Source organism: Musca vetustissima, unplaced genomic scaffold (genome assembly GCF_032173495.1).
Source record: "Musca vetustissima isolate MV318-11 ecotype Yass unplaced genomic scaffold, APGP_CSIRO_Mvet_v1 utg26809, whole genome shotgun sequence".
NCBI classification, from domain to species: domain Eukaryota; kingdom Metazoa; phylum Arthropoda; class Insecta; order Diptera; family Muscidae; genus Musca; species Musca vetustissima.
The window spans coordinates 312-72,400 of record NW_026878178.1 but is presented as its reverse complement, the minus strand read 5'-3'; the positions used below and the strand labels follow the sequence as shown (position 1 = coordinate 72,400).

The 72,089-nt window shown below is 32.9% G+C and overlaps 3 protein-coding genes across 3 annotated transcripts; all 3 read right to left on the bottom strand.

The window, feature by feature from the left end:
- Positions 1 to 11,256: 11,256 nt before the first annotated feature.
- LOC133322964 (transmembrane protein 181) lies at positions 11,257 to 19,043 on the bottom strand. The gene is made up of 8 exons (XM_061531916.1): positions 18,599 to 19,043; positions 14,444 to 14,700; positions 14,299 to 14,379; positions 14,137 to 14,236; positions 13,800 to 14,077; positions 11,760 to 11,862; positions 11,478 to 11,702; positions 11,257 to 11,413 (listed from the first exon to the last, which is right to left on the bottom strand). Exons 1-8 carry the CDS (start codon positions 19,041 to 19,043, stop codon positions 11,277 to 11,279), a joined length of 1,626 nt encoding a protein of 541 aa, XP_061387900.1. The 3' UTR covers positions 11,257 to 11,276.
- A 1,203-nt stretch (positions 19,044 to 20,246) lies between these two features.
- LOC133322965 (pre-mRNA-processing factor 17) lies at positions 20,247 to 23,158 on the bottom strand. The gene is made up of 3 exons (XM_061531917.1): positions 22,414 to 23,158; positions 21,861 to 22,339; positions 20,247 to 20,781 (listed from the first exon to the last, which is right to left on the bottom strand). The coding sequence occupies exons 1-3, from the start codon at positions 23,156 to 23,158 to the stop codon at positions 20,248 to 20,250; spliced, it is 1,758 nt and encodes a 585-aa protein (XP_061387901.1). The 3' UTR covers position 20,247.
- A 5,356-nt stretch (positions 23,159 to 28,514) lies between these two features.
- LOC133322963 (zinc finger protein 1) lies at positions 28,515 to 62,531 on the bottom strand. Its single transcript, XM_061531914.1, has 4 exons — positions 62,396 to 62,531; positions 47,169 to 47,356; positions 46,270 to 47,031; positions 28,515 to 31,316 (listed from the first exon to the last, which is right to left on the bottom strand). Exons 1-4 carry the CDS (start codon positions 62,493 to 62,495, stop codon positions 28,557 to 28,559), a joined length of 3,810 nt encoding a protein of 1,269 aa, XP_061387898.1. The 5' UTR covers positions 62,496 to 62,531; the 3' UTR covers positions 28,515 to 28,556.
- Between the last annotated feature and the right edge of the window lie 9,558 nt (positions 62,532 to 72,089).

Below are 72,089 nucleotides of genomic sequence, written 5' to 3'. Positions count from 1 at the left end.
TGTTTTTTGTAATTAAAGAAAAGTCCTTATTTTTGATGGCGGGCATGATAACTCCTCACTGGAACATCGGAATCCGAAAATTCCAACGGTGTTAGAAAGAGTACATGACTGGATCTCGTATGAACTAGGATTATTGACTTCGCTCTAAAATTAACAAAATGGTGGACCTTTGAAAAAATATTTTTGGAAAATCGCCGATTTTTTACCAAAAACCAAGTTAAACCAGTAAGGAAAGCAGTAAAGTCGGACGGGGCCGACTATATGATACCCTTCACCACTTTGGGTGCATTCAACAGATGAATCATAACAGACGTCGAATTTTTGAAGGACCATTAACATGAAAATGGATCCATAAACATGTCATTCTGTAACCTACACTAAAGTTTTCATTTGGTCAGATATAGGGTTGCTTCTTACAACGGGACAAAATTATATAAAGCAATGTAAAGGAAATGTATTATAGTAACTACAGTTCATTGTACCAATTGTGTGGAAATCAGACAAACTTTGGGTCTTTAGTGCACAATTTACACACACTCGGAAGAAAAAATATATAGGAGCTATATCTAAATCTGAACCGATTTTCACGAAACTTAACACAATAATTCTAGACCTTATTCATTACGATATGCCAAATTTCGTGCAAATCGCACGAAAATCGCGCACCATTTACATAAAATCGGACGAAACTATATATGGGAGCTATATCTAAATCTGGACCGATTTTCTCAAAACTTGGCAAACATCACTCTAGGCTCAACTCAGTACGTTATGCCGAATTTCGTGCAAATCGAAATATATATAGGGATTTTGGTGCACCATTTACATGAAATCGGACGAAACTATATATGGGAGCTATATCTAAATCTGGACCGATTTTCTCGAAACTTCGTAGACATCATTCTAGACTCAATTCAGTACGTTATGCCCAATTTCGTGCAAATCGAAAGATATATAGCGACTTTGGTGCACCATTTACATGAAATCGGACGAAACTATATATGGGAGCTATATCTAAATCTGGACCGATTTTCACGAAACTTGGCAGACATCATTCTAGACCTAAATGATTAGGCTGTACCAAATTTCGTGCAAATCGAAAGATATATAGCGACTTTGGTGCACCATTTACATGAAATCGGACGAAACTATATATGGGAGCTATATCTAAATCTGGCCCGATATTCTCGAAACTTGGCAGACACCACTCGAGGCTTAATTCAGTACGTTATGCCAAATTTCGTGCAAATCGAAAGATATATAGGGACTTTGGGGCACTATTTACATGAAATCGGACGAAACTATATATGGGAGCTATATCTAAATCTTGACCGATTTTCACGAAACTTGGCAGACATCATTCTAGACCTAATTCATTATGCTGTACCAAATTTCGTGCAAATCGAAAGATATATAGGGACCGTTTACATTAAATCGGTTAAATATATATATATATATATATATATATATGGGAGCTATATCTAAATCTGAACCGATTTTTCCCAATTTCAATAGGGTTCGTCCTTGGGCCAAACAAATGAGCTGTGCCAAATTTCATCCAATTCGGATCATAAATGCGACCTGTACTTTGCTCACAAAAATACATGGACAGACAGACGGACATGCATAAATCGACTTAGAAAGTGATTCTATGCATATTCTCAAAAGGAACCATGTGTCTATCTCGTTTCCTTTTGCCTGTTACAAACATATGCACAAAGACATAATACCCTGTACCACAGTGTGGTGAAGGGTATAAAAATAAGGAAGATCTTCACCGATTGGCTTTATCCTAGTTCATACGATATCTATACGCTCACAGAGAAACGTGTAAAAATTTGGAATCGATTGGGTTATTAGTTTTTGAGTTATCGTGCACGCCATTCGCAAAAGAGAAAAACGCGTTTAAAGTTTGAGAAGCCCTTTAGCCGTCACTTGCTGCTGACACAATAAATCGGCTATATCTTCAAGAGTTCTTGAGATTTTCACTTGAAATTTTGTAGAGACATTCTTGAATTAGTGTTATTAAATCAAAAAAATTTTGACCGCGAGGATGGGGGGTCCCCTTAAAATAATAACAAAAAGTTAGGATTATTCATAGAAAAACTGAAGGCAAAGCGTATCAATACACAACCTATGATTTTTTTAAAAAAAAATGAGTGCTGAAAAATTAAATTTTATAAACGTGCTGAATGCATTTTTATACGAGTTGACAACAGGATTATTAACCCTTTGAGCACCGATTTTTTTTCCGTAATCATAGAACAATTTTCTGTTCACAGATTTAATGCAACTATCCTAGATAGGATATGGACAAATTTTGACATCGCTACATCCTTGCATTCGGGAGATACAGTACATTCTTTCTGAAAAATAAAAGCCCAATATTAAGAAAACCAAATGCAAAATCGACGAAAAAATAATTTTAAATTATTCTCTATATTCTGTTTTACAAGAATCAAAAATAATTCTGACGGCAGAGTTCGTATATTTCAAATACGAAGCGATTTAAATAATTTGGACTGTATACACAAATTATTACTGTACACATGTATGCGTTCTTCTCCATATTAAAAAGCTCATAACTTTACCAAAAATTTGAATTTTTTAGATTTTTCTTGTGATATGTGTCGTCCAGGCCTGACGTATGCAATCTAAAGAATATATATCTACTAGCAGTATATTAAATATTAGCTCTAAAACATTTTGTTGCCTGTGGGCAACATTGGGCCACAAAGGGTTAATAGATGACTTGAATGTAGGGACTATTTATAGACGAGCTAGAACTGGTAGTCTTTATAAAAGAGCTGAAGACTGGGAGTCTTTATATATGATTATTTAGACTAGACATAGACTTGGTAGACGATCTGAAGGCCTGCGAATCTTTATAATCGATCTCAAGACAATAAATATTTTTAGTCATATAAATACAGGGACTATTTAAAGACAATCTCGGCGTTGACAGTTTTTTTTTTAACTGAAATCCCCAAATTAAGATATGTTATCTCCAAAAATAATTTATAATTTTGATCTATTCTCGTACCGCAATGAACTACTATATTATGTTACTTTTCGATATCATAAAGGAAATTGGTTGTAGTAGTAAAAAAGTAATACGAGAACAGAGCAATAAATTAAAAAAAAAAATTGAATACGGGACCAGAGCAATTATTTTGTAACAATTATTGGTCTGTTCCCGTACTCCAAGAATCTGTTATTTTTTACTATGTATTTTTATGATTATTAGCCAGCCAATTTAAAATCATCAAAATTTGAAATCTATAATTGGAAGGGGTCTTTTTAAATTAATTGCGCATTTTTCGCCAATTTTTTTAGAGTATTCTCGCTAAAGTACAAAATTTTTATGTTTACAACAATCCCACAAAATCATATAAAGATCGAATCATACGTGTGTATGTTGTTTTTATCAAATTTGTGTCCTTCTGTGGAGAGGTATTATAGATATATGTTTGAAAGTTTGTGGGGGAGGTACCAGAAGGAATGGAAAGATGAGTCCATATTCGAACATGATATGGGTTTAGTAAAACCATTACGACTTGCAAAGTTTGGAACAAATCGAACATTCCATTTGTTTGATATTGAATTTACAAATGTTCAAAATGTTGACACTTTGTGGGGGAGGTACCAAAGGGATTGGACTGATTGTTCTCATAAGGACATGATCTTGTTTTGGAGAAAGTATTTCGATTTGTAATGTTCGGATCAAATAGGCATTCCATTCGTTTGATATTTAATTAACATATTTTCAAAATTTTGACACCTTTTGGGCGAAATACTTATTGAAGTATACCAATGATTATCATCTTTAGACTTCATATAGACTTCGTAAAAATACGACGATGTGCAGAATTTGGGGTCAAATCAGTTATTCCATTCGTTTAATATTGAAATTATAAATATTGAAATGTTTACCCTTTGTGGGGGAACTACTAGAAGGAATGTACCGGTAAGTCCCACATTCCAACGATATACAGGCATAGTAAAAATATTATGCTGTGCAAAATTTGGAGCAAATCGGATAGTCCGTTCGCATGATACTACAAAATCCATCTTTGAACTTAATTTCAGTTTCAAAGAAATATTACAATGTACAAAATGTGGATGACATATGATATACCCTTCGAGTGTTATCGTGCGTCACAGCCAACAAGACAAATGAGAACTCCAATTGCCAAAAATAGCCTTTTTTATTGGACTCCCATTAAAACTAATGAGTGTACATACATCTTGAGAGATCTAATATGTGCCTTAGCGAAATATCGGTTCAAAGCCCAAGTATGTTTGAACCAACTTAAGTTTAAACAATTTGTAGTTGATTAAGAAATGTCCAACGATGTGTTGAAATCACAAGATCTCGCTGACAAATTGTGATTACCACTTGCGACGTCTTATCCGGACATATTCCATCAAACTCCGACCAAAGAAAATAGTATGCATATCTATTTAGCGTTATCCATTTATTTCAATGACGCCACAAGATCATAAGCCGCCCCAGGCAGTCTTAGTTCTTCGAGCAACAGATCCGAAAATTACTAGGACTCAATCATCAAAGACACGCCGTTGTTGAGGATCGATCGGATTTCAATGACGCCACAAGATCATAAGCCGCACCAGGAAGTCATAGTTTTTCGAGCACCAGATCCGAAAATTACTAGGACTCAATCATCAAAGACACGTCGTTATTGAGGATCGTTCGGCTTGCATTCTCGAACTTTCAAGTTTTACCGCTTGTATAGTGTAGACATTTATGGAGTATCCAATTCCAAAAAAACGAGGAATGGCTAAAACTGGGCTTTCTTCAACTATTTGATTCGAAGCAATAATATTTTTCACATCACTAAATTGTCTTTACAGCTTCCGAGTTTCCACCAATTTGTTAGGTTCGACAAGGTGCTTTATGACAACCAAATAATACTGTGTCACCAAGATATTTATCGTTCTTTTTTAAAGAATTCAAAGATTCAAAATAAACTTCCATTTGGAAAATACATTTCCCTCAAGCGTGCATTTATTTCAGAAAATATGTTTTTGTAATCAACCTCTTCATAATGCTTTATTTATTTTTAATAGGAACAGACTAAAATAATTTCATGAAAGACATCACATGAAATGTTAGTTCTTATATCGAATTCCAATATTGCTCAAATGTTAAAAATTCTGTAGAGAGGAACTTGATCTAAGAACGTATAATTTATCAAATTAAATAACTTTAATGCGGACCTGATCTAACGGAACTTTCGAAGATACATATCTCTGGATATATGTACTGTTTAATTCAGAAATGGGAAATTAGTCATGCCGAGAATTGGATAACAGGTTCCCAACGTCGGTACCATGTTTTACAAATGTAATATTTTAATAAAAAAAATTTTATATAACTTTTTCAATACAACACTTATGGAAACGTTCGATAATAATAATAATTTATTAACGCAAATAGCAGAAAAATCGATAAAATATATGACTTTTGTGTAACTAAAATGCGAAATAGATGAACCTAAACACAATATAGAGGAAAAAACCGCATTCGGGATTGTGAAACGTTTAAAATGCAAAAAAATCCTTAAAGTACCGACTATTTGTGCACTTACCCTACATATTTCATTTTTAAAATCAAACATCCTAAAATCTAACATAAATATTATATCGTTTATCGAGATTGCAATAGGCAAACATATGGACTTTGTTTTATAAATTTCTAATACAAAGAGAAGTGTGACATTTTGTTGAGTTCAACAAGTTTTAATTTATAACGATCGTGTAAAATTCGAAACATGCAAATTTGATATTAAATTTGGATTATAGATTGAGTTCCTATAACTGAGAAAATTCATCTGTTATGCGAAGTTCGGATAACTGAAATGATTTTCAGTTGAAAACATCGGATAAATAAAACAAACATCCATATATAATATAGAATTTTCTCCAACAAATTCTAATTGTTGTGATTTGGACAGACGGGACTTCTGAACAAATTAAAAAAATTCGGACAGCGGGTGTAATCTAGACTTTAACCAAAAAATTTTTGTATTTGTAATCAGAGCCCAAGGGTCTAGTTTTCAAAATAATAGTTCCTCATTTTTCTTAAATTAATTTATTCACTACTATAGTATAATAATCAGATAATACCTAACTTTATGTCCATAATAAAATATCAATAAAAACATTAACAAAATGGAAGTGTATTCTTCAATGCAATTGATAATAAAAATAGAGAAAAATATTAACGCATGCCTTTAAAAAAGACAATAAGGCAATGAAACTATGCCGGAGGAGAAGACGTGGATATCTTACCTGTTGCCAATGGCAGATTAAAGCTCAGCAGGAAATATTGAAACTGGCAAATGCAATGCTTGGACGTCGTAGAGCCTTTTGATGACGTTCACACGAAATAAAAAAATGTCAGAACAGTAATCACTTGCCAGCGATGGTCGCGTAGTTAACCACTATTTTTTGTCTGTTGGATGTTGGCTAAACACTAGCTAATTGATGATAATAATGATGACTTTTCAAGACACGAGATTTCTGGACACAGAACCAAAAGAACAACACAAACACACAAATTATTTTCACACCACAAAGTGTAATTCTTCTGATGGTATCTTAAATTGGGCATGCAACAATGAATCTGTAAATTACTTTTTCTTTTTCATATGCATTCAAGCCACAAATATTATTTGTATCTTTTATAAAAAAAATATTTTTTCTTTTATCACTAAATTATTACAAAAACTTCAAACGATTTCAACTGGGTGCCATCTACAACATCACAATACAATACAAATAATTTTTCTTGCGTATTCCCAAGATTACCGAAGATTGTGACATGCATACAAGTTTGGTGGCAACCAACTTCTTGCAAACTCTTGTTGTGAAGTTGGCCAATTCTTTGTAAGTAAAAAAAGTAGAAAAAATAAGATGCACTTTTTGAAACTGGCTTAGACGGCAACACACGAACGAACGAGACGACTACACAAATAAATATCGGTTGTCCGCACCAACAATGTTTAACCGATGGACTCACTAATGCAACTATTTTACCTGGCTTTTCTAATTTGATTTGAGCTGTGCTGAGTGAGGTGCTACCAGTATGGTTGGTTGGTATGGTTGCTTGTTTGGTTGTGTTGTTGTATTGTGCATGTATTGGAATTGTTGCTGTGTTAACTTGGCTTTGGTTCTGTTTTGTTTTGCTGATCTAGCAGTGCCACATTGAACTCTGATATAATGCCGCTAAATGGTACCAACAAGTGAGGAGGAAATCTACCAATTTCACATAGGCAATCGAAGTATAATATGCAACAATAAGACAACAACAGCTACCTATCTTCAATGTTGTTGCTAAATATTCCACAAATTATTGTTTATCACCTAAAAAACACACAACTGAATATTAACTGGGGATTTAACTAATATTTAATATTATAATGCTACTTACAGTTATATGTTATTGTAGATTATTAGTTCACTAATGTTTATTTACAATTTATTTTTTAATTTCGACAGAAAAACACAAAAATTTTCAACAATTTCAAATTATAACAGGCGTTTGACGTTTATAGACGAGATAACACCGACTGAAGCAAAATTGAAAAACGTTCCACCTGTTAACGAAGAGGAGAACAGAGTCCAACAAAAACATAAATAACGGCGTTGACTAATAAATGGAATGTCAATGACACCAATTACTCAAGACTCGTAACGTACGGGGAGACGTAATGCAGTTATGTATGCATATAAATGTAAAGAAAATTATGTATAATTAATATAAAGGAGTTAATAATCATTTAAACAACGCATTATTTGAATATTTTTGAAAATTTATTTATTGAATAAATAAAATTGTTTATATTGAGTATTTGTTGATACGTAACGTAAGTCGTTGGGGTTACTTTAACAATAGTTTTCACAGCAATGATCTTCTGCTTACATATATTTACGGTTAATGCAAGCACTATGATGAAATTGTAGTTATTACTATTCGTCTCTAGATGGCGTCATTACAGTGCTTATAAAATTCATTAGATGTTGGATTTGGGTATCATATTTAAAGAATTGATTATTTTCACCTGTTATAAATAGTATTATACATTTTATTTATAAATAAAAGATCTTGTTGTGCCTTATAGAACTCCTAATAACATTTTCTACGGTAATTTTGAGCCGTGATCGTATCCACTAGCCTCGATTGCAAAAAGGAGGTACAACTTTCTGTCCCTACAGAGTTAGGTCTCTACGTTCAAATGGGATATTATTGGAGTTGACTACTCCTACCTACGTGAAGACCTGGGGGGAAATGTTGACGACCGAATGTTTATCATGCAGATGTACAACTATTCTTTTTATACCCACCACCACCAAGAAAAATGTTCCTTTAGGACCACCTATCAGAAAAATTTGAAATATTTTCCAGGTAGCCTTTTGGTTCCTGATTACAACAACATAACTTTTTTCGGGAGGAATATATATTTCCCGAGATATGAGGTTCCAAATTTCCAAAAATTGACCCAATTTTGACTATTTTTTCATTAAAAAATTAGGCTTTTTGGCCGGGATTTAAGATTTTATGTTATGGGCCGATACCAACACCGGCTAGGCCAAGAATTTCCTTGTTTTTGTAGGGTTCTAAGGGCTATATCTTTTAATACACAACAGATGCAGCAAAATATCGCATAATTTTGGAAAGAGCGAGTTGTAGTCTCAGTCATTGGTGAGGGACTGTAATGGAAAGTTTTAAAAAAAGGGGTAGTTTAAAACTCAATGGAAAGGTATATTCATAAGATTTAAAATGCTTTACAGCCCCATACCCCCAAAAACATTTCACATTTTTCACCTTAAAGGAAATATAAGCCGCCATAAGTCTATTGGCAATGGACTTGTAAGACAAACGGACAGACAGTTGACTAGATGATGTGTGTTGTGAGGGCTTTGCTGTCAGGTGGGGAAATGCGCTCTCGATACAAATTGTGAACAGTGTTTTATCCGATCTTAGTTTTGCCAAATTCGAACGCGTTTACCTAGGAAGAAGCCTCTCACTGTCTTAAATTGCAGGAGATGGGCAACGCTCGTCATCTGGACACATAGGTTGATATTCGGAGTGTATTATTTTGAGTAGTTTGCAAGGATTTCCATTGTGTGTCACTAAGGAAAGAGATCCAGATCGTTTATTTGTCCTTGCCAACCAATGTTTTATTCCTAGTTTTCACTTTCTGGTTGATGTAGTTGGAATGCGAGGAGAAATAAAGGAGTTTATCGAAGAAAGTGGAAAAAGGAGGAATTTGGAGTAGGATTTTGTTGCATCTGTAGCCGTTTATGGCTTCGGACACCGCCTTTTAATGTACGGATTTAATCGCATTCGCTATCGACGATCTGTTGACGTTTGATGGAATAATGTCGACAGCGGCTGAAGTCCTGTTGGATGTGTCGCGGAGGTTGATCAGCCAGCAGCAACTGTCTACTCAACGACACCTTATGTTGTTCGACTGCCAGCATTCTAGTCTCCTCATGGATATGATCGACGCTCGTCATCTTCACACACCCGATTGCAATTCGGAGTGCATTACTTTGCGTAGTTTGTTAAGATCTCCATTGTGTGTCACTAAGAAAATAAGTCCAGACCAGGGCAACATAATTAAGAAGACCTGCATCTCGTCTATAAGAATACCTTTAGCTCGTCTACAACAAGACTTCCAGCCCTTCCTTGTAAGTCGTTACCAAAGATTCTTTATCCTTACCGCAGTAGGTGGCAGCCAAAGCTTTCAGAACATTATTCCTAGCTTTCACCTTCTGGATGGCGTAGTTGGAATGCGAGGAGAAATGAAGAAGTGTATCGAAGACCACACCAAGGATTATGGACGTCTAATTTCGATGGAAATGCCATGTTCTAAATTGACTTCTCGCGTTTAGGAAGTGAAAAAGTGGCACAGTACTCTTTGCAGTGGATAGTTTTAGATTGCGCTCCCGTAAGAAGTTATTAATGGTGGCTAAATAGGTGGACGAAATAACGGTATATTGCTGTTTATTTTTTTACACAATGGGCTGAGGTGACAGCTGTTGGCCGAGCAAGACTCGGGTCGTTTCTGTAGTGCAATATTTGATACACAATGATAACCTAAAATATCAAATTCGTTACCGAAGTTTCTTTATCCTTGCCCCAGTAGGTGCCAGCCAAAGCTTTCAGAACTTTATTCCTAGCTTTCACATTCAGGTTGACGTAGTTGGAATTCGAGAAGGAATGAAGGAGGTTATCGAAGACCACTCCAAGGTTTTTCGGATTATGGACGGTGGGGATACACCTAACTTCGATGGACATGTCCGGTTCTAAATTGACTTCTCGCGTCCAGGAAGTGAAAAGTGACACAGTAGACGTTGCAGTGGATAGTTTTAGATTGCTCTCCAGGAAGAAGTTGGTAATGGTGGCGAAATAGTTGAAAATGTTTGTACTTACGTCGACGAAATAACCGTACATTGGTTGTTGTTGTAGCATGATTATTACTTTTACACAATGTTTTTTTTACAATCGTGAAATATTTGACTCCCAATGAGAAACCAAAATATAAAGTTAGGACCAATCCGGTTGAAAAATGAAATCTTTGGCGCTACCTTTACCGAAATTTGTTAAAGGTACAGAAACAAACATGACTTGGTGGTGCCTTGTAAACATTTTTATCCCATTTTCTAAAAATATTCTTTCCCAGAATTTGAGTTGTCCACGCATTGTTAAACAATTGATTTGTTGTTAAGTTTTGATTTCCGAAATAATGATCTCTGTTCCAAATTCTAAATTATTTTGACAATTTTATTTTTTTTAATTTTATTTGATTATTGTATTTATAATTTAATTTATATATTTTCTTTAATTTATCTCTTACTTAAGCTATATATATTTTTTATAGGAATATAGATTTAAGATGGCGATAAAAACGTTAATTTTGTTCATCATTACTAGGTGTTATATAGATAAAAACCAATTAAATATAAACAATAACTGTACAAATGGTATAATATATACTATAATAAATAAAACACATCAAAGGGATAGGAAAAAAGTAAAGAGGAATTATTACACTATATAGATATAGAATTTAGAAAATTACTAAAAAAAATTTATTTTCCAATTGAAAATATGAAAAAGTATTTCTTTTTTGCGGGAGTCTATTAGGCTTCGAAAACTATTTTCTTTTTGCGGGAGTCTATGGTGGTGGTAGTTTGTGTTATATACTTCATTTTTCGTTTGCAAATTAATTTGCATCGTAAAACTAATCGCTATCGTAATCGTTTTTACCAGTCACTGTCAAGGGACGTCGTGACTCATCTTCCGAGCCATAGACAACTTCTTCATCGGAATCGTTAATCATGGAAAAGGCTGGATTATCTTTGGTAACCGAAATTTCAGCTAAAGAAAAAATTGAGGTCATTATTAAATTAATATTTTTATAAAAAAAAAGTGAGACCTTTACCTTGCGAAAATCTACCACTTGGTGCATAAACATAGGCCATTGTAAATAGATAAAAATTTAATAGGCCATAGAAACACATAAATTGTGCAGAACTTTTATAGGTGGTATTTAAGCTTGCTACAAAATTATCCTCCAGAATGCCGAAACCAAAACGACACGTAGTCACCGTTATGGTTATTGATATGACAAACAGCATTAGCAGGGTTAAGAATTTTAAACGCATATCTGTAATAAAACCATTATTATAATTTAAAATTAAATGGACGAATTCGAATAACTTACCAAAGAACGGCATTGATCTCAATTCTGTATAGGCTCTTAAGATCAACATAGCTAAGTAGAGAATATACATACAGCCAGCGATGTAGAAGAACATTTTAAAACCCTAGAATAAAATTAAAATAGAATTTATATAAATATTGACATGTAAATTCCAAAAAGAACTTTTGGGCGAATCATCTTGATTGTTATTAGGTGATTTTCGACGATCGGACATGGATTATCAACTCAGCGACAGCTGTACCAGATTCAAGGTCCTGATGTCTAGTTCTGTTCTGTGTGTCATCTGCGAATCGCTGCAAATTACACCTCAGTGCGATGCAATGCCCTTTAAGGATATGTACCACCCAGCGTTCACAGGAATTGGAATTCTGGCTTTGCAGACGATTGCTGCATTAATAACACAGCAATATCCGCTGGAATCCAGTTGAGTCCTTGCATTACTACAGCTAGAACTCCGTCTAACTCTCCATCCGGTAGTACAACTAGTGTCTAGTACTTATACTACTAATAGTACTACCAGAGATAGTTCTGTGACTAGCATATCCATTAGTTCTGGTTTTAGCACTCCGGGTAGTTTCCCGTTTTCCGTCCGGCTATGTTATTCCAGTGCTAGTAGCCATATTAGTTATTCTACTAACTTCCTATTCTACAGCAAACATCACTCCGTGTAGTCATTCATCCAGTAGAATTCATTCTAGTGTTCCGATCAGCACTCCTTCTAGTCCACCAATTCTAACATCGAATGCTCATAACATCCCATCCAGACGACAGCGTAACAGGCAGGTTTTCAGTTCGTCGAATAATTCCATTCGTCTACCTCCACAAGGCTACCTAATGCGGCAGTCCTTGCAGGGGAGTGATCCAAATATCACCTTCTTAATCATGATAATTAAAATTAATGGGATACAACATAATTCGGCGAGACAGGGATAGAGATCATTCATTATTCAGCGGCTGTCAGTTTTACCCTTCCCAGTCTGATCCTTTCTTAGAGGTTATGAAATTTCGCGCCTTCCGTTGACAAATTGTCAAAACCAGTATTCGCTTTAGCATTTCAGACCATAATCCATCTGCTGCAGGGAGGTAACAAAATTGTTCTTGCCGATTTTAACGCTCATCATGAAATGTGGGTTTTCAACTTCCAAAAGATCCATGTGGTATTCTTACTGTGAACCAGATAGACGTATCCGATTTCGCTTCCATCATGGAGGAATCATCTACCAGACTCACTGCCAGGTGTTCGAGCTCTCTCATTACTATAGTCAGAAATCACGCCTTCCGTAAACTACCTAGGAAAACCAGTACGCTTCAATTTCAGACCATATTCCCATCTTGGTCAATGTAGAAAATCACAGCGATTTCGTGGCGCCCAACCAGCGTCCGAAAGTCGTTGGGGTGATATTCGATAACCTCATTAATTTCCCTTATGTATGTTATCTGCCGTGTCATCCCAACCATTACACAGTGATGGCTGATCCACCTCCTCGACACATCCCACAGGACTTCAGGCGCTGAGGATCGTCCTCAGCCAGTTATGTAAAAGCAATAGGACTGCTACAACAACAACAGATCGTTGATAGCGCCGAACGTCAACAGGCGGTCTCGCAAACCATAAATGGATACATATGCAACAAAGTCCTACTCTAACATCTTCCTGCAGTTTCAGACAGTGGGAGACTTCTTCCTAGGCAAATCCGTTCGATTCTGGCACAACCGAGATAAGATCCGGGTATTGCAATGTTCTCAATTCGTATCGAGAGCACGTTGTCTCCGGAATCCTAAACAGCAATCCCTTTTCTCAACAAAGCCCTCAATTATCTGTCTGAACCTACGAGTCTAGTCTTCCTCGGAGGACGCAACCACACATCGCTGTACCGTAAATATTATTCTGAGACTCCAATTAAAAACTGCAGTTCCCATTAAGAAATTTGGAATGTGTTCAAGAGTCTTCTGTTATCTTTTTTGCCTAGATGACGTTTCTAGACATTAAAATCATATATGCAATCATCTCTTTAATCCACCCTTGTTTTTAATACTCACATTATAATTTTTGGTATCCACAAAATGGCTATATGTTGGATCTTTCAATTCATTGCATTTCTCCCATGTGGCCAGGACAATGGCGCATAACCAGATCGGCATTACGACAATTAATTTTGGCAAATAGAAACGTAAAAATCGGCGTTCATTTTGTCGCAGACCATGATAGATGCATAGCCAAAACATTAAGAGGGCACAGAGGAATGTTGCCTGTAAAACAGCATCCAACATACCGGGCAGCCATGAGTTCATTAGGAATATCAATGGGAAAAAAGGGTCTGCAAAATGAATTATAATTATTAATAAAAAATGGGATAATAAATATGTAACAACTCACTATCATATAACAATAACAATGGCAGGAGTACTGATATCCATTTCTGTTCTATTGACCAATCATATATGGGATATTTTCTCAAACTATGAGCATACCAACACTGCAATAGATTTTTTTTAATTACTTCTCAAATTCTTTCATTGGAAATCTCATAACACTTACTATCACAATAAAGGCAAACAGTAAAAATATAAAACGGAACCAGATTTCAATTTGTGTAAATTCCGGGCTATATGTTTTGAACTAGGGGGAAACCAAAATAATTCATTAGTAAAATATTATAAGTATTGTTTTGCATAATACTCACATAAAATGTTATTCCCGTTATATTGTATTTCTGATGAAACGATTCCAATCCAAAAAATCGCACCGTAATTATATAGTGGGCATATTCCAAAAATCCCAAATGCATTACCGTAAACTCTTCACAATCGTTGCGTATGCATGATAAATGCCTTGTCCGATTATGCACATTATTGGAAGAGAGTATGCTCAAAGGTTTGTGCTGTTCTGTAATACCATCGATGCCAACGCTCACATAGAAACGTTTATCGTATTTTTCATCTGCATGTAATAAAAAATGATAATTATACTTTTTCAGATAAAGAAGAACAGAAGACCCAAAAAAAAAAGAAATTAATATAAAATATAACATAATTCAATTAACTTTTACGAATTGGAATCTAGCCACAAAGCCAAGATTGGTTCCAGTAACCACTATACATTTACACTCCAAAATCTTAAACCTAAAAACAGATTGATTTATCTTATCATAGAATCTTAAGTAATTTAAAAAATAACTTCAAATCACAACAAGGTATATAAAAATTAATTAAGTAAATCATCTATGCAACAACAATATCATGGCAAGTAATACAAAAGAATATGCATCAAAATCCACCAAATTTTGGTGGTCGGAATATTATCATAATCGATCAAACAGTCCAGCAAACGCTTTGGACGTAAATGTCAAAATTTCCATATATATTGGCAACATCGATAAGTTCCTCTGTAGCACAATCTTAAACAATCCAAAATAACAGTCAAATCAACAGAGTCACATGAGAAGCCAATCTATCCCTTGAAATTGCTGCCCAAGGCAGGCATATGTCCACGGTCCTTCATCATAAAATTCTAGGCGAACACATTTATTCTTGCACAAATAAGGTCAAGGATTATGTTATCCACTTCTACGGAGAAGACATTGTTCCCAGAATCCTAATTAGGTAAATGTCACGACATACATCATTTAAATAACTGTTCTTTTGAACCCACAAATCATAGACATATGGATGAAGCCAATTAATAATTTTTTATACCATCAGCCTATGGCTAATTAGGCTCTACACACTTTTCTACGGCAAAAATGTGCCTTATCGAAATATTTCTTTGGACCAAATCCGTTTCACACAATTTGGAGTAGATTTACAAATGTCTGTCTGTCTGCCATTCTGATCGGCTGGTGCGCTCGATAAATCTCGAAGGGAATATCCGAGTTCATCCAAACTTTGCACATCGTAAAATTTCTTCCAATCTTAGTTCATGTTCGAAGATGAAGAATATTGGTCCAAAAAAGGTCAACATTTTCAATATTTATAGATTCAATATTAGGCTAATGGATGCCGGATTTATTTAAAATTAAGTTGGTGAAAATCCCTCCACTCCTTCGGATACCTCCCCCATAAAATTGTCAAAATTGAGCTGAAAATTTATAATAATATCAGATAATCTATTCAAACCAATCTTTGCACAACATAATACTTGAATATTGTTGAAAAACTTATCAATCCTTTCCTTCTGATACTCTCTCACAAAGGGTCAAAAATTTGAAAACTTGTAAATTTCATATGAAACGATCGAAATATCCGATTCCATGTTAATGTATATACAATCGCCACAAAGAGTGAACATTTTATTTTTTTTTAATCCAATAACAATATAATGGAATGTCAGATTTGATCCAAACTTTGTAAATCGATATACATTAAGTTTAAGGTGTGATCTATAGTGCAACCTCATCTGGAATCTGAAAGTAAAATCACCATATCCTCCACGATGAGGTGTGCATTCTTTATATGCGGGCTATGTCATTGTTAATTGTCTGACAGGAGGGTTTTTATCCTCGGAAACCAAATCTATAAGGTTGGAATATTCAGCTACGATCTCCAGGACAACCAAATTAAAACAACTATATTTAAAATGTTCTGAGAATAATTGATGTCAAATTACATCCACATCGACATCTAGAACCATCAAAATATATGAATCTATAATAAATATTTGTTTACCCACTATGAACCTGAAATGCCAAATTACAACAACTTCGCTCGGAAATAAGCAAAATTGGGCGAAGCCTTTAATGTGGAGCTATGTTGAAACATGGACTTGGTTTAGCAATTTTTTTAAATAAGGCTTTTATTCACCAATAACCCGGAAAGTTTTTCACAACCACTGTGGTTTAAAAATGAGCTTAGTACCTTCAAAATGCATAAGGGTATTTATATGTGGAGATAAGTCAAATCGTAGACCTATTTTGAATATTATCAAAAAACCTAATTGACTTTGGATAATAGATGTTTGAATAAAGATAGTGTTAAGACAGATATCATATCATGAAGAAAACACCCTCTCAGTCTTCAGATCAACCTCTGGTATGGTAGACGCTGGTACGGTAGACAAATAAATACACACTGTGTTCAAACGTCCTCCTGCATATGTGTCATCCACGGAGAATGACAAATTATAGCCACTTCGGTTGAAAAATGTACCACCTAGAACAATCAAAATACCTTAAATAGGGTAAGACCTTTATATTTCTACAAAGATGTTTTTTGCGCTTTAATAAGCAAGAATGTCAAATAAGATCTCCTTTGCTTTCAAAATGATACTAAATCCTTAAAAATACGTGAACCGGTATATACATTCTTACGTTCTCTATAATCAATAAAGTGGCTTTTCCATAACCTGCATAATTTTTTTCTTTATGATATCGAAAATATAGTAAAAACATTGTTATGTTCTGTCGGGCCTAACTTTTTATGTCATCCACCATTCAAAATACCTAAATCCGATTGGTCTTTCAGGACAAAACGAAATGCCAAACTACAGACACTAATATTGGACTATACCAAAGCGCGGACCGATATTGATAATTTGCGATTTGATTGGGGTTGTGAGATTTGGCACCCAACAACAATCCAAAGTACCTTATTCATCCAATCCAAAGTACCAGTATTCATCCAAGACAACTTGGGCGACAGGGTAAGTGAATCTGTCGTTAACGAAAAATAGGGAGTTTAGTCGCCGAAGTTGTCAACGACAGTATCGCTTACCCTGTCGCCCAAGTTGTCTTAGATGAATACTGCGACACTTGTGTGAAAATTTCGTCAACGATGTCACATTGTTGTCTGCAAAGTGTCTTCAAGAAATTGCCATTGTCTTACACGATTCGTTAATGTTGTCCGCAAGATACTTTCTACTGGAGAGTTCAACAACTATAGTTGTTGGACATGTGTTCTGTTATTCCACACACTTCGTTGTGTGTGTTTACTTTTTTATGATGTTTTTGTTTGCTGTTGTTTTTAACAGTGTTCGCGAGCATTCGCGAACATTTGTTTTTTGAGTTTTTCAAAAGAATGTTCTTCAGCTTGCAGCGAAATTTTATCGTTCGTGAATTTTTCGCACAATGCGAACATTTGCGAGAGATTGCAAATGCTTGATCATTCATTGTAACTTTATCATTCGCGATAAATTGAAAACATTCGAATTCTCGCGCGTGAGCATTCGTTAGAAAGAGCTTATTTTAATCATTCTTCGCATCCTGCAAAATACCGAATATTAGTTATATGGAAGCTATACCAAAATATGGACCCATATACCCCATTACAATACCTAGAAGTTCTTGTAATATCTGTGCAAACATTCGGAGCTCTATCTTAATTATTGCGACCTCTATCGGGATTTATACAGACGGACGTGGCAAATTCGACATAGAATTTTATTCTGATATGAGGTCTTCGATTATTATTTCGAGGTGTTGCAAACGGTATGACAAATTTAATATACACTTCATCTTATGATACACGTCTCCTTATATTAGGGTATAATTAATAGATTTTTGCAGTACGGGAACAGACCAAAAATATAACTAAATAATTTTTTTTAGTAATACTCAGAAGGCCTCCGAAATCTATTTTATGTGTAGAGTACACCTCAGGACTTTCTGCCGATAGTGGTCCTTTAAAAGGGATTTCTATCCGTAGATTACGTTTAGATGGGCTTTCTAGAAGACATCTCAGATTACATATGTTATTATATCATGTCATCTATTAGTTGTCATCCATAGTTAGAATACATTTTTATGGACTTCTATTTATTCTCAAAGTCTTAGAAAATACTTCTTACAAAATGTTATCAGCCTTAAAATTCTTCTTAATATTTACATTACATTCTCTACACTCACCATCATTATTATTTGTTACGATTTTCGCTATTAACCATAACTGCTGGGAATACGTTGTCATCAGGGGAGATTTCATGGCAAATGGCCCCGTCGCCAAAACACTCGTTGAATTCGCCAATGTTGTACGATTCAAAATTGTCTTGGCGGTTATTTCCGTTGTGCTTGTTATCGGTGGACCGGTCAGGCCAATTATTATGCCCAAACCGAAGCAGGTGAAAAATCCCAAAAATACCATAACAAATTCACGTTTGTGCATTGAATACAAACGCATATGAACGGAACGTTCACAACGATCATGATGATATGCTGGTGCTATATATTTATTAAATTCACTAAATAAATCACTGAATTGCGAGAGGGAATTCTTAAGGCGCAGCAAGAGGCCACCGGATGGCAAGTGATAGGCATAACCCAAGCCATTTGTATCCGAGGGTGGTTTAGCCATATTGTAAGTGTGTTGCAATTGTTGTTGTTGGCGTTGTTAGTATTATTTGTTGTTGTTGCTTTGTTGAATGGGGCCTGTTTGTCTGCTGAAGCCAAGTAAATAAAAGGGCCCAACAACAACGACAAGGATGATGGGCAGGCAGACACCCAAGGAGGAACACCCAGAAACAAAATTGGATTATCTAACTAGAGTTAATAGATAATATATAAGATTGTTTGGAATTTTAATAATGTTATTATTTTTTATCTGTTGGTGTTATTTTTTTAGAGAACATTAACCAGTAACTTTGCTTATGTTTGTATAATTTGCCAAAACAAATAACTTTTTTTTCAAGGTTTCGTAGCTAATTTATTCGTTTTTCGTCAAATGGGTTTCGCCATCCTTTTTCTTCGTTTAAACAAAACATTCTATTTTGTTTTCATTTATATTTTTATCTGCACAAAAGCGATGCTGTTTTTTTTTTCGTTTTACAATTTAATTTTCTTTTTACATATTTAAATTTATTATTTTTTTAAATCGGAATTTTCTTTTTATTGATTTTACACATTTTTCTTCCTTTCGTTTAAAATTTTCTGTAAAAATCACGACGCAACTTTGTAACTTTTTTTCCAAGGGATACACTTACACATATGTTTGGCTGAAACTCGATGGGGTGGTTTTTGGCGTTTGACACTAATGACAGTATATTGCATAGTTTAAGGCGCATGTCCGTAACCAAAAATATTCGGTTTATTCATAAAAAAAGAAAGCCATGTGTTGGAGTATGTAATGATGTTTCATTGTTTGTTTTGTTTGCATTACCGGCATTTTTAACACGTATTCCCTCCGTCGTTTTAAGAGATAGGTGGAGGTGACTTTTATTTTTGAAACGTGCAAAAGTTGTTTTGTAAACAAAACATCGTTTATTTTCGGGACAAACATATGGAGAGATATCAACAGCTATCTGTTGATATTTTGTTTACTATTTTATATTACAATGAAAACTATTTTGAATAAAAAATCATAATTTTAAATTTATAAATTATACACATTAATTTCCATTTTTTTATTCTCATCATGTGTGGTCATCTTAAAAAAAAAGAAAACATTATAGCATAACATTCTAATTATGATATATTTATGTTTGTATATATGTAAAAAATTAAATCTATTATTTCTAATTCAACACACAACAGCTCCTCCTCAACAACAGCCAGTAACAATTTCAATCCCAAAATTTAATTAAACCATCCCAACCGGCTGTTGCAACTTTACTCGCCTCATGCGGATGCCATAGCGTGCTAATGCAAACACCTTCATGTGCTTGCCATTTTTTGTACATTTTGGATGTCTTCCAATCCCAGATATAACATTTACCATCACCATCTCCCGATACCAAATAACTCATGTCCGGCGAGAAATCCAATTGACACGCATAACCGGATACCATATGACCAGTAAATGTTTTTTTCCGGTTCATTTTAAAACGATTCAACGCCGAGAATATTACAATTTTATTATCTAAACTCTGGCAAGCTAACCATTTGCCATTTGGTGCTAATGTTACGGCGGGCATGGAATGCATAGTAGGATCGGCAATATATTTCATATCCACCGGTATATCCCATTCCCAAATGCGCATAGATTTGTCATCGGAGGTAGTAACAAAGCGACGATTTTCATCGACGAAGGTAATTGTATTGACAGCACCCAAGTGACGATCGTATTCTTGGACAATGTCACCGCTTCGTGTGTCCCACTGAAATGAAAAAGAAACAAACACAAATAAATTAATAACATGAAATATGTAAAAACAAAAAAAAAAAAAGTTGTTAAGAAAAAATAATTATAATAATTATTTTTTTTTTAAATAATTTGTAAGGACTAACCAGAGATGTAGATTTTTAAAAAAAAATTTAAGACCTATCAGAGGCTTGGTTTTTTTTTAAATTAATTTTTTTAAGGACCTAACAGAGGAGAGGATTTTTAAAGAAAATTTTTAAGGTCCTACCATAGGCGTGGATTTTTAAAAATGATATTTTAAGGACCTACCAGAGGCGTGGATTTTTAAAAATATCTTAAGAGACCTTTTTAAGGCGTGGACTTAAAAAAGTAAATTTTCAGAGACCTTTATAAGGCTTGGACTTAAAAAATACATTTTTCAGAGACCTTTATGGGGGGTGGACTTAAAAAATAAATTTTTCCGAAACCGTTATGGGGGGTGGACTTAAAAAATAATTTTTTTCAGAGACCTTTACAAGGCGTGGACTTAAAATATAAATTTTTCATGGATCTTTAAGCCGTGACCTGTTTCCTTTCATATCCTCATTTATAAGCCTTACATGTTCCGGAACCCCTGGAACATGTAAGGCTTATATACAGGAGTTTTAGTCTTTCTTCAATTTTGTAAAATTCTCGAATAAATTTCTGGATTACGGGAGATAGGAATACTTTCGACTAGAAGTTTCCTTGTGGCTTTACAAGGATATTTGTTTTCGAACTTTTTCAAGTTCTTCCAATACTTTAGAATTCTTTGTGTGAGTATGGAATTGGGGCTTTCCCAAAATCGGAACATCGGCTAAAATTTCATGACCATCGGTCGATAACATTGACTTATACTATAATATTTTTTACGATATATAGAAATTCTTTCGACCAGGGATTCCCTTGTGGCCTTAGGAGGACATTTGCTATCAATCCTTGCAAAAGCCGGAACTTTGTGACAATCGGCCCATAACTGCGACCAGTACTCTCATTACATGTATAATAGATGATGAACAGGCAAATTCAAATCGATTCAGTTATCAAATTAGTTCTTATAACAACTCCAATACTTACACAAATAATTTTCTTATCCGATGTACCGGCTACAAACAAATGCTGCTTCGTATTATCCGGATGGAATTTAACGCAGAATGGCATTTTACGGGCTGTAAAACGGGAAACAACTTCTCCCGTTTCTGCATCCCATAGCTTAATGTAACGATCATATGAGGCGGATAGGAATTTTGTACCCTTATTATTCCATGCAATATCCTTAATTGCCTGACGATGGCCATTAAATGTGCGTATACATCTACGTTCGCCATAGACTTCCCACAGCTTAACACGACAATCCATAGATCCAGATAGTAGCAAATGTGCTGTCTTTGGAAACCAACGTATTGCCGAGATGCCTTTTGTGTGACCCGTCCACGTGTGTATGTGAGCTTTGGGTAAGAAACATTTTGTTGGTGGTGCGCCTGTTCGCAAATTCACGTCCAGATCATGTGGAGCATGTAGATATGATCGGCCCTGGTAGTCATAAGCATCTTTGACTGTTGTACGGAATAAAAAAAAAAATAATTTATTGGTAACTTATTCAATATTTTTTGTTGTATTTTTAACTTACTGTGCAATATAGATTTCTCTTCCAATGGTTTATCTTCGGGTATTCTGTTACGCCTGTGTCTTTTGGACAAAATCTCCTCCAATTCCGCCTTTTCCTGTTCATTTGGTTTGGCCACCCGTTGTTCATCTTTATACTGACCCCATGGACCAAGAAAACCTTCAATATCCTCGGGATTATCGTTTTTCTCCTGTTTTCGTTTCTTCTTTGGCTTGGGTGCCTCAAACACCGTCTTGCCATCGTCATCATAGGCCGACTGTAAGTCACCAACAAATGATCGTCCATCCGCCTCTTCATCTACCGAAGGATCTAAGGCATAGCCGTATGTGTGAAAAGTTCTTCGCTGATTTTCAAATTCAAATGCATTGATGTGTGCCTTTTCCACATAACCCGCCAATGTATTGCGTGGTGCTTTCATCTGTTGTGTCAAATCGGGATTTTCTGGCCCCTTAACGGGTGCGAACAACTCTTCATAACGTGGATTATATTCAACTTCTTTAACGGTGGGATCTATAGTACGCTGTACAGCTGCAGTGCCCATGGGTACAACTTCAGGAGCGGCACATACCGCCAATGATTTCGCCACCGACAACTTTGGATCAATTGGTTTGAGGTAATCTGGTACTTCTTGCTTCTTTTCCTTCTCTGCTGTTTTTGTAGTTGTATTTTTATCATCTGCTTTTGGTTTTTCTTCATTGTCGGAATGTTCTCCTTCCGAGGAACTTCCATAATTTTGTATTCCTAACATATTTTACAAGGAAAATGTGTGAAATCCTACGTCCGAATCAAACAACACAAAAGGAAAATGCTAAACGTTGTTGTGACATCTGACAACTCAGGGTTGTACGAAACTAATTGAAAAACGTTCCACTTGCTAACGTGAGATGCTTCTTCTTAGTTGCATTTGCAAATGTATGGCATGCAAAGAGAATTGATAACAGGGCAAATATAAATAAAGTCTAATACAAACAAGTCAAAGTGATTAATAGTTTTTGCTTAATTGATTTACAAAAATAAATGGCTGAATTGTTATTACGGAACTATTTTAAATTACAACTATTATTTATAGTTCAAAATTTATATATTACACAGAGTTGTCCACAACAAGCCAAAACGAAAAAAGTTCCACTTGCTAACGTGCGTTGCTTCTTCTTAGTTGCATTGCAAATGTATGGCATGCAAAGAGAATTGATCACATGATAAATATAAATAAAGTCTAATACAATCAAGTCATAGTGATTAATAGATTTGGCTTTATTTAATTATAAAAATAAATGGCTGAATTGTTATTATGGAACTATTATAGATAGCAACTATTTTTTATAGTTTAAAATTTATATTTTATGGGTATCTTTATCTACACAGAAAGACCTGAGTGACTGTCATTCATACTAGTCGGTGTGTACTAGACTTTAGTATGATAATCAAGACTCACATTTTGAAAATCAAATACATTTTTTAATCAAATAGATTGAAGATAGATAGTGAATAGCGGACAATTAGTTCTGAAACACGAAAAACTGTTTTATCGACTTTTTAGTATTATTATTTAAATACAAGTCTGTAGCAAAGGCAACAACCAAATAATAGGGTTTCCAACGCAAATTATGGAAATAAATTAAAATGCAAACAGTAATTGCATGAATTAAAATAATAAAAAAAGGCACTCCTTGTATGGTCGTTGAAAAATATTCTTTAATAAATTAACGCCTTGTATGGGCCTTGAAAAAATTATTCTTTAATAAATCCACGCCCGAAAAATATTTTTTGTTTTTTAAATCTCAAAAAAATCCCCTCCCAAAACATTATTTTTTTTCAAAAATCTTCCCCGTATCCAACCCCCCGTTTAGAATAATAACACCATAAAGATTTAAATTTTTTTTCAATAAAGATTTTTATTAATTTTTTTATTTGGCATTTTTTGTTTGTTTTCTTTCATTATTTTAATTGTAAATTTTATAATTATTATAAGTTTTTTGGGTTTTTGTAAATTTTTTATTATTAATAATAATAGTATATATATATAATAATATTATATGAATGACAAAAAAATTCTTACAATTTTTTGATTAAAATACATAGAATTATGTGTATATTGAATAATATACTTTTTTGGTTTTTTTATTTATATTTTTATGGCTTTCTTTTATTTTATATATAACACCTTAAACATTTAATCTAATCATCATTTGTTTATTTATTTATATTATAATGGTACAAAAAAACATGAAACAAAAAACATGTAAAAAAGAAAACTTAAAAAAGTATGTATATAAAAAATTGTGTATAATAATAAAAAATAATACATTATTGTTGTAATTTGTGTGTGTGTGTGTCTATGTACAAAAGTATTGTTTTTAAATTATAATAATAAAAAAATTAACAAAATTAAAGAGAGCATTATTTGTTATGGTACGGGAGAGAGAAAGATTAACAATAATATTTATTAAGTTTATATAGTTATATTTATTTTTTGTTTGTGTAATAAGGCCTTAAGGAAAAAAACAAAACAAATTGTGTTTGTTTTTTGTTGGTTTTTAAGGAATTTGTCCTCTTCATGTTGAGGTTATGTCTTAAATAATAATAACAGTTGTGTCTGTGTATGTTTTTGTTTTTAGGATTTTGTTTTAAAGCGTTAAATTATGCTAAGGGGAGTTGGTTTTTTATTAAGAGTAAAGGTTTGAATTTAGATGTATCATAATTTTTTATTTATTTTTTTATAAATTTAAGTTTTCATTAATTTCAATTTTGAGCATAATTTAAAGTGTAGGTGTAATTTTTTGTTTATAGTACAAGAGTGTCTTTGGATTTTCTAGCTTTGTAGTGTGTGTATTCTTTTTTACAAAATTTTGTTGTTTTAAATTTTTTGTCTTAGGAAAAAAATTAACTTAATTTAACTTAAATTTTTATTAAGTTTATGTTGTAAATTTAAACAATTTATTTTTGTATTAAAAAATAAAATAATAATAGTAATAATAAATAAATGCATTTTTGTTATTACAAAAAATATATGTAAATATATTTATGTATAGAGTATTGAGCATTTCTTTTTTTTTTTTTTTTGTTCTTTTTGCTGTAGGTGGTTGTGTGATAATTAATTTCTTGCCTTTTCTTTCGTTGTTTTGGAAACCTTGTTTGTTTTTCGGGTGGATATTTAGGTTATTAAGGGAGAAGAAAAACAAATTAAATTTAAAGCTTTAAATTAATTTTGAAAAAAAATTAATTAATTAAAGGGATTTGAGTTACGAAACTACTATTGTTTTTAATATTCGATGTTACGATTGGGTTTTGGAGATCAAAAAACCAGAATCTTGGTTTTTTTATTTGTATTTTAATTTTTGTTTTTAATTATTTATAAATTTGTGTGTAATTCTTTTGGTATATTTTTTCTTATTGTCCATTTTTTTGAAATATTATTTTGCTATATTCGATTTTTTAATTATACTCATGTACATAAATTTGTTTTTTTTTTTTTTAATTATTTTAAGTTAATTTCCATTTTGTTTTGTTTAAATTACAACACAACTCTTTTTTTAAGATTTAATTTTTTGTTTTTGTTTTTTCACATCTCTTAATTTTTTTATTATCATTATGAAAAAGAATCTCTATTTGTTTACCATATATAATTAAGTTTAAGTTTTTTTATTTCATTAAAACTAGTTTTTTGTATTTTTAAATTAATTAAATATTATTTTATTTTAATATATAAGGCCAAATGAATAAGTTTAAGTTATTATTTTAACTGTTCGATTTAAGCTTACGAGTTTTTTATTAATTAATTTAATTTATGTGTTTTTTTATTTCCATATAAATCTTATTTTTTTTTTATAAAGAAAAGACAAAAATAAAAAAATTAAAAAAAAAACTTTCTTTGGTTTCAATTTAATTGTTTTTAATTGAAAAACCCTTTTGAAAGTTTTTTTTTATGGAATGATTGGTATAGGTATTTGTTTCATTGAAGAAAAATATAATTTTGAAAAATATTTTAATTTTTATCTAAAAAATTAAGCCAATTTTTCCATAGTTGTATATTTTTTTAAATTACACCAAAATATTTGAATTATTATTTTTGTTTTTTAATATTGTTTTCTCTGAGCGGTGGGTGTTTTTTGTTATTATTATTATTGTTAACTGATTTCAGTTGTGATTGTATTTAGAACAAAAACAAATATTGAAAAGAAATTTGGTGTATTTTTTTAAAGAGCGTACTTAATTTTGAATTTTAAAATAATTGCTTTAAACCCAGCCTGTTGTGTAGTGGTATTGTCAGACAAAAAATATTAAACATATATATATATAAACATAAGCTGAATTATTTAAAAAACAATGAAAAGAATTTAAAAAATTAAAAAAAAATAGCAAAAAAACTAAAAAGAATTTTTAAAACAAAATTATGTTTTTCCAAAATTGTTCATACTAGCAATTTTTAAAATTCAGCCCATGTTTTTTCTAAATTATTTTTTTTTTAAGATTTTTAAATATTGTTTTAAGTTTGAACATAATTGCTTTAAAACCCAGCCATATAATTTTTTAATTGCTTATAAAAAAAATATTGCATATTTCTATTTGTTTTTGTTGTAAAATAATGGCAAACTGTTTAATTTATTGCAAAATAAAAAAACATTAAAATTAGTTATAAAAAATATAAAATTAAAAAATAAAATAAAAATAATAATAAAAAATCAATACTTTTTTTAAAAACTAAAATAAAGTCACATACTATATATAATGAATTATTTATATATAATTTTTGTATATAAATTCAAAAATAATTTTGAATAGAATATAATTTTCGTAATGAGTATTTCAAAATAAAGGTACTGGGGGCCTTTAGTATTTTTGGTTTGCATTTGGCTTTTTATTTCCTATAAACTAAATGTAATACAAAAAAAACTATGTATAAAATAAATCTAAAAAATAAAAATAAACAAAAGGAAGCTCTAGTGAATAAAAAGGTTTCTTTTTTCTGTGTGTGTTCAAATTACAAAAACAAAGAAACAACAAATATACAAACTTAAAAATAATAATAAAATAACTATAATTATTATAGTACATAAAAAACTAATTTTTTTAAATTAAAAAAATAAAAATAAATTCGAAAAGAAAGGTTTTTTGGTTTTTAGAATTTGTTTACAAAAGAGGAAATAAATTCAGCAAAAATGAAATAAATATTTTCAATCATTTTAAAATGACCATGGAAAGTAAAAAAAAATAAAAAAGAAGAAACATGTGCCTGCACAAAAATATATAAAAAAAGTTATATACATACATATTTAATATATGTATGTATATATTTCATCATTTTTTGAATTTAAAGAAAATATAAATTCTTAATGGGTTTTGGTATATTAAGTACGCTTTTAAGTGCGATTTGAGTTTTTGGCATATTTTTTTGTTTTGGTTTTTAGATCAGCAAAAAGGTTATTTTGAAAGGAATTTTAATTTAAAGCACATTAAAACTTCAAATGAATATTATTTTTTATAAAAAAGAAAATTCAAATCTCTCTTTAATTCATTAAGATTTTTTGATTATAAAAGTCAAATGGTGCCGTTGATGTTGTTGCTGCTGCTGCGGCAGATGCTACATTAAAATGATGCTGCTGCTGGTGTTGTTGCTGTTGGGAGGACGGTAAACTTGTATGCATATTGGAGGGTGATGGCCCACTGAAACGTGGAAAACCGCCGCTGGCAAAAAATCCTGGATTTCTATTCATTGGCGAGGGCATGACACCGCCACCTCCATGCATTAATGTTGCAGGACCACCCGGAGGTGCTAAACCTCGGGGATTGGCAAAATTTGAGGGACTCAATAGATTCCAGTTGTTCATTAGATGAGGCGGTTGTCTTACAGCGGATTGTTGTTGGAAAACAGCCATTGCTGGTAAATGGTGGATGTGTTGTTGCTGCTGCTGATGATGGTGTTGTTGTTGCTGCTGACGCAAAACATTAGCCATATTAAATTTATTACGAAAATCATGCATATTCATGTTATTATGATGAGCTCTTGAGTTGCGTCTAGAGGACGACGTCGATGTTGTTGATGATTTACCCATCCCACCCGATGCGGCCATTACTGACCCCATCGCCGTGGAGACGTTATTACTATTTGTTGTGGCGCAGGCATTCGTTGGTCCATTGTCGCTTACCTATTCCCTGTATGGTTTGCAGTAGGAGTAACGGTGGTTCATGTGCTGGGAATAGGAACCGGAATGTGAGAAACGTTTCAGGCACTTGGAACATTGGAAGGGCTTCTCCCCGCTATGCAATCGCTTGTGTTCCGTCAAGTGGTGCTTATGTTTGAACGCCTTCGGGCAGTCCATACACTGATAGGGACGTTGGCCGGAATGCTCGTATTTATGTCTCGCCAGCGAGCTTTGTTTGGCAAATGCTTTATCACATTGATCACAAATGAAAGGCAAATCTGGATCACCGGCATGACCGTGCGTTTCGGCCTTGGCCCGCTTCGGTTTGGGTGGCAAAAGGGCGGCCGCAGCCTGGGCTTGAGCATGGGCATATTCGTCTTCGTGCGAAATCCTCGATTCATCATCACGCCATGAACGTTTCTCGGAACCGGGGCTCAGACTGTTGCCTCTAAAGTCTAGGGTGGGACCCATTTTAATACTGTTCATTAGTGAATGTTGACGGGCGTAGTCGGCTGAGCCGGGTGTCATCTGGAATAGTGCCTCCATGGGCATAAGACTGCGTTGAGCAGCCGCCATTGCAGCGGGCATCATGTATGGAGGTAATTGTGAAAATGAGGGGAATGCAGCAGCACCGCGTGGTGTGGAAGTCTGTTGAGGACCTCCCAAAAGAGGAGCTTCAATGGGTGAGGGTGTTTGGCGCATATTGTGAGGTAAGTTGGGTGCACCATTTGCCTGTGAGGGTGCTGCAAAATACAAAGCTGCGGCAGCAGCTGCAGCCTGGGCTTGTTGTTTGAAAACAGCTGGCACAGAGGCTGCCGAGTTGGGTGACAATGAGGTGGGTGGTGACATTTTGCGGCTCAAATTAATGGCTTCGGCCAAATCTCCAGTCACATTGGCATTCTGCAAGGGTGCAACACCATATAAAGGAGAATGCTGTTGCTGGCCATTGCCTGAATTGCGTTGTGGCTTAACCGACAAATCCAAAGGCAGCTCATCAGAATTTCCAACTGGTTTGCTTAGTGTAGCTTCTTCAAAACTTTGCGTTTGACCTGTGGGCATTGGTGGCAACGATGGCAAGGGGAATGCTGATTTAATAGTCGAAGTATTGTTGTTGTTATTGTATTGCATTTTACGTTCACGTGAGCGATTATTTTGGAACCACACCTGGACAACACGAGCATCTAATTGCAAGCGAGAGGCAATCATACGGAACTCTTCACGGCTGGGACGTGAATTAATGGCGTAGTGCTGTTTCAAATGTTGTTGTTGTTCCTCGGTAATGGCCGTGCGTACACGAACCTTACGTTCGGCATTACTTTCACCACCACTGGAGCAGTCGTTGCGAGAAATGCTATCACGTTCATCCTGATCATCTTCAACATCACTGGCCGCCATAAAGGAGCTGGAGTTGTGAGATTGTTCCAAAAGATGTTGTTGCTGTTGTTGTTGGTATTGTTGTTCCAATTCCTGTTTAATAAAACCGCACAACACCTTTTCATGTTGCACCAATTCTGTGGGATGATTAAATTTCTTATCACAGCGACTGCAACGTAATTCGGCAGCAGCTGGGGCTGCTGAGGTGTTGTCTGTATCTTCAGAGGGATTTTCCTCACCTACAATTGCTGCTGGTTCTTCTTCTACCGATTTGTTGTTAATTTCCTCCAATTGCTCTTCTGATTCATCCAATTTTTCTTGTTTGATTTGAGTATTAATGTTTACAGGGGAATCAATGGCATCACGGCTTTCAGTTTGTTCTTGTTTAATTGCGGAAAGATCGGCATTTTGTGCTGTTTCATTGGCATGGGATTTTTGTGATTCTTGTTGAGATTCCTTGGTTTCATTTTCAGCTACTTCTTCTTCTTCATGAGTGGTGTGTTGTTCGGCTTCCTTATTATCCACATCGCCAGCTTCCAAATCCATTACCAATTTTGGTTCTTCTTCTTCATTTAATTCCAAAGTTTCTGAGTTGATGTCTTCCTCCTCATCGGCATTGCTGCTGCTATTGGAAATTTTCAAATCTTTGCTATTGTCCTCTTCTTCATCATCTTCATTGGGTGTTGTGTACTGATGATGTGTAGGAGGAGGAGGTGTTAAGGTGTTTTGTGATTGTTGTTGCTGTTCCTGTTCCGACTCCTGTGGATGTTGCTGTTGCTGCTGTCCGGCAGCAGTCAATTCCAATAAACGTTGTATACTATATGGATGGATACGGGGATCCAAAGCCATACTGTAGAATGGATTGGGGAATGAAGCTAATAGGGCAGCATTCATGGCACTGTTATAATCACCATATTTGGGCAGCAGATTTGAATAGAATGGATTTGGGGGTGTGTTGGCACCAGCATTTGCATCACCGGCAAAATAATTCATGGGATTGGTTAAATTGTTGACAAGGTTATTGGCGGCCGCTGTATCATTTTTACCATTCGGTGAGGTGTGCTTCAAACTGTTCGGTGATGTATTGGCCGATTTGAGTTGATTACGACCGCTATTGTTGAGCTTCAAACCCATGCTAATACATTTCTTGGAGGTCATGTGCGATGAAAAGGAACCGGAATGCGAGAAACGTTTGCCGCAGTTATCACAACCGAATGGCTTTTCGCCGGAATGTATGCGCACATGTTCCTTCAGGTGATGCTTAAACTTGAAGGCCTTATCACATTGATTACATTTGAATTTGCGCAACAGAGCCGATTCATCGTGGCTAATCATGTGCCGCTGCAGGCGATAGACATTGGCGAAAGCTTTGTGGCAAATTTTGCAACTCTGGAAAGAGACAAGGAAGAAGAAAAAATTGATTAATTAAATGGTCAATGACTTGTATAAAAAAAAAAACTACTTGCAAAATTTAAATTGTTATCAGTTTTGCTATTTCATAAATTGTCAAAATTCTGTGTAGAGATAATGACAATAGTGCGTAAATATATATTTCCTAGTGGGTAGTCTGCGAGAGAGAGCAACTGTCTACCACTCTCCTGTTTTGTTATTTGATTTTTAATTCATTCATTCACTTATTCCTTTTCTTTTATTAGTTTTTGCAAAAAAATATTTACCAAATTATGTCCCAATGATAATTTCAAATTCATTTCGATGAATATTTAACAGAATTTTATACATTTCTTTGAAAATATATTTACAATGACACGTCTCGGCACGTTACAGCACAGCTGAGTGATGCTCTCTGTACTAAACTCAATTTAAGACTGTCAAAAAGGTGCAATCACACACTTTTGCCGTGTGTAATGCAAAGGGGCGCACACACACGTTCGTGTTGTTGTTGTTGCTGCTGCTGGTTTTGCCGACAATGATTGCTGTCATCATCGTCACGATCATAACAACAATCATTGCTGTGTGTGTGCGTTGTTGTCTGTCTACCGGCCGTTGGGGTTTTTTGTTGTTGTTGTCTCTTAATTGTCAATTAAGCTTTGTTGGAGGTAGATGAATGTTTTGTATGGCTGTATGTATGACAAAAATATGTACCCCACCTTATAGGAAAACGAACAACAACAACAAATAAACATAAAGGTGGAGAATTACACAAACAACAACACCAATTACAAATCACAAGGTGTAAATAACATCAAAAGAACAACAAAGAAGAATCCCCCCAAAAGAGATGACAATCAGAGAGCGAGAGAGAGAGAGCAAAACAAATGCTACTTAAACCAGAAGATTGACTGCTGTGAGTGCTCCAAATAAAAGTGGGTTCAATGATTGTGTTTTTTTTTTTGATTTGTTGTTGTTGCTGTTGTACGATTGTACGCCCCCTGCAAAAGTAATTGTTTTATTTGTTTATTTATCTGCATGCATGTCGATAATAAACCGCACACAACACACACAGGCATACATACGTACTGCTGCCGTATAATAACTATGTGAAGTAAAGGAAATAAGTAGGAGTTTAATGAGCACAACTCTAAGTGTCTTTGGGGGGAGAGAGAGTGTAAAATATGTGTGTTGGGGCGAAGCGAATGTTGACAACATTTATTATCCAAACAATAACAACAAAATATATGAGAAAATAAATGCAAAGGTGCAATTGATGGATATGGCAGCATACGGTGGTAATAATGTTGTTGTTTCTTTTGGAGTTGAACAATAACAACAAATAAGGGACTGTGAGAGATGTTCTCAGTTTTATTAGAGTAAGGCAAATACATGAAGACACGTATCCACCGCGAAACAAAAGAGTTTAAATTAAAGGATTTTTAAAGAAAATACAGTAAGGGCTTGATATTGGCAAAGAATATGTAAATAATTTTATATTATTTACTGAATAAAAATAATATTAAAAAATCAATATTTTTATAAAAAAAATTGATATGCTTTGGCAGCCATTAGTGTTTTTGCTTTGTTTTTTTATCTTCTTAAAAAACCAAAAGTTTGCATATGGTCCACTTGAAATTCGTGTACATTGTAGAGAATGCTACAAAAAGCCAGAGTATAGGTATAATTTACCTTTTGAAAAAGATAACAATAAACAAAACAAACATCTGGTTAATAATAATATACAACAACCTGAATAACAAAATTGTTCCAGGGCCAATATGTTGTTGTTTCATTTTCTTCTAAGTGCTTAAATTAATAATTTCAATTAAAAATTGGCGCCTATTTTTTATGGAATATTATTTACGCTATTTTTTCCATCATATTTTTGTTCGCCTTTAAATCGATTGTGATGTGAGGTTTGAAAAGCTGTTAAGAACAAAAAACGTACTATAAATGTTAATTAATTTGCTTCAATTAAAGATGGGTTACTTATACACGCTCAGCATCATCATCACGATGCCTATATACATATAGCTCGCCGTGTGTTATATTTGCGGTATAGTAACCAGAAATCATGAATCACTACCGCCATGCCATTTGTATTGAAATCTTTGTCTGTATGTAAGATGGAATGCTGTTGTTTATAGAAACTGAAAACAAGGCTTGATTGTGGTTTTTTGTGTGTATTTCCATTTCAGTTTCATTATGGATAAAGTTCAGTATGCAAAAAACAAACCTAGGCATACAACATGTGTGAGTAGTTTTTTTACAACTATCAAATACTGAAATGATATATCAAGGGCATGTATGTATGATGTCCAGTGTGATGTGTGCCATAAATCGAGCTGCTATGACTAATATCATTAATTAGCGTTTCGTTTTTTTCTGCCACGGTTTAGTCATTTGAAACCTCTTGAAATTTGTAATATTTGATTGTGTGTGGATTTTATTCCTCGGTTTTTACAGGTTTTTATTAAATGAGATGAGATCATATTATTTTGTACGGAAAAAATACACAATTCATTGGGAAGTTTTATTTTTTGTTTGGGGCTTTTTATTTATTTTCTTTTTTCCTACCCAAAATAGCCGCACATGTTTATGGCCACAAGTAAAAAAACCAAATACAACAGCAGAAACCATTTATTGTTATAAAAACAAAGACAAACGTCAAAGCCGTCAGGCCGTTCAATTCAATTGTCAAAATATTTTGAAGAAACAATTTCTAACACGTTACCGGAAATTTAATATAAAATTTTTTTACCAAAAAAGTCCAAAAAGAAGTCATTAAACACTGTTTTCAAAAAACCATTTAGGCATATTTTTTTTTAACAAAAACAAAAAAATATCCATTTCCTGTTTGCCACATCTTGCTAAAAAAAAAGAAAGCTTTTATTTTGTCTACAAAAGCAATATGTAAACATTGTTACTTAGACATATTGGCTACAACACACAAACGCCATATTTGTTCCCCTTCTATTTATTTATCTTCTTTCCATTCATTGGCTACAGAAAAATGCAATGTTTCAAATTTCAAACACAACCACAAATACCTGTTTCCATGACAATTTTTGTTGTTATTGTTGTTTTCTCCATTTATTCAACAAGTCATGACAAACGCAAACACAAATGGCTGACTCTACCTGTTACCATAAACACTCACACACAAACAACAACCAACTAACCAGTAACAACAACAACACACCTGTTTTATTTACCCATCTCCCAAATTGCCCACTTAACTCTCATTAACTCTGTCATTATCTAACACTCTTTTTTCTCACTCCCCCCAAATGTCACCACTGCAGAGAGTTGGAGTTGGGAGTTTGGGGTCAATTGAGATGTAATTAATCTCTCATTGATTAGTCTTCAGTGTCATTTTCGCGAGTTAAGTTGTGTCGTGTGCCGTCCGTTTGGTTTTCTTATGCAAACAAGTGTGTGCTTTTAATCTATTGATATTATTGAAGAAAAACATATAAAAAGTGTAAAAAATAATTTTCAAAAGTGTAAAGAAAGTCGTTGCAACGAAAATCTAATTGGAAATTGCAAAGAAAACCAACAGAAATATCCCGCGAAATGTGCGCGTCGTTTTTGTTATTTGCCGGTAGTTTGTGTGCGTGTGTGTGTCGTTTTGTTTCTTTTGCCTTTCATATTAAAAGAATGGTTTTAGAAAGGGATAAGAATAAAAAGAAAACTATTGAAAACCATTAAATAAATGTCATTGAATGAAAATCTATTGGAAAATTACAAGAAAAGTGCCGTGAAAAAGTGTTTGTTGTGTTTTTTCGCGTTTCGTTTGATTATGCGTGCGTGTGTGTTTTTTTGCCTTGTTGCCCCTTTTATTCAGAGAAGTTTGCCTTATAAAACAACAACAAGAACAAAATTGTGACGTCTTAAAAATGATTATAATTTGGTGTCGTGAACAAACAAGAAGAAGAATGATGGTAAAGAAGTATCGCAAAATGCGAACAAAACTGAACCTGTTGCAAATACTTCCCCCACCTCCACCACCATTAACGGTTGTCGTTGTATGACGTCATTGTTGGAGAGCCTGCCATGAGAGTGAGCGAGATGTGATTGATGTGTTCTTCGTGTAATTTGCAAATTCAGGGGAATTTAATGAAGAGAAAAAATAAATTAAATGGAGAATGGCTCCAAAAATGGGAAAAGAAAAAAAGGAAATTAAATAAGGAAATATCAATAGAGTTGCCAGAATGGAAATAATAAGTGAAGTTAATGGCAAATGGAATTTATCGGATAAAAGAAAACAAATGAAAGGAAAAGCAAATACGGAAAAGAAAACAAATAAAAGGGAAAGTAAATACGGAAAAGGAAATACAAAATATGATAGTGTACGGAGTTGCCATAAATTTTAAATAAATTAAAAAATCGTGGAAATGATAAAAATAAAATATGAAAAATGTTAAATAAAAAAACGTGAAACTATAAAAAGGTAAAAATAGAAAAAAGAGCGATTATTTACAAAGTGTTGTGGTTTTGGCAAATTGGAGTTCGATATAAAAAAGAAAATAGTTGTAGAGTTGCCATATCATAAAAATTAATGGAATAATGTGTAATTTAATAAAAATGCGGAAATGGAAATAATTATTATAGTGTTTGGAGTTGCAATAATTTGAAATAAATTAAAAAAAAATGAAATTATAAATAAAGAGCGAATAATGGGAAAATTAAAAAAATTAAATAGAGAAAATTTCCAAAGTGTTGATGTATTGATAAATTGATGTTCGGTTTAAAAATTAAAAAAAACGGTGTTGCCATATCATAAAAAATAAGCAATTTAATAAAAATGCGGAAATTAAAAATAAGTGAATTTAATGTCGTAAAAAAATTAAATTTAATGAGATTCAAAGCGTATAGCAAAAAATAAATTAATTTAACCAATGTAAAATTTAAATAAAATTAGCTGTGGTGGTGATGGAGACCTCAACACAAAGATGACCAAATAATTCTGTAAATGGTAAGTCAGTACTTAAATATTTATAATTAAACTTAAAATATAATTTTGTGGTCATACCCCAACCAAAAATCTCATTATTTTTACTAATAACCTTAAATCAACCTAGATAGTTATTTTTATTAAAAAACACACAAACACGTGCCACAAACTTAATGAATCATTCATAAATATTTTGTTCTAATATAACAATTCTTAAAATCCCCTTTATTTAGAATACAAAAGCGTAATTTCCAAATGCAATTAAATGATAACGACGGTGATTACCTTGTTTTAAACAAAAAATAAATATTATTATAAATAAAAAAATATTGAAAATAAATTACGTTGAAATATTTTTTTCAATATTTAGAAATAATTTTGAAAGACAACACAATTAGTTTCTTGTCATGTTGCGGTTAGCAGTTTTTTCTCTCTTCAAAAGTAAAAATCCCCAAAGAGGGCGCCAAAATTTTCTTATAAGAATTTAAGCCACCACGGTGAGGCATCAAACGGAAGGTATTTAAAAAAATCCTATCTAAAAAATTGTCTTTTCGATTTTATTTTTGTGTGTGTGACACCCAGCATGGTGTGGCATATTTTAATAGTCATAAAAGCTAACTGTCAACAATGACACATGGTTGCCAGATTGCCTAGGATAGGCGCTTGTACTACTACATACACTTGAAGAAAAAACATGTTGGCTATGTCAGTGTTTTCCGTTTGGGGCTGTCATTTCGTTTCGTTTTCTGTTTTTGGTTTGATTTCAAAATTTTTGAAATAATTAGCATTTTCAGTAGAGGGAAACATGCAAACACACACTCACACATAGAGAGACACTCATCAAAGGGATTGACGTGTGTGTGTTTTATTTCAAGAGGGGTCGATCGGAGTGATGCTTTTTGCTGCTGTTGTTGTTGGTTTTTTTTTTGTTGTGGCTGATGGCACCTGTTGTATTGAGATTTTTTTCATTGAAACTTATTTTTATTGATGATTTCTTTTAAATAGATTTTTTTGGTTTTCGTTTTTTATTTTTTGCTTTGCAACGCAAATGTCAATTGTTCGTTTTTTCTGCTTCCTATATACCATACCTACCTTGCTAAATATTTTATTTCTTTCTTATCAATTTCTAAGATGTATGAAATAATAAATTGTTGTTGTTTTCAAACACCAACGACCTAATTTTTCTGTATACTGTTTATTATTGTTTTAAATTTACTATGAAAAAATTAAAAAACCTTAGATGCGTTATCGCGCCAAGTTTGAAAAGCATGTTTTATTTTCTAAATTCCACACGTAAAAAAGTGAATGAATTTTTCTAGTATTCACAAATTACGTACAAGTCGCGCCAATACAAAAAAACCTTATCTCATACCTTTTCTGTTTAAATAATTGCTATATATTAAGAAATATTCAACGTAAAATAGAGTAATGAAAACGTTCATTGGACAATCAACGAAAGTGGGCTACACACTCGCAGCACTGCAGAGCGTAAAAAAGATCAATCTTGGGGGTTATCATAGACCCCTTCGAAAAATGTGTTGTACACTTTTATTTTGTCGTCAGCAATATTTTTTTGGTTAATTTTTTTGTTGTTGTTAAATGGAATGAGTTTTTGTTATACACTCTCGACCCATAAGTTCAATAACATGATTTTTTTGTTATTTTTATATTCGAAATAATCATCGCCTTCATCTTCATCATCACCTATTGATTTACGTAGTATTTTGTCAACATTTTAAAAGCATTCCAATAAATATTTTTTCTTGTGGTCAGTTCACTGATTTTTCTCAACCACTGTGTCATTCTAGATTATCGTAAAATTAATATGGTATTTCAATATACTGTATTAAAAGAACAATCATATTTTACTTTAATTTAAATACTCATAATTTTTGTGGTTACTTGAATGCTGTAAGCCACCAGAAGAAAATTAATGTGGTATGGTAAAAGGCCTTTAAGAAGTGAAAAGAACTAAGTCAAAAATTTATAAAAAATATATATGTAATATAGAAAATCGGTTCCTAGTCTCATAATAATAGCAAAATTTAAGTAAAAACTTTTTATTTATTCTTTTTTCAAAATCGAATTTGATTTCTGTAACATTTTCCATATATCCCAAAATTTAATTTTTTTGGTAAAAAAATATCGAAATCCCATCACCATCAATATTATTTACGATATTCATTTTGTGTCAGCAAATGAGCTGTAATATCAAAAGAGTTGAATTTTCCTATAAATTTTCACCATAGCATACGAGTGGTGGTCGGCCATCTGCTACCGGTCCTCCCTTCTCCTATGGATTTTTCTCATGATTTTCTTTTTTCCTTAGCGTTAAATTAATTTTTCGTTTTTCGAAATATGTATTATTGTTGTAAATAAATTTACTCACAAAAGCGGAAAACGTGACGGCCTCAAACAACTAATCATTAGCACTTATCGAGGGTGTGTGTGGGGAAAGAACGAAAGATGAGAAGAAATCCCCAAAAGTAAAATTTTTGAAACCGCATAATAGTGTGTACATACAATGGAAATTAGGTCTCCTGGGATCGATCTTCTGGTGATAACAACAGTGCTTGAAAATTTTGATTTTAAATTGATGATCGTGTGCACATGTTCGGAGGGGGAGCTTCTTTTATAATTTATGGGATTTTTTCAAAATACTATTCAAGTGTATGAAATTCAATTAAGGAACATGTGAGGTAAGATAATTTAATTAACAGGTGGATGAATCACACAGGAAAACGGAAATTCAATGAGGAGGAAATTCAATCTAAGAAGCCGGAAACATCGATTTGAAACTGAAAATACTATTTTGACATATTTGCATTTAAAGTTAAATCTACTCACTGAGAACCTTGAAAACAATAAGGAAATTTAATCGGAAGGACCTCTAAGAAGCCAGAAACATTGATTTGAAGCTATTTAATAATATTTTGACATATTTGCATTTAAAGTTAATTCCACTCTCTGAGAACCTTGAATATACAAAATTTATTTTTTAGTTTTTCATTATAATTAACAAATATACATATATAGATGTGTGTAATTAAAAACTGTATATCTCCCATGTAGAACATAAATTTTAAGTTACCCAAAAGCAAGCCGAAACAAAAATATTTAAATTGCAATAATTTTAAAATAAAGTTGCTACAGGAAAAAGTTTTTAATAATTTGTGCATGCACACACGCACACTCCCATACATATATGGCTATTTTTTAAAAATTATTGGAGTTCACATGAAAATGAATTCTTTTAGTCCATATATATAATTTTTTTTCTGCACTCGCTGGCCTGTTGGTGCATATACTGACTGGTCCAGGGTTATATGCGTAAAATAAATTGCTTTTAATTTTTCACTTTACGTGGGGAAAAAACGCAGTGGTAACACAACAACAATCGTCATCAGCATCATCGCAGTCGTCATTGTTATTTACTGAAGAGCAAAAAGTGAGAATGAAAGGGGCAGAGGGTCCAGGAAAAAAAGTTGACCTTTTGAGAGTTGAACTGAAGGTTTTTATTCTGCTACTGCTCGAGCTATATTTGTTCTGCGTTAAGCACTTGTAATTGTTTGTCTGTGCATTATGAGCTTTCATTTCAGTCAGAATGGCAGGCAAGCAGTCAAGTCCGGCAATTGCTACGTCAGGTCAGCTGTCCATAAAAGAAGACAACAGCATTTTGTTGCCTTCAACTTTTTTGTCGGTGTGTTTGTGTAGCACCTAAAGTGGATGCAATTTTTCAATTTCGAAATGTAAAACTGTGAAATGTTGGTTTCGTTTTTTTATATTCCTACCTCTAGTGAGAAATGTCGCTCCCTGCTTTCATCTGTCTTGTGGCTCCCCATATTGCTGTTGCAAATTTGAAGTAGCCAAAGGATGGGAGAGAGAGTTGTGCACACAAAGGTAACAAATGGCTTCAATGGTTCAGAAATTGTTTAAATAAAAGATAAAAAACCATCATCAACAAATGCGCAGTTAAACAAATATTTAATTGTTGCAAGCACACAATGACGATGATGATGCTACATACATAGATGTTTTACAGTGGAATCAGTTTCGGAGAGAGAACAAAAATCATTTACAGTTGGAAGTTTTACTCCTCCGTCATACGAAAAAAACTTCGACTTATGGGGACTTTTTTAGGGGGTCCCACTGTATATTTAAAAATGCCCTGACCATTGACTGAGTGAATGATTTGTTTGTGTTAATGTTGTTTGGCTGTCTCTTACTTCCACATAAGCTTTATATGGAATGTGGAAGGAGAGACAAAACAAAGAGCAAAAACACGAAGTTGACCAATAATTTATGGCCAGTCATTTGGTCAGCAATTATATTGTACTTGTATATGAACAGAGAATTTGACCTTTTTTCCAAGCCATTGCAGGAAAAGTATATTTTTTTACAGTAAGAGATAGGGGAGACTGGGGCACCTTCGGCACTTTTTTTTTAGAGCTCTATATCTCAGGACTTATTCAACATATATAACAACTTTATGGCTGATTATTGTCCTCTGACACTTAATTATAAAAAATAGTACCAAAAAGATATAAAAAAATAGTATTAGTTAAAAAATTTTACAGTTTTGTAAAAAAAGTCAAATTCGCCGATGTGCCCCAACCCGGGGTAGCTATTTGATGGGGCACATTCGGCACCATAGTTATAGCCGGGTAATTTTCGCTTTCAGTCTGGTTGAAATTCTGATCCTATAAAGGCACTATTTGGTTTTAATACGCGACACAATGTTTGAATTTTAGGGCTATATTTTCTAGCGGCGGACGTTGAAACCTCAAAGTCGCACACACCATCAGAAATAGGGTTTTCTATCGCATTTTCGTTAATACAAGCACGTTTAGTTTTATATATGTAATTTCGAACCATATTAAAGGATTATTTTTAAAGCCAAACTCAAAAACATTTTAAGGAAATAATATTGCACAATCTGTATATGGCCGAATGTGCCCCACTTTAAGATGCCGAATGTATTACTTTTTATAGTTTTTTTCATTTTTTTCGATCAGTTTTGTAAAAACATTATATTTTTAAATATTTCTATAATAATACACATCGTAGTTAACAACTTTTTAATACTATTGTCTTAAAAATTTCAAAAGTTTTATACACGAAATACTTACGAAATGAAATTGAAATATTACAGAAACATTTATAAAAATACAAAAACCCATGTATCTAAAAAAGCTTATTAGCTAGAAATTTCAAACTTTGTGTCAGTTATTTATTTCGATTCTCGATACCTATATATCGAAACTAGTGATGTACGGTGAGAGCTTCATATCGAAAACGCGAATGCCGAAGGTGCCCCGATGCCGAAGGTGCCCCAGTCTCCCCTACTCTATAATTTCCCAAAATATTTTTTTTTTCAAATTTAAAAATTTAATTTTTGTTTTTTTATTAAAGCTATGTAGTTCGTTTTCCAATCATCATATGATGTTACCATTTAAGTATTCATTCATGGGTCCATTTGTTGCTGCTGCCGCTACTCCTGTCTGACACTCATCTCGTGGTGTTGACCATTTAAAAATGATGGTCAACAGACCGAACGACCTATCAACGAACATCAACAGTTAAAAATGTTTAACTGTAAATAAATGTTCTATCACCCACCCCAGCCTCCATCAATTATTGTGTGTTTGTGCGTCTATATATACAGATATTTAAACATTGTAAACAATTTAATGTTTTTTTGTTTGCAACCGGCCGGATTCATCCGCACCCTTGGCGGCCGATCGACCTTTTTTCCAACCATCATGTGGTCAAGTGGGTGATGCCAAATCCATGGCATTTGAAGCCACCATCCTCGGCTCTGTTGATACTATTCCTTTATTTGACCTATGAATGTTGGCTTTTGTAGACTTTGCTGTCCACTCTGGCTTATAGTTCAGTTGAGTCGTTTTGTTTTTGTTCAACCATTGCTGCATTGCAATGTTGAAAATGTCACCACATAGTGGTTAGCCATATACTTTATATGACCGAGAGAGAGCGAGCAAGAAATGTTGATGGCGAGCCGTTTATATAGTAAATATATCACATGTGCGTTAAACTGGATTTAAATAGTAGGCAAGCAACAGAACTGGCTGTTTTTTTTTGTTCTGGTTTCAACCTCATAATTTGCTTTAATTTTTATTATTATTTGGCATATAAACAACAACCAGAAGAAGAGTATCAACAAAGCTTAATGCTCAGGTTTTTTGGGCTCAACAAATAGTTAATAAGTTTTAAATGCGATTAATCTGTGCAAACGGGCGCGCCAAAAGCTATAACATATGCCACTATTTGCATAATTAATTGGTTTTCACACATAATTGTATTATTGTGTCCACTGGTGGCCATTGTTGGTTAACAAATTGCCAACAAAATCCGATAAAACTGTGCGTTCGCTCAGGTTCATTTATGATTTTGTTTTGTGTAAAATAAAAATGTGTTAAAAATTGTAGCAAATTAATTACTATTGTCCATAGTTTTTTTATATGAATTACAACTTTTGACATATTTGCATTTAAAGTTATTAACAAATATCTTAAATAAATTTAAAATCAGAAAAATGTGGAAGCTAAAATGTGAGGATGAGGTGTAGAAATGTCAGGTGGAAATCTATATATTATTAGACAAACAAATTTTGACATATTTGCATTTAAAGTTATTAATAAAAAATTTAATTCATAAAAATGTTGAAGTTAGAAGGAGGAGACTTGTGGAACGGAGATATCTGGATTATGTAGCGGAAAAAAGAAGAGATTTGCTCTGCCTATTCATATTTGACGTATTTGCATTTACAGTTATTAAAAATCCGATTTTTTAAATATTGACGTATTTGCATTTAAAGTTATTAAAAATCCGATTTTTTTTATATTGACGTATTTGCATTTAAAGTTAATAAAAATCCGAATTGATTGAAATTATTTAAAACCTGTCGCCATTAAATTTTCTACAACCAAACATAAAGTATTTACTCGAACGCCATTTTTATTTGTATTTCCAAGTATATGAATTCTTATCTCTTAAAAAAAGTAAATACAAACTATGAATGAATGGTTAAAACGTAGGCGTATACCTCTTTAATTTGTAAAAAACACTTGCATTGTTTTTGTAGTCTACACTCAACCGCATTTCCGTTTTGTAGTGGAACAATATCAAGAGACTAATAATAAAAAACCCGAACCTAAAAGGTTAGATAGTAGTTGTACTAAACACTCATCCACACATTTTTAAACAGTAAATGGAATGGGCCTATCATAAATGGGTTCTTTGGACTAGGCAGCAAGATATGGTTATTATTATTTTTTCTCCTTTGTCTTGTACTGAGTTTATTTTTTTATCTGTCAGTCATAACTTTCAATTGTTGTACACTCAACCACCACTACACCCATAAGACGGACAAGCAAAACTGGAACTGATAAGATTTTTTGTTTCATTACAACTACCTAGGCATGGAAGACAAAAACCAAACCAACCAACATCAAATGTCACACTTATAATAGTTTCGATGTTGTTGTTGGATTTTTTCTTCTTCGTCGTCTTTTACTGATAAGAAGGTAAAAAACTGAAACTTTTTTCCTTTTCAGAAATGGCGTCTTGGACCATAAAAAAGAAGAAAAACACTATATACATAAATACGTATAGAGAGGAAAATTATGACCCTCATCTGAAAAAAAGAAATGATGCCTAGTAGTAACAGTTACAGTAAGGTGATAGCTTGCCATGACATTATCACAAAAACATAAATTATAATTTCTGTTCACACACACCCCTCCCTTGTCCATAGAGAGAAAGTATGGGTCACTTGCCTTACCACCTTCTCATTCCACCCCATATTTACTATCATGACCATAAATTCATTTCTAATGTGTGGTGTTTTTTTCTAAGAGTCATTTTTTTTTGTCGATGTTCTTGCTTTGATACAAATATGAAATAATCTTCACAGATTGTTTACTTAATAAAAAAAAAGAACAACAAAGATATGCAATGCATGTTTAACTTCCTGTTTCCTCCATTAGTGGGGTGGCGAAGGGCGGCAGAAAATCATATAAAAAAGTTTCCATCGTCAAAACTTTGATGGAGCACATAGAGCACCAAAAAGGCCACTAAACTACCTATGGTTATGATATGAGATTTGTTTTTTTTTTTTATTTTTTTGTTCCATAAGTCTCGAGGGCAATTTTGTTTAGGAAACATTTATCCATATAGGCACATTTTCATTTTATGCAAAAATATGGCCTAGAGTTAAGACAAAAAAATCAAGGGGCGTCTACCACATCAAAAACGAAGGAGAATAAAACCTAAACGAAAACTAAAACTAATTTTGGTAAAATGTTTCATAAATGGTGGTTAAATTTTTTAAGCTATGGACTTACATGGAAAACTCTAGGAAACCTTTTGCAAAGGTAGGTGTATTATTCAACTACTATTATTTGGAGTTTAATTAATATTTTTTATTATTTTCAGTTCAGAAAAAGACCAGTTCCCAAAAATGGATTTCAATTTTAACGTATTTGCATTTAAAGTTTTTATTAAAAAATCCATCAAATTTTAATTCCAAGCTCAACTTTGCCCAGAAGTGTATACAACTTCTAGGGACATTTCTGATGCCAAGGTATGTATGTATTAAATTCTTTGATTTTCAGGAAGTACCAGTTCCCAAAAAATTGATTTCAATTTTGGCGTATTTGCATTTAAAGTTATTATTTAAAAAAACCCTGATAATTTGTCCCTCAAGACAAATTTGTGATGTCAAGGTAAGTGTTTTTTTAATTATTTTATTTTCAGGATAAATCAGTTCCACGAATGGTTTTCAATTTTGACGTATTTGCATTTAAAGTTATTATTTCAAAAAACCAGACCATTTGCCCCACAAGGCATATTCAATTTTGACGTATTTGCATTTAAAGTTATTATTTCAAAAAATTCCCGATCATTTGCCCCCAAAATTCCGTAAAGAAATCTCAAATATTTCCCCACTTTTGAACCGGAAATGCCATAGAAATATTTCTTTCAAATGTTTTTTACACATCCCAAACACTGATGCTTTTCATTCATAGCTTGGGCATATTAATCAAGCGATGGAAGTACAACAACAAGAATTTCAATCAAATCTTTTACTTGTTATGACTCAAAAGTCACAAGTCAATTCTTGCTATATAGAAAACCTTAATGGCTGAATTCATGGGAAAGCCACAAGAAGCCATTTTTTTTTGAAAACAGCATTCCAATCAAAACAACATTCAACTCTGCTCTCGAAAATCAGTTTCTTGAGGTATTTAAATGCTAAACAAAGCTCATGCTTTGTTCTCAATACTCAAGTGGCGTACTGTGTCGATGTAGATGAATGGGGTGGGGGAACAAATACACACCCATCGTACTATAGTACAAAGATCATTCTGAAGATTAAAGAAACAAATATAAGGTATATACATATGTAGAGAATGACTCTGGCGGACATTAAGAATTAAACCTTTGTGGTTGAGTTATAAAAATTCTTTACGTTTGCGGTTTATTATAAAAATAACGACGAGATAGTTGCCTGCCTGCTCACTGATATGAATCACTAAAAGAAATCACTTGTTGTTGTTTTTTTTCCAAGCCTATCTTGGTTATTTCTTAAATTGTTACAAGAAATGCTTGATGGTTGCCTTGCTTATCAAATTACATCTTTCATTGGTCCATTCTTTTTGAGAAAAAATAACTTTAAACAATGTAAACTCTTTGTCAGAGAATTCATATTTTATTTTCTTCCCCCCTCCCCTTCCTCCATTTTTTTTTTCGTTTCTGGTTTTATGACTTTGAGTAACGAGCTCTCATTTCTTTTCTTTTCGTTCTTTTTTCAAGTGTACTTTAAGCATTTTCTTATTTAACGTATCATTAACACTTGCAGTCATTATTCTTCACATAAAATAAGATGAAGACGAAGAGAAGAAAAGAATTACTTCCCTTCTCTCCTAAACCTAACCTTAAAAAATGTAGTAGTTTGTAAAATCTTGTACTTACTTGATTAACACCATTCAGAGACTGTGGCGATTGCGCATTGGGTGAATGCATCACCTCATGTTTCTCCAATTCATGACGGGTCTGAAACAATGCCGTACAATGCATACACTGATACGGTGGACTTATACTGCTGGCCGCCGAATTGTTATCACTGCCACCACAGGAACCGGGACTTGAGGTGGAGCGCATTGTATCCATGGTGGTGTTATCGTACGAAGAATGCTGTTGCTGCGGGGCCATAGTATGCTGATGATGACCATTGAAGCCACCTAATAAATGGGATGTGGGTGAAGTATTGCCAGAATGTTGCTGCTGATGCTGTTGTTGCATGGCCAAGGCAGCCATGAATTGTGCTGCAGCAGCTGGATGTAAATTATGTGGCAAATGACTGGCAAAGGGAGATGTGTTTAAATCTCCAAGACCATTATTGGAGTTGTGATGCTGTTGGCCAACTACAGATGGAGGTGGTGTATTGGGGGCGGACGAGTGGCTGGGTGTGTCATTATGATGATTAATACTATTGTTATTCTTTTCTTGACTATTGTTGTTGTTATTATTGAACATCATTTTCGATTCACTAGAACTTTGATTACTCTCATCACCACTGTCCATTGCGGTGTTTGTGGTGTTTTCATTTTGAGCATTTTCGGTGTTGGAGGTTTGATGATTAACCATGTCACGATCAGCTGGCGGACTTGGATAGGAGGGTTCAATATTAAGTTTATCATGGGGATGTTGGCTGGCAATGTGATCACGTAGGGACTGGAATTCAAAATAAAGAAATAAATAAATAAATAAAATAAAATGGAAATTTTAAAAAATAGAAATTTAAAAATTTTGAAAAAAATATTGAAAACTAAAATGATACGATTTATGCTTATTTTTTTATAAATACTTACCTCAAAGCCATTTAATCGCATATGACATTGTGGACATGTAACCATAAAGTCCGTCTGTTGGGGTGTGGGTGAAGTGGCGCCCAACGATGAGGCCGCAACACCATTCGAGTTTTCATCATCAACAGTGGTGCTGGCATTACTGCTCTTGGACTGATGATGATGATGCAGAGTGGAGGTCAATGAAGGAACTGTAAAGATAAAAATCAAGTCATTAATTAAAAAAATGAATTCCATGAAATGTTTAATAATTAAAAAATAGGAAAGGAAGCCATTTTAAGTTAATCAAAATAAATTAGCCATGTTTTTTTGTTTTGTGGAACTCTTAAAGGAGCTCCATTTATTCCCTGTTGATGTTTTTTTTTCAAAAAGGTATACAGAAATGATGATCTCATTTTGTAGTCATTTTTTCTTAAAGAAGGCGTAGGAAACTGTTGCTGGCTTCGACTCAATTGTTTGACTTAATTTTTTGTCCGTAGCTGTTGTTTTTGCATTTTTTACGTACAACAAAAGGTCTTCCAAGATCACCATGTTGAATTCCACCATATTCCTGTTTTGTTGTTGTTGTTGTTATACGCACAGAAAACAAAAAATGATTGTGCGGTTGTTCACCAAGAAGGTGAGCCATAAAGCAAAACACAAAAGAAACGGCGAACTCTCAAGTCAAGCTGGGCACACACTCACCGCACACACACAGTGACTCTTCAAAGAAGTCGTTATGTATTGGAAGAGGTAGTAGGTAGGTAAGACGAAAGCCAACCGCATAAAGAACCTGCCAAGTCATGGTGAGGCATGTGTATATATATAGAGAGAAAAATATATATAACGAAACAAAAGCAATCTTAAAATGGTTGTTGGTTGGTTGGATGGCTGGCTTGATTGCATTCTTGCCCATTCCTCATCCTCCTCCAGCTCCTCTTCATCTCTCCACAATCTTTTCGTGTTACGGTAAACAACAAAAATGGAGTTGATTATTGGAAAAAAACGAGACCTTATCTGTGTGCCTCCTGTCTGTCTTTTTTTATTGTACAGAGTACAGTTCGCTTGATTACTGGAAAATGTATGACGATGACGGTGACTACAAATACGATTTAGTAACGGGTGATTGTTAACATTAATTTCAATTGAAACGATGAAGATTGTGTGTAACATCAATTTTCGAATGTGAGCGAACGACCGACCGACCGGCACTTCAGTCAGCGAACTTTATTCGAACAACCAAAAAGCAGGCATAAAATTGTTTCTCTCCCCCTGTAATCAAATGACATTTGATCACATCATATACCTTAATTTACCTCAATTAACAATATAAAAAAAAGTGGCCGGCATTCACCAGCCTGCAATCGACGAATTGAATATTACACAGAGCATGCTCCTTGCCTGATGACGATGGAACGTCATCGCTGTTATTATGTTCTTCACACAGCATACAGTGTTACATGCGGGCGGTGCGCATGCACACATCATATGGGGCACAATTTTTATAGTGGTTCTTTGTATGTACACCACCTTTGGAACACACATGCGTGCGTGACCGTTGCAAATTTACAATGCATTTAATTTATATTTTCTTTCTATTTGTTTTATTGACAACGAAAAAAATTAATTCCTTCATAAAATTGGTTTCTTCAATTAAGAGAGAGAGTTCGTTTCGTTTTTATTGGAACATTATTTTTTTTCTCCAAATATAAGAAGTTTTGGGTGGAATGATCAATTAAAAGGGGGAGTAGTTAAGTTCAATAAGTTGCAGGGCAAATGCGGGTAGAGAACTTGGAGAAGTTGGTGATTCTTGTGAGAAGAATTGTTATATTTTTCTATAAATAGATGTACCTTGAATTTGTTTTTGTTGTTGTTGAAATCTCTCCCCTCACCATTTCCTTGATTTGAATTCAATTCTTTTGTTTATTTGTTGATTTATTCCCATCAATTATGCCAAATCAATTTGTATCACGAATCGCATGGTACACGAAAAATTTAATAGATTTTAATTGACTTAGACGAAAAAATTCTTTCTGAAAAAATAGCCCTTAATAAAAATCCAAAAAAGTGAAGCTGCCACACGTTGATATATCAATAATAGCCCCAACAACAACAACAAAAATAACATACATATTTCAAATTAATTTTAATAGAGACATAAAACAAAAAATAAATATTTGGACAGCTAAATTGCAATAAATTTATGGGCATTTTTATTCTTTCTCGGAAGCGTGGTATTTAAGTTATTTTTTTATAAATATATTAAAGGCTATTTTTTCTAATCATTATATTTATTGAAATAAATTTTAATACATTTTTTTATTTTTTTCATTTATTTTCAGAAGGAGAGGAGGTAACATTTTGACGTATTTGCATTTAAAGTTATTATATCCCGAAAACCGAAGATGATTCTTGATTTTGACGTATTTGCATTTAAAGTTATACAAATCAACATATTCATTTAAAGTTATTATATCCCGAAAACCGATTTCTGACGTATTTGCATTTAATAAATTTGGAGTTAACCTCTTTAAAGTTATACAAATCAACATATTATTTTTTGACATAGCGAAAATAGACCACTGCATTTTCGTCCTGTTACCCTTTCTTCCAAAAAATTTCTTCATTTTCATTTGTCTCTTGGAGAAATTATTATTTTTCAATTGTTTCATGTTGTTCCTTTTGTGGATATTGAATAAAATTGGGATTTACATATTTGCTGTGTTATTGTAATAGTCCTATCTTCAGCACTTCGCTAGGCCGCCTTATATGTTTTACTGTGTTAAGTAAATTGTTTGCCAATATGGGGGGATTCTCTCTCCCAAATATCTCACTCTTCGTAAAAAATCGAAATAAAATAAAAATCAAGTAGATGTTGTGTCCGAAAAAAACAAAAGTAAAAAGGAATTGCTATTGAGAAACAGTTGTAAAACTGAAAATTGCATGGAATGTTTTTTGAGTTTCAATTGCAAACAAACAGAAAAAACTGAAACATTGAATATCCAAAAAAAGAAAGAAATCCAAACCAACCAAAGACCATACGCCAAACATATGCAAAAATACCTTTTGGGTAAAAATTTTACGGGCCCCCATGGCCAAAAAATGTTGCTGGTTATTGAGTGTGGGTTCGTTCCACAACAACACAGGAAAATAATACAAATAAATTTCCAAAAAAATAAAATTGAAACGAAATACAACAGAATGTTCTTTTCTGTTGTTCATGAAACAAATTTTTCGGCAACATTTTTTTAAAGGCCACATTTATTTGTTGTTTCTCTCTCCCGCACTCTCTGTGTCCGTTTGTCTGGCTGGTTGCCTGTTTGTTTCAGATCTGTTTTTGGGGGTCCTCCGTGTGTGTGTTGGGAACAAAGCTCTGGTTTTTTTCGGCAGTTTTCCTTGTTTTATTTTCGGGTATTAATTTTAAATAAAAATGTTCGGTATATTATTTAACAAAAGCCTAGCCTTTGGCAACAATGCAACGCCTGCATAATGCCAGGCATTTTCAAAAGAGAATTTCACTCCTACCCCAAAAAATATAGAATTTGTTTTTTCGTCAGCTCTCTGCTTTCGTTGTGGTTATGTAAATACATACGTATGGATTTTTTGTTTTTGGTATTTTTGTGTTCAATAGTTATAAATTTTCGCACAATTGCCAAGTAATTGTTAAATACAATTCAATGAAACATGAATTGGTTAAAGTTTTATGGAGCTTGAAAAAAAAGTCCGAACAAAAAATAGAAAAATTAAAAACAATGAAGTAAAAATGAATAGTCAGTTTTGTGTGTAGTTAATAGTAATGCTCAAAGGGAATTGAATATTGATGGCAATGGATTTTTTTCTTTAAATAGTTTTTAACAATTTAATATGAGTAGAAAAAACCTGCAATTTAATATTAAATGGGTTCCTATTAATTTGTTAGCGGAATATTGATATTAGGGATTTTTCTTTCTATAAAATCCGGAGGAAGCTTCCGATTCCCTTAGCTTTTGTTCAAAATCCCTAGAGAGCTTTTGATTTTTTGAAATCACTTTTTGAGGCAGTTTTGTATCCTCTCACTTTTCTTCTAAATTGTGATTTCTTCTCTAAATATTTTAAGTATTTTTTTTTCTTCTTCAAATTATTCCCGCAACATTGTTGCAGCAAAAAATTCTTCTCTCATACAATGTTGTATTGTTTGATAGCACATTTGTGTCATGTTGTGGTGGACCTGATCAATACCACAAATCGTATACGCATTATTTCTGAGAGGTGTTTCTTCTTCGCAGCATCAGTAGATATGCTTTGCTGGCAATATCACATCTATCATGAGCCGGTTGTGACATGTCTTGCTAACTTAAATGTTGGTCCGTTCGTCTGTCTGTCTGCATCGTCCATTCGTTTATGTCTCCCTCCATCTGTTTGACAGACACCCGAGCTAAAATTAGTTTGTAAACTTTGCAACAAAATCTCAGGTCGTTCTATATCACCAGACAACAACTCTCCTACTTCGTGTTCTTTGTTTTTCGTACCGTGGCTGAGTGTTGCACCTTTGCAGCAATGGTTATTTAAAACCCCCATTCACTTGGATTTTGTAAAGTGTTGTTGGAGAACACTATTTCATGGCATTGCAAACAAATGAATCACTTTTCACAAAGAATCAAGCGTAAATGAAATGTTTGGGACAGACAGGCCACATATGTTGGTTGCTGTGGGGATGGATGGCTGGTTGATGGTTTTTTCCCTATTCTTCTTCCTCTAAAAAAGGCAATTTAAAAACATTTTACCTAGGCCTTTTTGGTTTTAAGTGCTGCACAGGCCAATGATTACCTAGCCACCTACATACATACACATGTATTTACAATACATTGATATTGAAAGTGAATTCATTTGCATTCAATGCTGCCTAGACCCTGAAAAATCAGTTGTAATAAAGGTGATACGGAGGCTGAAGTACTAGCTCTGCATATTTTGTTTTGAAGTGTTGACTTGGCATTTGTTTTTCCATCGTAAAAATTTGTTGTTTCAAGACTAAAAATAGCCTTGTGACAGTGGCCGTCGCTGCTGCTGGAGTATGGTTTACAAAAACAATTATTAGTTGTATCTACCTTCAAATTTGCCTCGCTCTGTGCCTTAAGGGCTCTATCGGGTAATACAAGTGTTTTCAATATGTTTTCCCAATCAGAGAGAAAAAACAATAACAACATTTTGACACACAAAAGGTGTGCTCTCCTTTTAATGTTGTTTTGCCTATTGGAATGACCGAGAGAGAGAGAGAGGAATTGATTTGTGTAGTTTATCTTTTTAGAAAGGAAAATTGACCTGGGAATTTTCCAGGAGATTACAAGGCCATTTCCTTCCTATGCAAGCCCATACAAAGGGGAATAATGCAGAAAATTAATTTAGATTAGTAAATGGGAGGTCCTTCAAAGAGTTATGGAAGGAGAGAGGGAGCCAGTTATGAGGCTCTATATTAAGGGTTATTTTCTCTAATCATTATATTTATTGACCTAAATTTTAATATATATTTTTTTATTTATTTCCATGAGCAGAGGAGGTCACATATTTTACAATTTAGACGTATTTGCATTTAAAGTTATTATATACCGAAAACCGAAGTCGATTCTTGATGTTGACATATTTGCATTTAAAGTTATATCCTGAAAACCGAAGATTTTGACATATTTGCATTTAAAGTTATTGTATCCCGAAAACTGAAGATGATGATACATTTTGATATATTTGCATTTAAAGTTATTATATCCCGAAACCCGAAGATGATAATCAAATTTGGCGTATTTGCATTTAAAGTTTTTATATTGCAAAGGCTCCTTCTATTCTCACTTGTAAAAATGATCTCAATGCCCTATTTTCTTCCTACACGTGTTGTCATTAGTAGCCTCAGTCCATTAAAAAAATAAGTCCTCCACAAATTTCGAAATGCTTTCAAGAACTAATTTTCCTCCCCTCCCTGGAAATTTATTTCTTTTCACGAATTTTTCACCTGTGCCTCTATCAATTTGACATTGATGATTTTGCCATGAAATTAAAAGCTATTGTTTGTTGTTGTAGCAACCAATTTTTTATGTCTTTTTGCGTCATTTTTTATGGCCACAATAAAAATGTATTAATTTTCAGTTCTGTTCTGTTTTTTTTTTTCGGTGGCCTTTTCATTGCGTGCCATACACGATTTGTATTCTTCTATAGTTTCAAGATTTTCAACGTCGTTGAAAAACAAATTTTTAAATATTTAAAATGTATGCTTTGAAGAAAAATCCCTCTTGCGGTGATTTATATTTTCTTTAAATTGTCCAAGTGAAACCAAAAGGAAAAAATCATTTTCTTATGTTTCTTTTCGTGATTTTGTAGACATTTCTATTAATTTTAGTGGATACCTCAAGGTTTTCTTCTTTGTCAGTGTGTCCAATTTCATGAACAATTTGTTTTCATTTTTTGGTCAGGTTGTTTTTATGATTTTTTGTTGCCTTTTGAAAATTAGTATCAGTTGCTGCTAATTTGTACCTGTTGACAAAAATATGTCATCAAAACCCCGCAAAAATGTCATAAGGAAATTGTTTTCTAATAATTTAATGACAGCCATGTGTCATAATAGGCAAGATATTGACATGACACAAATTTTCATATTTTCAAAAAATTTTCCTTGTTTTCATGTTTTTGTCTGCTATTATTTTAATAGTCCCCCATCTTGTTTTTGTAAAACTTAATTTTCCATATTTCTTTTCCTTAAGTAGCTACATCATGTTCTAGTTTTTTTCTTTAATGTCCCATTATTATTTTCACACTCTCTTCCAAATGTTATCTATATGTTTTTCTTTTGGGATTATTTATGTATTATTATTATCTCGAGCAAATTTTTGTTAAACTCTTTAATTTATTATTATGTTTTTTATAATATCATAAAGGTGTACACTAGAATGTCCACAGTCAATATATATTTTTTTTGTTTGGTTTCTTTCTATCATTTACTAAAACGTGCAAGGTTTTAAAAATTCTGTCACCAAATTTTCCCCGTTCATCTCCGTTTTATTTTCTAGTATACACCTCTAACTGGAAAATCGAGCGCCCACCACTTGTTCATTCGTTCGCTTATATGTGGAAGAACAAAAAAACTTGGCAATCTTTATGTTAATTTTTATGACAATTTATGGCCATAATGTTGTCGCTATGTTTTTTTGTGTTCGGGTCTGGTGTTTTTTGTTATTGGAAACAGGTGAAAATGTTGGTTTTTTATGATAATTGCTAACAAATTTGATAGCCAAAATAGTTTGTCGGTATCTTTATGTTATGTTTTATGATATGAGAATTCAATGTGAAAAAAAAACTGCCAATGAACTTTGGTTTTGCATGCGTCTTTTGTTTTGATTTCAACTGGAAATTTAGAATACACATTTTTTTCATTTTCTCCAAACATAATTTAGATGATATTTAAATTTATTTATTCATTTATGTGGTCACAAAAGACATTTCTAAATGATCTTTGGGGAATTGTGTTGGCTATATATGTTGTTGAAAAAAAAAAAATAAATAAATAAGCATCAAACCAAAGAAATAGGTCGAAGGACCATATTTTTCTTGTGAAGAAAATATTTGCCACAGAAATATCTTGGCAAGTAAGTTATGTCGAAGGACCATCTGTTATTTGTAAATATATAGTTTTCAAATCATTAGATAGCAGATTTAATTTGTTTCTTAAAATAATAAATCATTGAAGAGAAAAAGGTTAGGTCGAAGGACCATTTGTGGCATTAGAAATCATTTATCATTTTACCATTTTAATTTCTCCTTAATACCTTTAAATTCTGCAATGCAATGCAGCCTAATTTTCCCGTTTTTATTTCAGATATAAATTTAAAATTCACGACAAATTATTATAGAGATAAACAAGCACGCACGCATATATATAGAAGTACATAAAAATGTCATAAAAATATTTTTAAAATCATTTTGAAGAATATAAAATTGAATTTTCATGTCACATGTCATAAAGTAAGGCGTCACAAGATGAGTTACGTTTTCAGGTGATTATTTTGATCAAAAACAAGCGGAGACAAATGTGTAAACAAAGAAATTGGGACAATGGTCCTTCGAGCACACCAGAAATGTAAACAAAACCATACAAATTGTCTTTCGATCAAACAAAACAAATCGACCTTCGCTTACAAATGTTTCGTTATATTTTTCTTATTGTTCTGGAATAACTCAAATGGTCCTTTGACCAAACGAAAAAAATGGTCCTTCGAGTACAAATATTGTGTTCTATATTTTTATTATTATTCTGGAATGTCTCAAGGCCAATTTGAACAACAATTTGTCAAATTATTTTCGTGTATTTTTAATTTATTTGCCAAAGCACTTAAGCACCAACATGTTTTTTTCTCAAACATGTTAATTTTTTTGCAACATACATATACATTTTTTTAAATGTTAACACCTGTTGTATAATTGGCCAATAAAAATATATGTATGGATGCGCATTTTTGTCATGTGAAGAAAATTTCTTCGCGTCGCATTTGTGAATGGAAATGGAAAATTCCACTTAATGGAAATTATTTATTATTTTTTAACAAACCTAAGGTGATGCTAGCTCATATTTTCATGTATCGCTTGCTATTTGTTGTTGCATATTTTCTCACTTAATAAAAAATAATATTTTTCTGTTTTGTTTTTATTTGTGGCTTTTATTCTGTGTGTGCGTAAATTAATTTTTTCAGATGTGTTTTGTTTCGTTTTTTTCCAAAGTTTTGAATTAACCGTGAAATATTGTATATTTTTCTTTACTTCATAATTTGTTTCATTTCATGCTGCCATAAATCATAAAGCTTAAGTGGTTTTTTGTAGTGATTTTTCTTGAAGAAGATGTGGTTTTGTTTTTTTTTTCAATATTTGTTTTTCTTTCTAAATGTGTTTGCGATATTGATTTCGAATTTCAAGCGGTTGGAATTCTTTCCATCTTTTTTGATATGAAAATAATAAATTTGAATCTAACAAATCCCCATAAATATTATTTATTTGAAAAATTATGATTGCGGAATTATGGTTTCGAATGATTTCCCTTGCGTGTCAAAATACCATAACAAATTTAAATTTCTTAAGGTCACAATGGACATTCATAATGAAAGATGTTTTAATTTAGGCAAACGTTTGGTCCTTCGACCTCAATGAAATTCTGTCCATATCTATTTTATTATTTTCCGTATCGACTTTTTTATTTTATTTACATTTGTATAAATACTTTTTGGAAAAACATAGATAATTTTAAAGAAAAAAATATTTTTAATTCTTTCCTTAATTTTGGTCCTTCGAAATGAATTTCCTAATTTTGGTCCTTCGATCTACTTTTCATATCTAACGTCTTCTTTCCAATTATTTATATTTATTATATAATCTATGAATTTTTAGATTACATATATATATATGTTTATTTTTTAATTATATTTAATTTATTTAAAAATTGCCAGTATCCTATTTTTTTGGTCCTTCGACCTAACCCAAAATTCGTAATTCCTCTATTTACTCAATTATTTTTAGAATTTGAAGGATATTTATTTTTTGATTATTATAATTATAAGGGATATATAATAAATTTAAATTAATAAGAACAAAATTTATAATTAAATTTTATTTGAAAATTTTTTTGGTCCTTCGACCGCTTGATTTCCACATTTCTCACCGTTTGAGTTTAAAATTAAATATTATTTTTATTATTTTGTAAAATAAAAATGTGTGTGGGCGCCACTAGAAATCCCGTTTACATTCTTGAAAATTTATTTAGAAAAATCTCCCCACTTCAAAACATTGTTAATATGTCAAAATTTTATGGCCATATTAATTTTTCTATATGTTATTTTTTTGCCTTCGTCACATACATTGATCATGAAATATTAAAAAAAAAATCAGAACAACAACAACAAAATCTTTAACATATAAATATTGGTATTATTTTTGATTTATTGGTTTCATGGCTGCCAAAATATGCCAGAAACCAAAACCGAACAACAAAAAATAAGGCCATAGGTATTAGAAATAAAAAAATGGAGACGAAATTTCACAAGACTCCAAACATATATTTTGCATTTAGCACAAACTAATTAATATTACGGAAAACAAATGCCATAGACCACTTGAGGTGTATGGTCCCCCAAAAATTTGAAAAATATACGATATAGTTGCATGTTGTTCCTCCCAACAACCAAGCAGCTGCCTTATGACAATCAAAAGCCAAAAACACAACAAAAATCGAAGGTATCTTCGAAGTACTTGGTGGGGAGGGCGGGTTGTAGAAGGGAAGTAGGAAAATGTCGGGTAGGAAAAACCTGTAAAACAAATTAGTGAATTTTCTTTTTGATTATTCATGCTGTCGTCTCGGTGATTTTGATCGATTTCATATGAGGTGATCTGTGTTGTTGGGAAGGCTAATTTTAAATTTTCTCATTTTGAAAGAAAAAGGGCATCGAAAAATGTGGGTGCCTTCTTCGGCTGCCCGCCTGCCTCTTGTCACTGTTTGCCTATGATTTTAAATACTTGTCTGGTCTGGTCCGCTGTTGTTGCTGCTGCATATACACGCGCTCACCATCATAATACATCGCATTATACACCTACTAAAACGCCCATAAATTATATTTTGTTTTCACATATTTAAAACAATTTTTTTCTGTGACAAGTTTCGTTGGATTTTTTTTTCAGATTTTTTTTATTTTGAAAAGCACTCAGCACTGAGGTACCTACCTACCTACAAATATATAATCGCTACGAGGTATTTTATTTGTTTTTAAATGACGCCAACGTCACCGAAAAGAAGTGCGACGGCATTGTCGAAGCTGGCTGGGTGGAGGTGGCTGCTAAGGTGTTTCGTTCGTGTTCAATCAGCCATCCCGGGATTATTTACAACTTAGCAGAGTATTATCGTTATTATTAAATATAATTTGCGTTCCGCTTCGGAGGAATGTGTAGGTAGCTAATCTGAGCAGCATCACTGGCAGCATTGGCAATTTAGCTTGACCGTTTAGCAAAGCAATCTATTTGGCTGACAATTTTCGTTTGGTATTTTTTTCGGTAGAGGGGTGAAGAACCCTGCATATTTTAAGTTAACGTTAAACGTGTGGACACTTGGGCTATTAATCTTTTTTATTTCCTTGGAAAAATGTGAAAGAATTGGAAGTCACCTAGCAATACCCTCAGAAAAAAGTATTTAAAAATGTGAGGCCACCCCGTCAACCGAAAACCCCACAAAACCCCACCTTCCATTCCCAACATATTTTCACACCTTAACAAATGGAAACCGATTGCTGCTTGGACTCCTTAAGTTTTATGCATATACCGATTGTGATGACTTTTCATCACTGACACATTTATGTTTTGTTTATATAAAAATTCGCTTTTTGTAATGGCCAATGTGTAAGTGTCTGGGGGAATTCATAAAAAACACAACACTGAGGAGCCCATTCTTTTTATTTTCCCCCTTAGGCACTTTTCTCCATTGTTTATACACCCATTTCATGTTATATTTGTTTAATAATAATATTTTCACATAAACAATAAATTTTGTGCCTCTTTGCCGAAAAAACAAGCCAAACATGCACTAGGTTTTTATTAGTTTCGATAGTTTACTCATTTCGATTATTACTTAAAGGCGTGAACGAAAATCTATTTTTTTTCTTCTTCGCCACCAACGAAATGAGTTTGCTTGTTTTACAAATTATGATGAGGCTGATGATTGGTGGGAGGTGTATAGAAAAGTGATTTAATGTTATATTACTTTTAACAAGCTAATAATAATTTGTAAAAAAGAACTATATGTGTCTATATGGCTATTGTATTATATATAGAGAGCGCGAGACGTAAATGATTTGTGCAAAAGTTTATATAGTCGGGCATCATTATTATTTACAGTCGGCCACATCTTTATCATTATTGTTCGCTGTTTTGAAGGCGCCATCTCTCAAAAACTATATATACATATACATGCTATAGTCATAAATCTAAACAGACAATTTTTGTTTTTCATTGAAATCGAATGTGTAAATATTTTAGTTTAAATTTGAATTTTCTGAATGAAGTGAAATAATTAATACACAGAGAAAATAGGATTTTCTTTCAATGAAATATTCTATATTTTGAATTCGAACTAAGAAAAGGGTTAGATATAGAAAAATAATATTATTTTCATGATTTTACCAACTTGAGACTACTCGAAGGACCACTTCAATGTGGTCGAAGGACCAAAAATATTAAGAAAACAAACGATTAAAAGCTCTGGAAATAGGCAAACTCAATCAAATGTGAATATGATGTACTTGAGGAACTACTACAAGGCCCATACACACATTTTTCAAATTTTCGACTGCTCGAAGGACCATATTTCAACATGGCCGAAGGACCAAAAAAAAATTAAGAAAAAAATGTTTAACTCTAGAAAAAAAGTAAATAATTTATTAAGAGAAACAACTTACAGAACTGCTTAAAAACACCGATTTTTTTTAAATTCGGACTACTCGAAGGACCATTTTTTAACAAGGGCGAAGGATCAAAAATATAAAGAAATGAATTTTGGTTGCTTTTGAGAGCATTTAACAATTCTAGAAGTTTTCTAACTGCTCGAAGGACCATTGTGAGCAAGATTGAGCCTGCTTTATATCTGTTTATTGTTTTGTAATTTATTCGAACACACATTTTATCACATTTGCAAATATTTTCTTATTTACCTTTTTCTACTAATCACCTATATTTTTCTCCATTCAAAACGAATACAAACAAAAGAAAATTACTACACCAAAACAAACAGGTTTATTATCGCTCTAAATAGTAAACAATACCTAGACGATGACGGTGTTATCTACAGCCCACGGGGAAACTACTGGTGATTATCGTCTTGTGGAAAACAAGTGACCACAAATAATCAACGCCTTATTTGTAAACGCCATTTCAAGCTGCCATTTTTTGTTTTGGCGTCGCTATGGTCAACCACACTTCCACAACTACCTGTTTCGTTCATTCGTTCGGTAGCTAGGCACCTGTGGCTTTGTAATTGACTAGAGGTGTTAACTGATATTATCGTTTCATTTTCATGTTTGTACCTGTTTGTGTGCGCATGCCTTTGCTGAGGTGTGTGTGATTGGTTGACTAAAATGTGAGGGATAAGACCAAGAAGTTTCTTAATGGAATTTTAAGATAGGAGGTTTCATGAATGAACGGGGAAATGGAAAATACCCTTACTTCATGAAAAGACCAATCGAAGGACCAATTCATTTATGAAAATTAATTTAACTGAAAGGAAATTATTTTTTTGGTATCGAAGGAACATGTATTTGATTGATAACAGATTGTGAAGAAAAATTAAATGTCATGGAGTCGAAGGACCAAAAATAATAATACAAAATTCTCAGCTCGAAGGACCAATTAATATTATTTATTTGATTACTAAAATAAGCAACCAAATATTTTTTTATTTATTTTGAAAAACAATTGTTTTCCTTCACCACCTTTAGCCAAATAAATTTGCAACATTTTCATTTCGAAATGTATAAAAAATGCATTTTAGATATTATTAATTAATCAACATGCATTGCCATGGCATGCTATATACTTCAACATATTTTTTTCTTCTGCTGCTAGACAAATGTTTCAATTCATTTTGAAAAACATTAACAATTTTGTCAGAGATTGCCACAATTTTGAAAATGTAAAGGCGAGTACACATAATAAAATAAAAATGCCAAGCATATTGTCGCCTGTGTAAAAATGAGGCGTAGCCAAAATACATGGGAGAGCATAGATTTTTTTTGAAACGAAAAAAAGAATAAAATACAATTATGAATGGCGCTAAATAATGTATATGACGAAAAATGTAGTGAGAGGTTAAGTTTTGCAATGCTTTTACAAATATGAGTGGCCTCATACCTGTAATATATGACTTTCAGTGACATAGTTAAAAATAGCAAAAGTCGTAATTCTCATTTAGGTTGGAAGTTTTAAAACATAAAGGTCAAGTTTTCTTGAACGAAAAATTTTTAGATTCAATAACAACTATTCAAGGTGTTTATTTTCGTTATATTGATTATCCTGCTTGGCTTTCAAAAGAATTTTTTTCGTGTTCTTGTTATACCACATCTGCAGTTTTTTTTTTGTAATGTTTCCAAACATCTATGAGGGACTGAATGATGACGATGAACGAACGACCGTACTCCTTTTGAAATTTGATGCACCGTAGTGAGAATGAAACAAAAACGAACGATTGTTTATTATTATTTTACCCTTCCATTATTATTTGGCCTCAAGACTTTGTTGTTTTGGATCATATTGTGTTGATTTTTAAGGTGAAATTCATATGATCGTTTTTTTTTTTCAATTCTACGGAGGAAGGATTTAAAGGAAAACACAACAATAACATTTCTGTTGCAATGTGTGCTGCGGGGGAGTTTTTGTTGCTGTTGTTGTTATTATTATAATTTTTATTGGTAAAGTTTGCAATTTCAGCAGCAGGTTGTGTGTGTACGAACAGACCACCCAGGTTTTGTTTGTTATGAATTAAAGACATATTATTTGTTGATCCAACAAATATAGGAAGACAAAGGAGAAGAATGGCAACAAATTGAAGCTTTGGAAAAAATAGTTCAGAATATATATTTGGAAATTAAAATTGTAATACTGAGGAAAAATAATTGGACTTTTTATTCGATATTTAAAAAAGGTTTAGTAAAATGAACAGTACTTCAGCAGCTCGAAGGACCAAATTGACCACACTTTTTACTCGAAGGACCATTTGCTTCAAAATTAATTATTTCTGTTGCTCGAAGGACCACTTTTAATCAATAAGAAATAAATTTGTTGCAAACACAAATCGAAGGAACATTTCCGATTGAAAATAATTCTATCAGAAAAATTAGAGAGTGGTTCCAATTAGAACAATGAATCGAAGGACCAATAAATTGAAACAAAAAACGGTTGTTGAAGCAGCAATTCAGAATACATTTTACTTATTAATTTTTATTTTGAATTTGGATCGATATTCACCCGATTTTTTCGACATTATATTGAAAATAAATTCGTTTGAGTGCCGTTGGGCGCCATATAAAGGTGAACAGATGTTTTGATAGGAAATATTTTATTTCTATGTTTCAGACAAAGCTGAGGATAGATTTTTCGAATTGCAGGAAGGTTCTAAAATCGGTGTCAATTTTTTTGCTTTAAAGATTTTCTTCTTTTACTCTATGGCTTTCCAATAAAAAGAAAAAATATCAATTTGTTTCAATACTTACATTGCATGGTGAATGCTGGCGATGAGGGCATACTTTGATTTATAATATTATCCTCTTGACCAAAACGTGATGTTGACGACGGCACCAAACATGACAACATTGGAATGGTGTGTTTGTTGAGCGTTTTTCTCTTGAAAAGAAAACGTTGTTGCGGATTTTTTTTTTCAATACAGAACTCGAGGTTCTTTCTTTATTCTCGATCAAATGTGTTTCTATGCAGGTTTCTTTTTTTATTTTGATACCTTTTTCTATAACTTCAAATATTTTTATTAAATAAATCACTAATTTATCCAAAAAATGTAGGTTAGACAAACATTTTGTTTAGATCCAGTTTGGTGTTGTGTTTAAAATTCAATTCAGCACTGACTTCAACATTTTCCGTTTTTATTTTGTATTTATAATATAATCCAGATTTTAAGCGGGTGATTTTATTTTAAAAGTGTTTTGATTTTCGATGGATGCACTTGTTGTTTTTTTATTGTATTTTTATTAAATGTTGTTTTTTTGTTTTCCTTTTTTCAATGGGGAAAATTGCACTTTTTTTACTTTCTTTTTATTTTGAAAGTAATTCAATATTGAATATTATAATATTTTTTGCTTGTTGTTGTTTGATTTCAAAATATTTTTTGTTGTTTTTGACTTGTAATAATTTCTGTAACTTGTATTTAATTCCGTCTGCTTCTTCTACGTGTTTAGTAATAAACGTTTTTATTTTGTTGTTATTGTGGTGTATGTGGTTTTTTGAAAATATTTTTTTTACTTTTCAATTTCTTTTTGTTTTGGAAAAATAATAATAATAGAGAGGAGAACAGCGCGTGTGTCTTTTCGCCGCGACGTTCTGTTCGCTACTGTGTTAGAACACGTTTGTACGCGACAAAGTGATTCCAATGATTTTTTTCACCGTTGCATTTGACTGTGAATGAAACAGCTCTGATAGACCGTCCGTACGAACTGTGAAACTCACTGAAATCGCACACACAAAACACCACAATCAGGAGCGGAGGCAGCAGCTCTGAATTTAACATCCAGTTGAAAAATTAAAGAGGCATTTTACGTTGTTTGGTTGTGTGTGTGTGGTTGTTTCCTCAACAGAACTCTTTTTTTCTTTCGTTTGTTCGTTCATCATCTGCGAGTAACGTATCCGTGTGTAACGTATTCATTCGTCCCGTATCAGCAATAAACCGACAGACACACACACTCACACATCTACACACACCTACTTTGGGATATACAATCAGAAAACGACCCTCTTTTGTTCTTCGTATTTACTACAGTGGAAATCTCTCTGCTCCGTTAACTCACACAAACACACTCATGCTCACAACTGTATTTTATCTCACACATTTGTGTCCGCCCGCCCGCCATGCGACCAACACTCAACTTTAAATGGGATATTTGTTGGTGGTTTTATGTCTGTCCGTGCACACACTTTTTACGTAGCCCACAGAGAAAAGGGAGAGAGAATAGCATCATCACAAATCTCTGTGAAAGTTGCTCTCTCACACTTATACTAGCACAGATGTAAACATCATTATTATCATTGGGATTTTTCCCTCGCTCTCTCACAGCATCCCACAAATTCAGATTCTCTCTCACTTTTCATCTACTCTTTACCAAATACTTTCTCTCTCCCCTACTATTACAGTTAATTATCATTGAGTGTGTTGTATTGGTGTAAATAATACCGTTAGCTCGTCTTATTCCTATGCCAGGTTGAACGGCGTTGATGGTGGTGGTGGTGGTTGTGTGACACACGGCATTTACTGTAAACAAAAACGTCGCTCATACGTTCATGTTTACCCAAATATATTCTCTGTTTTGATAAAAATTTATTCACTACGCGTGAGTGTGTGTAAGAGAGCTAAACATTTAACATGCTAACTGTAAATACTTACATACATGTTGTAGGTGTTGCTTTCTGTAGTGTTTCTGGTACGTGCATTAACAGAAGGGGTATTTTTCTGTTATTACGTTACGTTGACAGAAAGAGATGCAAGGTATATGTTGTGTATGTGTTTCACCGTCACCAGCACTGTTGTAACGGAGATGCGAAGTGAAATTTACTTCATTTCCGTTTCGGAGTTCTGTGGCTACAGACGTGCAAACACACACATGTGTTGTTGCTGGTACTCCATGGTTTAGTAAAATCTTTGGGAAAGATTACGAATATTATTTACATTACGTGTTCATTGGAATCGAAATAGCTTCGATGTTTAATTACGATGAAATATATGGCTATATCCTCATTAACCTGGTATTTAAATGTAGCCTCAGCATAACAAAACCTGCATAAATAGTTTGAACAATAAGAAACGGAATTTCTTTTTAGTCAGAATTTCAATAATTGGCATGGACGAAATGGAAAAATATGAGTAATTTAAGTAAAAAAACAGAATCTTAGCATCCACGATAACAAATTTAAAATATAAAGTCTGGAAGTTATAATACCAAGAGATATTGGAAAGAATGACTAACAATGTTTTATGGAATTAGCAATACTTGACGGAAGGATATTTATTTCAAGATTTAATTGTAGTAATACAGTAGAAAACACAATTGAGTGACAATGTTTGAAGTACTCGATTAATGGATTTCAAGACTTCATTGTAATACAGTAGATATCGGATATAAGCACATCTCATATAAGAAAAATTCGCATATAAGAATGATAATCAATAATACTGATTCTTTTTTTATATCTTCTCAGTGTAAAAATGGCTTTATATAAGAAAAACGGGAACAAGAAAAATACTGATATAAGATATGTTTGTCAAACACCAAAGCTGACAAAGGTATTTGAAAACATTTTATATAAGAAAGTTTTTAAGATTGTTGACCAATTTATTAATATTGAAAATGTTTTATTTAATCTGCGTAGTAATTCCCCAGCCAAAAAAAAAAAAAAAATAAATAAAATAAAATATTTTTTCATTATATTTAAAATATTGTTATTTATATGTATGAAAATATATCCACTTATTATTAGTCAAACTCTGAACATATTTTAGTTTATTTTGTATATTTATAAGCTGAATTGTTTGTTTTATAACATGTTTTTCTTTAAAACATGCTTTCTTTTCATTTAAACATTTTACTTTAGGTGGACCCCCCATTCTCGGGGTCAAAAATTCTACACTAATTCAAGAATGTCCCTACCAAATTTCAAGTGAAAATCTCAAGAACTCTTGAAGATATAGCCGATTTATTGTGTCAGCATCAAATAACGGCTAAAGGGCTTCTCAACCTTTAAACGCGTTTTTCTCTTTTGCGAATGGCGGGCACGATAACTCAAAAACTAATAACCCAATCGATTCCAAATTTTTACACGTTTCTCTGTGAGTGTATAGCTATCGTATGAACTAGGATAAAGCCAATCGGTGAAGATCATCCTTACTTTTTTAACTTGGTTTTTGGTCAAAAAAAATATTTTTTTTCAAAGGTCCGCCATTTTGGTAATTTTTGAGCGAAGTCAATAATCCTAGAGAGCCAGGCATGTACTCTTTCTAACATCGTTGGAATTTTCGGATTCCGATGTTCCAGTGAGCAGTTATCATGCCCGCCATCAAAAATAAGGACTTTTCTTTAATTGCAAAAAACAACAACAACAAAATAACAAAATTTTTTTGTAAATTCTTTTTCTTCTCTTTTAAATCTTCAAATATATATGTGCAAAGTTACAAACCTTAACAAGCATTGGTATTGACTTACCAGCCCATTGAAAATCTTGAAAAATTAAAATCGAGAATGGGTGGGGTTCCCTTAAGACAATTCTTATATGCGTATGTACGCTTAAAAGAAACAATTTTTTTATATCCGATAATTCCATATAAGAAAAAAACGCATAAAAGAAAGAAATCTCTAACTTTTTTAGTTTATACTGTACTATAGCGGAAAATATAAGTATTTTTCTTAGTAATAACAATTAATCTTAGTAATATAGATTATAAACGTTTAAAAATTGACGGCTTTAACTTAACTAGATATATTGAAATATGAGTACGAAAAGAGTAGATGAATAATTTTGGCCTAAATCTTTAGGACATACCTTCTGCATTAGAGGAACTTCGGGTAATGTGGACCCCATACATAAGAAAATACTTAAAATATGACAATGGCGCCTTAATATATGGTTTACTGATTAGTGAAATCAAACATCTAACATGATATTTAATACATAATTGCAATGTTGAAAATTTAGCATTGATTGAAGTCTGTGATTTGAAAATTTTTTAAGCACAACTATGGTTTTTTCAAATATAAAGAACATATGGTTTTTTATTTTCCACAACAAAAGTTTACGTTTAGCTGTAATTATAATTTTTATATATTTTTAAGCCGAAAATTATTTTTAAATAAAAAAATTTAAAAAAACCGGGACGTTTTCATGGGAACTAGTTCGAAACATGAGCCCATATTATAAACATATCTTCCAGTAAGCATATTCTGTAACTTTTTAACTACATTCGATATTATTTATTTTACAACAATTTCATTTGTTTGTTTTTAGAATAATAAAAGAAATTTAAACAATATAGAATGTTGTTAAAACTTACAGAATAGGCCTATTGATGGAAATGCGATAGAAAAAATATATTTCTGATAGTGTGTACGGCCTTGAGAAAATATAGCCTTTAAGTTAAGAGGATCTCAATTTTAAGCAGACTGATAGCCGATTTGCCTAAGCTACCCCGTATAGGGGCACATTCGTGCCATTTGACTTTTGTGACAAAACTGTAAAAATATTTAAATTATACTAATTTATGGACATTTACCAACCATAACGTTTTTATATCTGTTGAGTAAGTACTGAGATATAGAGCTCTAAAAAAGTGCCGAATGTGACCAGTCTCCCCTAGTCATGATGTAATTAAGATTTTAAAAATGTTTAAAATATCTCATATATTATATTTATAAGAAAACGTGTTCACTCATCTAAATTTTGTCGACAACTGATATGCCCATATAAAAAAATTGGTTAGGGATCGGAAAATTTTTAAACAGAGATTTTATGAACGCTGTTCAAAGGTGCCCCACTCCCCTACATTAAATATCCAATTAGTTCTTGGTATTGTTTTTCGTCAAATTTTTCCTTTTCTTCTGAAGTTTGCGGTTCCTTTTCTAATTTCATACTCGCTATCATGGGGATTTTGGTCGGCTTACATTTGTCCAGACCCTATTTCTCTACTAGCGGTTTTATATATGCTGTATGCTGGCTATTTGGGATTGATAAATAAAGCTATGTCATTTTAAAGATTATTTGGTGAAATATTTTTATATTCCGAACATTGTGATTATTTTGATAACTGAAAGGCCTTTTAATGATTTGTCCAGAGTTTAAGGAATTTTATTAAAAAAAAAAAAAAATAGAATTACAAACAAATTTTTAAACAATACACTTATTTCAATATTCAAATTTTTTTATTCCAATATTTTACGTTGTTTATTATGACAATTGTTGATATTCTATGTGCAGGACCCAGTTTCTCGGGAAGCCGTGTGATGTTTGTTGAATATCTGCAAGAGGAAGAAAAAATTATAAATTGTGTATTTTTATTTTGCAAGTTTTAAAGGTGTAACAATTATAAAGTAATACTAATGGAGTTTTTGAAGTTACTTTAATATTTTTTATGTATTCCAATCATTTCTGAGATATTTTATAGCCAAGAAATTCTTGGGGAAGCCTAAAATTCATTATGGGAGAAAATTATAAGAAACATTCTAAATATAGAAGGTCATTGTGAAACACTGAAGCCGGTTGAAGACCTTCAAGAAAACCTTCTATAGGATAATCTACCATACAAACACCATGAGCGTTCTATAAGTAAAACTCCTTTGTACCTTCCTAAGTAATTATTTAATGGAGTCAGAAAGTTGTTTTTGACATAGAGAGGTCGTAGAGGTCTTTCATTATTTGAAAATTTGAAAACCGATATTTTGAAAAGTGCGAACCATAGAAATATTTTAAAATGTGGTATTATATTGAAAAATGTTTGCAAGAAAAATTGTACTGTCCATTTATCCGTATTTCCAAATATTTCAGCCACTCCGTTTTGGCTAACTTCAAAATGTCGAGAAAGAGGTCCTATATATAAATATGAGCGTGAAGATAAATTGTTGAAAGTTAAATTGTAATGTTATTAACAGAGCTCTGTTAAGCCATTAACAGAGCTCTTTTAAAAGGTTAACAGAATTGAAAAATAATCAAATTAAATAGATTTTACGATTATTTTTATTTAAAATTAATAAAAATAAGTAGGATTAGGACAAAATTAACAAATGTGCTACCCCAATGCAATAAAACATAAAAATTACTGCACATGCAGCAACACTGTAGGTATTTGCAATTAGGCCCACTGTCCGAAAATTTCAAAACCTGGGACTAAGCGAATACCCACGATGGAAAGGTCAGTCCATGGGCTTTCAGAATATATATAGTTTATATCCGAAATCAATTTCGCATATAATAAATTTTTCGACTTTTTTTAAATTGTACAATTTAACCGTAGGTCTGGTAATTGATATGGTCCAACTATTAGGCCCACTGTCCCGAAATTCCAAAACCTGGGACTAAGCGAATACCCGCGATTGAAAGATCACTCCTTGGGCTTTCAGAAAATATATAGTTTGTATCCGAAATCAATTTCGGATATAATAAATTGTTTGACTTTATTTAAATTGTAATTTTTTTGATATCTGATATGGTCCAACTGTTAGGCCCACTGTCCGAAAATTTCAAAACCTGGGACTAAGCGAATACCCACGATGGAAAGGTCAGTCCATGGGCTTTCAGAATATATATAGTTTATATCCGAAATCAATTTCGGATATAATAAATTTTTCGACTTTTTTTTAAAATTGTACAATTTAACCGTAGGTCTGGTAATTGATATGGTCCAACTATTAGGCCCACTGTCCCGAAATTCCAAAACCTGGGACTAAGCGAATACCCGCGATTGAAAGATCACTCCTTGGGCTTTCAGAAAATATATAGTTTGTATCCGAAATCAATTTCGGATATAATAAATTGTTTGACTTTATTTAAATTGTAATTTTTTTGATATCTGATATGGTCCAACTGTTAGGCCCACTGTCCGAAAATTTCAAAACCTGGGACTAAGCGAATACCCACGATGGAAAGGTCAGTCCATGGGCTTTCAGAATATATATAGTTTATATCCGAAATCAATTTCGGATATAATAAATTTTTCGACTTTTTTTAAAATTGTACAATTTAACCGTAGGTCTGGTAATTGATATGGTCCAACTATTAGGCCCACTGTCCCGAAATTCCAAAACCTGGGACTAAGCGAATACCCGCGATTGAAAGATCACTCCTTGGGCTTTCAGAAAATATATAGTTTGTATCCGAAATCAATTTCGGATATAATAAATTGTTTGACTTTATTTAAATTGTAATTTTTTTGATATCTGATATGGTCCAACTGTTAGGCCCACTGTCCGAAAATTTCAAAACCTGGGACTAAGCGAATACCCACGATGGAAAGGTCAGTCCATGGGCTTTCAGAATATATATAGTTTATATCCGAAATCAATTTCGGATATAATAAATTTTTCGACTTTTTTTTAAAATTGTACAATTTAACCGTAGGTCTGGTAATTGATATGGTCCAACTATTAGGCCCACTGTCCCGAAATTCCAAAACCTGGGACTAAGCGAATACCCGCGATTGAAAGATCACTCCTTGGGCTTTCAGAAAATATATAGTTTGTATCCGAAATCAATTTCGGATATAATAAATTGTTTGACTTTATTTAAATTGTAATTTTTTTGATATCTGATATGGTCCAACTGTTAGGCCCACTGTCCGAAAATTTCAAAACCTGGGACTAAGCGAATACCCACGATGGAAAGGTCAGTCCATGGGCTTTCAGAATATATATAGTTTATATCCGAAATCAATTTCGGATATAATAAATTTTTCGACTTTTTTTAAAATTGTACAATTTAACCGTAGGTCTGGTAATTGATATGGTCCAACTATTAGGCCCACTGTCCCGAAATTCCAAAACCTGGGACTAAGCGAATACCCGCGATTGAAAGATCACTCCTTGGGCTTTCAGAAAATATATAGTTTGTATCCGAAATCAATTTCGGATATAATAAATTGTTTGACTTTATTTAAATTGTAATTTTTTTGATATCTGATATGGTCCAACTGTTAGGCCCACTGTCCGAAAATTTCAAAACCTGGGACTAAGCGAATACCCACGATGGAAAGGTCAGTCCATGGGCTTTCAGAATATATATAGTTTATATCCGAAATCAATTTCGGATATAATAAATTTTTCGACTTTTTTTAAAATTGTACAATTTAACCGTAGGTCTGGTAATTGATATGGTCCAACTATTAGGCCCACTGTCCCGAAATTCCAAAACCTGGGACTAAGCGAATACCCGCGATTGAAAGATCACTCCTTGGGCTTTCAGAAAATATATAGTTTGTATCCGAAATCAATTTCGGATATAATAAATTGTTTGACTTTATTTAAATTGTAATTTTTTTGATATCTGATATGGTCCAACTGTTAGGCCCACTGTCCGAAAATTTCAAAACCTGGGACTAAGCGAATACCCACGATGGAAAGGTCAGTCCATGGGCTTTCAGAATATATATAGTTTATATCCGAAATCAATTTCGGATATAATAATTTTTCGACTTTTTTTAAAATTGTACAATTTAACCGTAGGTCTGGTAATTGATATGGTCCAACTATTAGGCCCACTGTCCCGAAATTCCAAAACCTGGGACTAAGCGAATACCCGCGATTGAAAGATCACTCCTTGGGCTTTCAGAAAATATATAGTTTGTATCCGAAATCAATTTCGGATATAATAAATTGTTTGACTTTATTTAAATTGTAATTTTTTTGATATCTGATATGGTCCAACTGTTAGGCCCACTGTCCGAAAATTTCAAAACCTGGGACTAAGCGAATACCCACGATGGAAAGGTCAGTCCATGGGCTTTCAGAATATATATAGTTTATATCCGAAATCAATTTCGGATATTGAAAACTTTTTTTTTTAAATTTTTTTTTTTCTGAATATTAAGTATAGTTTAAAGGTCATCCAAATCAGTTTCAGGTATATATAGTTTATTTTTTTTATTTTATTTATATATATAGTTTACAAATTTCTGTAAAACAGGTAAAAATTGTATCATTTTATCTTCAGAAGTCATTCAAATCCACAGAACGTTTTTGGTACCTGTTTTTTGGTGTACTATTGACACATTATGAGTTTTACAATACTTATTTTTATGACTTTTTCTCTTTGCATTCATAAATCGCAATAAATGTGTCTAAAATTTTTTAAAGAAATACCCACACCAATAAAAAATTAGCCTTCCTTTTAAAGCCCTTTTTATAAAAAAAATAAAAAAATTAGGTAAAATCGCCAACCGGGTTTGAACCGCGTGCACCATGTTTCATAAAGTGAGTGCGCAACCGCATGAACCACAGTTGTAATTTGTGAGATGACAGCAATGCAATTTTTCCAATGAAAATGCGTATACCGTATATGCGTATATAAACATATTAACAGAAATTTGTTAGGAAATCGTGATACCTTCAGCTTTTAAGAAGATTTCGTGAACATGACCCTTTTAAATTCCTCAGAATTGATTTAAACATTATTGAAATTGTTTTATTTATGTCTTGCATTGAATAGGAT

Coding starts and splice junctions, on each gene's coding strand:
- LOC133322964 (XM_061531916.1), bottom strand. CDS start 19,043: ATGGCTAAACCACCCTCGGATACAAATGGCTTGGGTTATGCCTATCAC. Junction 14,701..18,598: donor CGTAACAAATAATAATGATG/GTGAGTGTAGAG, acceptor TATTACATGCAG/ATGAAAAATACGATAAACGT. Junction 14,237..14,298: donor TGTTTGCCTTTATTGTGATA/GTAAGTGTTATG, acceptor AATCTATTGCAG/TGTTGGTATGCTCATAGTTT.
- LOC133322965 (XM_061531917.1), bottom strand. CDS start 23,158: ATGTTAGGAATACAAAATTATGGAAGTTCCTCGGAAGGAGAACATTCC. Junction 22,340..22,413: donor AGAGAAATCTATATTGCACA/GTAAGTTAAAAA, acceptor TCCGTACAACAG/TCAAAGATGCTTATGACTAC. Junction 20,782..21,860: donor CGGATAAGAAAATTATTTGT/GTAAGTATTGGA, acceptor TTTTCATTTCAG/TGGGACACACGAAGCGGTGA.
- LOC133322963 (XM_061531914.1), bottom strand. CDS start 62,495: ATGTTGTCATGTTTGGTGCCGTCGTCAACATCACGTTTTGGTCAAGAG. Junction 47,032..47,168: donor TGCGATTAAATGGCTTTGAG/GTAAGTATTTAT, acceptor TTTGAATTCCAG/TCCCTACGTGATCACATTGC. Junction 31,317..46,269: donor CTCTGAATGGTGTTAATCAA/GTAAGTACAAGA, acceptor GTCTCTTTCCAG/AGTTGCAAAATTTGCCACAA.